This window comes from Trachurus japonicus, chromosome 10 (assembly GCF_045865225.1).
Source record: "Trachurus japonicus isolate A0001 chromosome 10, Traja_1.0".
Taxonomy (NCBI): domain Eukaryota; kingdom Metazoa; phylum Chordata; class Actinopteri; order Carangiformes; family Carangidae; genus Trachurus; species Trachurus japonicus.
In genome coordinates this window covers 12912730-12984460 of record NC_140916.1, presented here as the reverse complement: position 1 = coordinate 12984460, position 71731 = coordinate 12912730, and the positions used below count along the sequence as shown (strand labels likewise).

The 71731-nt window shown below is 41.5% G+C and overlaps 4 protein-coding genes across 4 annotated transcripts; all 4 read right to left on the bottom strand.

Moving 5' to 3' along the window:
* Positions 1–23241: 23241 nt before the first annotated feature.
* On the bottom strand, positions 23242–24774 carry LOC146979497 (ladderlectin-like). Its single transcript, XM_085788927.1, has 8 exons — positions 24677–24774; positions 24484–24531; positions 24301–24336; positions 24163–24198; positions 23957–24048; positions 23714–23839; positions 23483–23579; positions 23242–23312 (listed from the first exon to the last, which is right to left on the bottom strand). The coding sequence occupies exons 1-8, from the start codon at positions 24738–24740 to the stop codon at positions 23242–23244; spliced, it is 570 nt and encodes a 189-aa protein (XP_085645053.1). The 5' UTR covers positions 24741–24774.
* A 5939-nt stretch (positions 24775–30713) lies between these two features.
* On the bottom strand, positions 30714–32639 carry LOC146979496 (ladderlectin-like). The gene is made up of 7 exons (XM_085788926.1): positions 32553–32639; positions 32321–32458; positions 31776–31792; positions 31557–31648; positions 31314–31439; positions 31083–31179; positions 30714–30917 (listed from the first exon to the last, which is right to left on the bottom strand). Exons 2-7 carry the CDS (start codon positions 32410–32412, stop codon positions 30847–30849), a joined length of 495 nt encoding a protein of 164 aa, XP_085645052.1. The 5' UTR covers positions 32413–32458; positions 32553–32639; the 3' UTR covers positions 30714–30846.
* A 7503-nt stretch (positions 32640–40142) lies between these two features.
* LOC146979495 (ladderlectin-like) lies at positions 40143–41994 on the bottom strand. The gene is made up of 7 exons (XM_085788925.1): positions 41931–41994; positions 41375–41422; positions 41192–41227; positions 40856–40947; positions 40611–40736; positions 40384–40480; positions 40143–40213 (listed from the first exon to the last, which is right to left on the bottom strand). The coding sequence occupies exons 1-7, from the start codon at positions 41992–41994 to the stop codon at positions 40143–40145; spliced, it is 534 nt and encodes a 177-aa protein (XP_085645051.1).
* A 5766-nt stretch (positions 41995–47760) lies between these two features.
* On the bottom strand, positions 47761–49488 carry LOC146979494 (ladderlectin-like). Its single transcript, XM_085788923.1, has 8 exons — positions 49391–49488; positions 49126–49173; positions 48945–48980; positions 48808–48843; positions 48608–48699; positions 48363–48488; positions 48132–48228; positions 47761–47961 (listed from the first exon to the last, which is right to left on the bottom strand). The coding sequence occupies exons 1-8, from the start codon at positions 49452–49454 to the stop codon at positions 47891–47893; spliced, it is 570 nt and encodes a 189-aa protein (XP_085645049.1). The 5' UTR covers positions 49455–49488; the 3' UTR covers positions 47761–47890.
* Positions 49489–71731: the final 22243 nt, after the last annotated feature.

Below are 71731 nucleotides of genomic sequence, written 5' to 3'. Positions count from 1 at the left end.
GAAGAGGTGGGACAAAGTTTCCCTGATTGCTGTTTGAGTTATTCACCATCATTACATTTTTGTTTCTCTTTTTGCGAGTAGAAGGATGGTTTCACTTCATCCTCTCATCAAAGTTTAAACAGCGTCTGCCGCTTTCATGTGAGGGGATTTCGGGGACCTTGCGTTGTGGGTGTATATATATCGGCCTCGCTCTGAAAAACATGCATGTATCGATCAAAGGAATCGATAAGCCCAGAGGGTACACGGTGCTGGTGTTTCAGACTACTTGGAACCGGTTTCTCAGCTGGATCCAGTTCTTAATTCCCATCTGTATTTATTCGCAAGTGTGGCGGTTTTAATCCAAAGACGCTCTGTCTCTTCCTGCCTGCTTATTTTGGCTGTGTCTGTCACCATATCCGTCTCTCCTTGACCCTGTCGAGCAACAAATATCCATTGTGCCGAGAAAATGTAATCATCTGCTTGACAATGTAAAAAAATTAAATCCCTCTAACATGTCCAAGACGTGCGCCGTCGCCCCCTCTTCACTCTCTCGTGCTCGCTCTGATCTTTTCCCACACAAGTGACAATGTTTATTTTTTGACAGACTTTCTTATCTTGCTGCTATACTAATCACAAAGTGTATGCACCATATTTCATAACCTGTTTCACAGTGCTTTGTTTTAGAGATATAACAAGGTGAATATACAGCATTTACAACAGATTGTTCTGATACAGTGGCACATTAAACAGATTTATGCAGTAATATTATCTCGACTAAGCCCATGTCTACAAATGTGAGTTTATTAATTTTGGAGCAATTAATTTTAGGGAAAACAAAGAGATGTTTTTATTTGGCCTGATTCCCAACTAACACAACATTTTGATTAAACCCCTCAATAACAGGAGTCATAATTAAAATCAACTACATTGTCCTGTATGCAATTGATAGATAACGGTCAAAGTGTACAGGCACCTCTTTGGCAAATCTCTCCGGCGACTTGGCAGTGACAACAAGTGTTGTCTCTTTGAAGTGTCAGTTCATATATATTATGAGGGCCGCAGGGTATTGTGGCATTGCGATTGTTGCATCAACACAGCAGACACTTTGTTAACAGCCTTTTAACATTCCCCTGCTACAGCTTATGGGTTTCATTTCCCCCCAGGTCTCTGCATAATAAGGAGAGGTTGTTCATTTAATCTGAACTCACTACAGCAAATGATTAGATGGTTAACTCTCAAAAGCTGAACAGGCGATCATCAGAATAGTAGGTAAAGTAGACTGCTTTCAGAGTTTACATTCTTTGCATGTACTCTGTGACGTGATTACTGGCGCCATCCACTCAGTGTATTTATCTAATGAGAGTCCAGACATCGGTATTTTATGATAACTTAATTGTATCAGCTCAAAAAGAAGTCTGGAGGAGGTATAGCTATTTCATTTAGGGAGAAGTCTGTGTACTTTGTGTAGTCCCGCCTGCCACCTTGGACAATGAGTAGATCTACTTTGGCCCCAAAATAAAACATGTTGTGTGGGACTTTTACAATGTGTGTCATATGATATAACATTGGCCATCTGCAGCGTAGCCAAGGTTATCAGTACCAGGCATGGATCCACAGATCTTAGGCACACATGATGGGTATGATGCTTGTATTACAGTAGCTGCAAAAGAAGGGATTTGCATTTGACCTCTATTTGACCATAGGCAGAGTAGTCAGGGGTTTTTTTTCCAAGTTTTTTCTCCCCCTCAACTTTTAAATTTTCTGTTTTTATCTGAATGAAATGGCTATTTGCATAATTTTCCATTCATTCAAAGGAAAGCCTTGAATTACACTCTCATCAGTGGTGCGGCTGCCCTCTTTTCATCTAAAGTAAGCAAAAATGAAAGTAGTAAATGCTGTTTTACTGAGTGCCTAAAAATGGCCACATAGGGAACATACAGTAGAACACAGATAGAAACCAGTTTCTCACCCTCTTGTCTCCTTCTTCTTCCGACTGTTCCTTTAAATCTTGTGATATTCTTGGCTGTTATCTCCTCATCTCTCCATCAATGTCTCCTCCCCTTGTCACTGCCTTGCAGCTTTCAGTCACAACTCCAGTCAACCATCCTAACAGCTGAAGAAAGGTCAACCATTAAAACAATAACAATGACCTTGATTCTGACAGGTTTAACAGATAAAGCAACTGACCATAGCTACACACCTCATGACTCTTACTTGTACTCCAGGTGTTATATCACTCTGGTGATGGATGGGCTGGTTCTCTCTGTTGGATCATCTGGAGGTTACACCCATGTTGTTGCTGCTGTTGTTGTTTTTTCTTTTTTTCATTGTGTCAAAGCTTCTGTGTAGAGCATGAGGTCAGGCTGTCAAGTTTCTCCATCAAGTTTGATGACACGTAACAGTCCGTGTCATGCCTGTCTGTGCTGATGAACATTTGTGTGTGACCATGTGTGCTGCTCTTGCCTTCAGGGACCATAAAGTGCCGCTCACTCTCTTCTGTCCAACCTTGGTTTATCAATGTAGCGTGCAAGAGAGATGGAAACCTTGGGCAGCTGCTCTCACTATCTTTTTGGTTTAGAGGGAATTAGCAATCCCATGCTTTTTTATAAAGTAGAAAAAGAACATGTCCCACAAGGCTGGGTATGGCTGCAAAGGGAGTTCAGGTTTGAGTGGCAGGGAGATTGGGAATTAGATGGTGTTGCATGTATGATTTGAAAAGGATGACCTAGGAGACAGCACTGTTCTGTTTTTTTTAATAATAAAAAGTCCAGTTAAAATTACATTTAGTTGTACTTTTTTGCTGTCAAAAAATACCAACATGTGTTAAGAGGTGTCAAGATAAAAAGGTCTTTGGGGAAATTTTTAAAAATGCTCTTTTTCCTCTTGAGGTTGTGTATCAGTACTATTTGGTTTAGTGCCTCTGACAGGGTGAGCTTAGCAACTTTGCAGGATCATTTGAAGGGCATTAAGGTACTGTTTTGTGTGTACAGCAGCAGTGGTGATTGTCACACTACAATAACTTCAGCTAAGACAAGATGTCAGCAAACATGGTTGGGGGATTGGGGGCTCCTGTTAGACGCTATTGGAAAGTGAAAAGACCATCAAAGGCTAGCTAGTTAGCATTATAGAGACAAAAACTAACATTGACATTGACTTGATGCTGAACTCATAACGTCTCTTCTAGACTGGTCAGTAAACAGCCATCAGTGCTAATGGGCAAAACGTACAAATAGCTAATTTAAATGCTGTTTAATATGCTGATGTTGAGCATCTAATTAGCTGTGCACTTTCCTTTGGTGAATGTTTGTGTGGTCAGTCGTTCATTAAGGTAACTTGAAGGACGTGTTCATTTTTTGAAAGTTAAAAAAGAAAGAAAACTTAAGCTGTGTACTAATGTGCTTGTTGTTTAAGGTCTTTGGCTCTAGTGGTGCACAGTAGGCTGCTCTCATGTATAAATTTCTCTCTTTTAAGTTTCTAATTTTTTTTGTCAAAGATTTTCTTTTTTTTTTTTGAATTTCAGAGCAGTTATGTGTAAATGGGGAGTTATTCCATTTCTCTCTTCGTCTTTTGCACAGGCAAATATAGACAATGTCATTTCCTATCAAATATATAATAATATATATATTTTTTTATCAAGCATCAAAATATATATATATATTTTTTAGTTTTTTTGAGGTTTACTCAAAAAGCCTAAGGGCCTTTACATTTTGAAGGCAATACACACCTTCAATCCCCGCAGTCCCAGTATCTCATCATCTGTGATTACTGTGGCAATGGATTCAGAGCCATTTGGATGGAGAGGCATGGGAAGATAAGAGCTCTGGTTGGTTCAGTGGAGTAGATGACATTTCCTCATTTTCTGACAGAGGTGTCAGTAAAATATATGGATTTCCCTGACTAATTGTTTGTTTCCCGCTCCTGTGCTGTAATTGGCTGGTAATCATAAAATGTTCTTGTTGCTGAACAGCGGTGTTCAATAACATGAACAGACAAAATGAAAGCCTCCTGAATGATTCAGTTTTTTGCTGTGAAGCATTCTGACAGTACGTCTTTACATTTCCCCACGTGGCTGCTAAAATCCTCAGTCTCCATGTCATTGTATTATGGTATATTGTGGGCCTTGGGGCACTGTGCTATTTCCCAAGGAATCATTCCTCCACTGTGACCTATTTGGAAGTACTCCAGAGCATTTTATTTTTTCTCTTTCATGGAAACATTAGTTTATTCTACCCTTTTTTGAGGCGTGTTTATAGATAAAAAGATTTTTTCACTGAAGAAAATATCCCATATTTTCTGTTTAGACAAAAATGTGTTCAGTTAGGCCCTTTGATGCCGTAAGTAAGTAACAGCCACCTTATCTGTCATCTGTCCAACTGTAAACTCTCTTGGTTACACAAAGAAACTTTGCACCAAGGCTCACTCTGTGAAATCTCATTGGCTACAGGAGATGACCGGATAATGATTTAATTGGTCTTGTGAAAGAGCTGCAATTTCTTTCATTGGTAAATGGATGTCAGGGAAGCCATTAGATGGGAGGCAGATTCATTACATCGCTGCACCCTCTGCAGTCCACTGATGGAGATGTCTTTACAGTGTATGGATCTATCTTTCCTATGCTTGATGCAAGAGATAGAGGTGCTACTATAGGGCACTCATTGAGACCCCCACCCATTATGAATCTCCTCCTTGTATAGCAGTGCTTCTGTGGGGCTCCAGTGGACTCTCATATTGTAGTTAATCAATGTCTTGGGTAGGATCTCATTTCTCTGGTCTGTTTTTGTCTTTCCTCAGAAACTCATGGGAGTTGGAAAAACCTGGAGACAGACACTGTATCTGTGGTGAATGAATCAAATAGACATTCAGTCTGTAGTGTTGCCATGTTCCCTTGTAAAGTTACGCCGTGAAACATGATGAACACCAAAGCTGAAGTAACTTTTCCCAAGGTCTTGCACATGCTCTGACATCAGTCAGCATTGTTACCTTCAAGTGTGACAGCAAAAGATAGGGGAATACTCCAAATGGCTCCACTTCTCCAAGGTATCTTACCTTATCCACTGACACCTGATAAAAAATGATTTATGTTGCTCTGACCTTTGATGAGGCAACATCACACCAAAATGATGGAGGCTTTTCAAAGAGAAATTCCTATGCAGTCTATTAAAAGTCTTTGTGGATACCCCAGCTCTAATGAGAATAACATGTTTTTCAACTGCATGTTTTGTGCTCACTGTTGAAGTGTGATTTATGACTAAGAATTCCCAACCCAAATCCCCCAATATGTTAAGACGATCAAGAATATAGTCCTATCTTCCCCAAAACAACACATAAAGCCTTGATGATGTCAACATCATGAGCGCCATGAGAAAATACTTCACTTTTCCAGCTCTGTAGAGGTGAAAAATTCACTGTCTTTGTCATGGAGACTGAAGGAGAATAGTGCTTGCGCACATCATGTCTTGAACCTTGTTCCTTCATCAAGGACTTTGTTTGTATTTACCAAGGCTCCCTGTTGACAAAGAGAAAGGGTCACAAGAGTGAATCGGTGCACAAAACCACAACTGATGTTCCTGTAAAAGTCTAATTGGACAGTCTGTTGTTGCTTTGTGTGTCTGCAGTATCACTAAGAGCTACAAGGTCTTCCTCTGCACAGTCAGACTCTTGCAAGATCCTATCAGCAACTGCTGAACCATAAATGTGCATGTACATTCATCTCAGGATGCTCGCCGCTGACAGATATTTAGGTTCTTGCTGTTTTGCACTGCTTCAACTCGGCTTTGTAGCATCTGTCTGTATATATCTTGTTTGCTGTGTGTCATTTGTGTTTACTCTGTTTTTACGCTCATATTTTATTGCCATACATCACTCACCAAACACTGCAGGGAAGATGCCCTAATGTCAAGCATATGTGCAGGGAAACAAGTGTTGGATAACTGCTTGAAATTCAGAAAATTAGCATTTGACAGTTGCTCATAAAAACTCTTGATGGGTATGTGCAAGGAAAGAGAGACGCGAGAAGAAGATTTCTTTTATATACTAACTGGTAACAGTATATTTTCTCATTTATCAGGCATCAACTGTATGGCAAATACAAATGATTAATGGCATTAGATAATATGTATTAAATATTAATTGACTGTGTTTTTGTAGATGATATATTAGTTTAGCATTAAGTCAGAAAACCTACATTCCTGTGTTAAGGAGCATCTCATCTATCACAGTGTTAAGATGGTGACATTTTTTGTACAGTATCTTGGGAATTGCTACATCGCTAACATTAATGTTCACGGCAAATATTTAACTTGCCAAAAGGGTCTTTTGAGTATCTATGTCAAGATCAGTGTAGTGGATGATAGGAAAGTAGTTATAATAGTGAAGAAAACCTCTTCACAGCGACTATACAGCTGTACAATCAGCTGTAATCAGCATTTTGTAAGATCAAGCTGTTGGATATTCTTCATCGGGAAAGTAAGTCACCTGACCTTGATCTAACCGGGCTGGTTTCCAGTTGCTGGAGATCACATTTAAAGGCAAAAAAGTCCCCGCTGACATCTGCTGATGTCTGTGGGTTTGCAGACTTAAGCCAGTTACTGAATTGGATTTGCTTTCAGGTTATTAGATATGACAGTGTCGGCAAGTTTCAATACACACCAGGAATGACTATATCATTCAGTCGTGCATGGTCAAAGTCTGAGAGTAATCAATGTGGCTTCTCCAGGTTTGCTATTCACATGCTCAATAACAGGTCATTCCACTATATGTTCTATTCACTTCTCTGTGAACTTGATTTGATGAATTCATGTTGGTCTTCACAAGCAGTTTTTATTTATTTATTTATTTTAAAAACAGCTACTGATCACAGTTCTTATTTATTCTGACTGTGCTGTTATTTCAGTGATGACAACCATTCATCAAGTCTCAGTGGTGTTTGACATGTACTGCAGACACAAAGGTAATTCATCACAGTCCCAGTTATATCATTGGAAGATGATATTTCAATTACCAGTTAGCATTTATAGTCCTAGCCTTGATCCATGTGTGGGAAGCTCTAACATCCATGAATTCAGTCAGCTGCCAAATGATGTTGCATTGATGTCGCTCTGAGGAAATCTTTACCTGGATATAAAAATATGAGCAAACACGAGCATCATAGCATGTTTTATTCAACCCTCACTTCATCTTGTTTGAGCTTCTGAGCTGCACTTGAATCCACCAACTGCAGAGAGCTTGTTTTACTGCATCATTGTGCAACAGCTAAATATGAGGGAAAAGACTATAAACCAGTCATAGCATCATTAATGTAACTAATAACATCAATGTACATTAGTATCACACATCCATATCATCTTAAATATTTTCTACATTTTTTTAACAGACAGTATAAAGGCAAAAGACATACAAAGACAGAATCAGTGCTTTCATCCAGGGCATCACAGCTGACTTCCTGCACACATTAAATGACAAGGTAATGTTGTGTCTCTATCCCTCTGCTCAACACATTCTCAGACATCTGATCATATGAATCTTGATTAATTATTTTACATTTCTGATGTCTGCTGACACAGTGACTCCAACCACATTATGTGTAAAAAAAAAAAAAAAACTTTTATATTTACTCTTTCTGCAAAATCTCTTGTTTGATTGAACTGTTGAGTGGTTCTGATGAAAGAGGTCGCCTGTTTTCTGAAGGAGAACCATTTTCAAAGTCACTCACATGAAAGTAATTGAAAACCTCCATATTAATGACGGAGAAACAAACAGATTCCCATGCCCTTAATCTGTGAAATTAGGAAAAGCAGTCTGCTGACATTTACATGCAGCTCATCTGTGACAGGATAACAAAATAGACATAAATGCATTTCTAAAGGATAACTTTGAGAAATTATTGCAAGAAGATGTATCAACAAAGGAGTTTCATTGCCTCTGCAAATCTCCAGCTGATGTAAAACCAGTGAAGCGAAAAATGTAGGATGTAGAATTTCTTTTATTTAACCTCTATTTAACCAGTTAAGTTATTGCTAACAAATTCTTATTTGCAATGATGGATCTAATCTTGTGTCCATGTGTTTATTGTCGAGTTATCTCTTGATTTTTTTCAAATATAAAAAAAAAATTGGAATGATTTTGATCATTCTTCCTGAACGTACACATAATTATATCCAACCGAAAGAGGTCAGGAGTAGTGAGCTAATTACAGCCTTGACATAAAACCTTTCTTGATCCGAAAGTTTTGATCAGACTTCTCTTGTAATGGTAATCCATTCATGAACTGCATTTCAATTCAAGGTTGGTCTTTAGGTTATTTCAAAGTCAAAGTATGAGAACTAAAAGCTTTTTTTCCGCCTCTTCTTGATTTTACAACTTTGAAACTTTGTTGGTTGTGCAGTTATTTTTGCCCACCTAATACATTTTCTTTTTTGTCTCATCACTCTTCTTTTTTCCTTGAGTTTGATTCTAAAGCTATGTGTAGTTACAGAGGCGATTTTAGAGTCTGCTGGGGCCCTAAGCAAAAATCCCCAGGGGGCCCTCCAACCAGTGTTTATCACCGTCATTTTATAAATAATCGAACACTGACAAAAAATGTATGAAATTTAAACTTTTTTTATTCCAAATGTCCAGTTATGGTGACATGTCGTCTTCATGATGGGCAGGTGTTGCTGTCTCACTGGAGGTGGACGTTCAACTGATAGGCTATATGACAAAAAAACAAAAGACAGTTCTACTTTAATTGATAATATACCATGCCCTCTAAAGATTCTTTATGACAATATAGGCCTACACTTACAGTTTTCACTGTCAGCACTGGGAGGGGGCACTTTGTCCCTTTGTTTTGCTGAGGAGAGATAAGAGAGTGATTTTTAAATGTTTTCCTTGGGTATAGCTTTCATAGCACCAATAGCTTGTTAACTTTTACACTTTCATATTATTATTATAATAATAGGCTACTCACTTCAATACTGTAACATAACTTTACTATGTCACCCTGCTACCTAGCAAGTTAATAGTGTTGTTACTTGCTGCCAAGGAGACCACGTTAAGTTAACTTGCTTTTTTTTTTTTTTTTTTTTGTCACTTAACGACCGTAACCGAGTGGAGCACCAGAACCGCACGCACCGAGTCCCTCAGTCAGGTGCAGTCCCACTGACTGACTGACTGACTGTAAACGTGAAGTAGCCTGGTCACCACTGGTCTGAAGCTAACATTAGCTGCTATTCAAGTGTCTCCCAGTTAGACTATTAGCATTTGTTCAACAGTTATTTACTGTTCACGTTACACTCTGCTCCACTTACCACCACTGTCTTGCATTCTTTTTTACTTCAGCCTCTTTTTTCTTCTCGTCTTGCTCCCAGGTGGACTCTTCTTTTCCCCTCGGCTCCATTAGAAACACCCAGTGATAAGGTGCATCATACAGGTTGACGTTAGCTGGGATCAGGTCCGGCGGAATGAAATGGGGCCCCGTTAGGGGGGTTTCCCACTGAGATGTCATTGCAAATCGACGCTATACGACGATACGGGGAGGGGGGTGCGGTCACTGCGGGTAGCGCATTTTGAGATATTTCTGTCGATAAAACTGCCCTCGGGCCCCGACCCTCGGGGGCCCCCTAATGGCTCGGGGCCCCAAGCAGTTGCCTGCCTTGCCTGTTCACAAACAGCGCCTCTGTGTAGTTAAGTAAACATAATTTGGTGGAGAGAGTGGTGCAGATAGATACAATAGTAGAGAAATTCAAGAATTAGCACAATAATGCAGGGAGCTGGTGTTTTGTGATAGAGTAGTCAGACTGGCAGACTTGACACTTTTGGCTTCCCCTGCAGCAGTGTGCTGTCGCTGTAGGTACTGAAGAGTTACTCACTCATTTATGGCAAACTGAGTTTACAGGTGAAGGCGATGCATCAATTACACATAGACTTGCCAACTAAAAAAAACATCAGGTTGCTAGCAACAATATCACACTTCAGAAAGCACTAATGATGCTCTTGCAGAAGTTTTCCAGCGCTGGACGATGCACTGCCACATCAACATCTCTGTGTGCGTATCGTGTATCATTTCAGTGCATATACATAACACATCTGTCATGTACTTGCATGCATGTTTATTTGATCCTCTTAGAGACTCCCTGCTGTGTATTTTCAGGCACAAGAGTGAGAGAGACATAATTGCCAGACTTTAAAAGCACTGGCCTTTTCCGAGTCAAATAACATGGGACTTTGAAGAGAGCATCTTCATGTCTTCAAAGGGAGACCGGGGAGGGGCGAGAGAACGACAGATCGGAGATGAGGGAAACAAAGAGAGAGGGTATAGATAAATATCTCTGACCGCACGCCTTCATCACGGTGACCGCTCATCTCCCCAGACACTCACTTAGATGAAGAAGAGGATCTTTACTGGTCAATGTATCAATTTAGGTCATTATGCGACACATCAAAGTTCAGACATATGTTCAAAATGAGGTGTAAGCAGCCTGGGCCTCCTAATTGACTGTCCTCTATTTAACAGTCCCTAAAGCAGGCTGTGGAGATGTTTGTAATGATGCCCGTGTCTGCTTCTTAACATTGAAATCAATGTGAATCCAGTGATCTGACAGAGGTAATGAGACGCACAGCAAGATGTTTCCCACATAGTACAGTATATTCCCACAACTCATTAAACCCTTTTTGTATTTCAGTCTTGGAAAAGGCGGCAAAGGAGCCTGGAGAAGTCTGGGAATTCCCTCCTTTCAATCCTGATTACTTAAGGAAGGTTTGAAGACGTTAAAAATGTAAGCAGTGAAACACAGTGAGGCTGCTCTCGTTCGTGTTTGAGCTTCGTTTTTCCCTTTTTAATGTAGAATTCTGATTGTGTTTCATATGCGAAGGCTGACCGTTCTTTCTACCTGCTCCGCTGTTATTGTACGTTTCCCTCATAACCCAGAATGAGCGGCTTATTCAGTCCTTTTGTCCCTTTGTTTTTTCTTCTGAAGAACTGCGTTTGTCTGAGTGACAAGATGGCAGTGGAGTATTTTCACTGCATGTCACTGATGGATTGTTTTGACTGACAGCACTCTGTGGCAGATTTTTTTTGACACCCATTATTCTTTTGACTTTATCTTTATTGTGACTGTTAAAAGTTTGTTTTGTCTCTTTCAGGCCGCTCTCTCTTTTTTTGTGTGCCATGAGGGGCTTTCTTTGTCTGCTCAAATCCATTTTGTCTTCATGACTGACTGGCTGTTGAGCAGGAGAACTGAACGTCATTGAATGCATCGGGCAACGCTCATCGCACCGCTCTGATGAGTCCTCAAGTCACAGTCTGACTCACTGTATAATGGATGAGCCAGATGAATCACATGAGGGAACCTTTAAGCTGTCATCTTTAATTAACTTATAACTTCACCTGAGAACCTACTTCACATTACACGGTTTGGGCTTAGGAGCACATATAGTTCAACGTGTGTTATTTTATTAATCTAAAACGTAAGCCATACACCCTGCTGTTGCTCTGCTTCTGAATATTTCCCCCTGATTACGGAAACACAACAGGAACTTTTTCCAATTACTTTTTTCGAGGGGAGGTCTTTTTGGCCATTGCTATAGTAATTACCAGTGTGCCTATCATTGTTCATCCAGTATCTCATACTGAGCTGTGACATATTTAATAGATATAGTAAAACCAATTTTCTATTGCTCTTCTGCGGGATTAGATTAGTATTTGATGTACCATATGCTCAGGGCCTGTTTTTGAGAGATGAGTTGGAGGAGTCTTTTATTGACTATAAATAAATCCATTTTCACTTGTCCATCATCTTTGTTATCGGGGGAAAATGAAAAGAAAATGAAGGAAGAACCCACCTAGGGGGGTTCAAGTCAAGTCAAACAAACCAAATCATATATAAAATCTGGTTAAAAAAAAAAAGTGGATGTGTGTGTTTGTGCGTGGCTGCCTTTTGAATGCCAATGATTGATGGAGACTGGAAAGTGGTACTGTATCAAGTGGTGTGTAACCAGTGACACCCATGTTTGTTTCCATGGTCCCTGTCACAGCTCCCATGGTTTTGGGTGTGTTGCTTAGAGACACACTCCCTGACTCTTTCTCTACACACACACACACACACACACACACACATGCCACGGCAAACTGCAGTCACTGCCAGAGACTAACGCTGAGCCACCATGGCCAGTCAGCAGGAACAGCTCATAATCCAAACTCGTTCCAAGGGGAGCTGGAGGACGGGTGGGGGTGTTGGTGTCGGTGGTGGTGGTGTAGGGACGGGCAGTGAATAAAAGCAGCAGGAAGAGTCTGTCTTTGCTTACTGGCCTGCTCTGGCTTGTTCCTGCTGCTGGGTGTCATGCTTCTGTCAGGATTGATGCTGACCAGCTCCGGGACCTCAGAGCTCCTCCACTTAATTACCAAACACCTCTGTGACTCCATTAACACATAGAAGGCTGCGAACAGGCCGCTGTGTACAGACATCTACTTGACTGCTGCTCCCTCTCTTGCACTCGGCAGTGATAATGAGAATAATTAAAGCTTTTTAGTGGTCAGTTGTAGCCACCAAGGATAGGTACAGTAAAGATATATATATATGTATGCTGATAAATGCATTAAATAAATTGATCTAATGTGAGAGCATGGACTAAAAGAAAAAAATCTAATCAATTATACAATTTCCATCTGCTCACCACAGCTTTCATGCAAAAATATTAACTCCTTCCCAGTCAGAACTGCGCCCTGCTGAGCTTAGCCCATGTCTTGATTGTAGAGTTGGCTAAGCATCATGAGATTCAAGTGGATTTAATTCATGAAATCATGAAGAGTTTCCAGCTTTCACCTGCTCAGTCTAAAATAAATAAATAAAGAGCACTGAGTCTCATTGTTTATCCACTCAGCCTAAAGAAAAATATATTATGTGAATAGATTTAAGCTGCAGGTTCTATTGTTAGTTTTCTCGACACTGTAATCTTCAGATTCCCCCTGCTGTCGGTGTGTGCATGTCACTGAATTTGAAGATCAAACTGTTGCATCTTTTAGCCCCTTATCTGTCTCCAGGATGCCCTTGTTATGGTATTATCTGTAGGTCGACTACACATGCTGCATTCTCATCATATACTGGAATTACTGTCATTTCCATTTTTCCATGTGTAAATGTCATAACGAACGGGAAACTTGGATTATCCCGGAAGCTTTAATATATCCACCCTGACAATTACTAATAAGGTCTACGTGCCTAAAAATAAAACACTTATGGATGTGTCACTGCAACTAGGGACTGTTGTTCAGTGTAATTAAACCCATATTTAATAAATATGACATTATATCAGTGCAAAGCGCTTCTGACACCGCCAGTACAGTCGTCAGTTGTCTGATGACGTGCACGCTCGTAAATTGTTACTCTGGGAATCCATATGGTGTGAACATCATTAGACTTGCTGTTGATTTGTGATTTAGGGCTTAATGCCTGTCACATCTGTTTTCTGCTAACCAAGCCATTATGCTAGCTGCCTGTAGTTGATATGTTGTCACTATACAGTTCATACATAACTGGTGAACTACACTAGGGCACAATATTATGTATAAAGTCTTTTCACTTTTAGCCTTTTTTGACTTCCCCCTGACCCGGTAGAATAGATGAATCGTTGAGTCTTAAAGGGATAGGTCACCCAAAATTCAAATTTCACTCATTATCTACTCACCCTCATGTCAACTAAGAGCTGTGAGAATTTTCAGAGTCCTGCGTTCCTTCTCTGAGTTACGGGGGGTCCGCGCAGCAGTATTTGTCCATAATGGTTGTCAATGGATACCAACTTTCTTCGTCCAAAAAGACACACCAAAAAACATCCAAATACCTTCATCTATCCATAATATCTCGTGATTTGCACTGACCGGCGAACAATTTCTCATGTTGGGGCTTCAATACAAGAGGGACATTACAGACGAGCAGTATGGAGGTATTTGGATGTTTTTTGGTGTGTCTTTTTGGACGAAGAAAGTTGGTATCCATAGACAACCATTATATGGACAAATACTGCTGCGCGGACCCCCCCGTAACTCAGAGAAGGGACGGAGGACTCTGAAAATTCTCACAGCTCTTAGTCGACATGAGGGTGAGTATTTTAGAAATTTTAATTTTGGGTGAACTATCCCTTTAATTCCTTAAGCGTTTTTCAAGGGTTTTTGTTATTAGCACTAGCACAAACAATAATGTATAATAGGTCCCCTGCAGCAGCTAGTGATAAAGTTCCTTCATCAAGGCCCAATTGAAGGTATTTCAAGGAGATGAGGGTGTGTGTTGTTTGGTCTCTATCCTCCCACATTTTCCCCATCACCCTGGAAAATTTGAAGAAGTTGTTTTCAGTTGTAAATCCACCTCTCTAATCTCTTGGCTCCCACTGCCCCCAGACATGTTTCAAGTCAGACCAAACAAATTTCCTTCGTAGCATCTTACCACCCTCGCTGTCGTACAGTCTGCACGCATGCTTGTATATTTCTGGCTTTTGAAACAGCAGATGGAGCACTAAAACAAGCAGGGGTCACAGGCGTCCTGAAAAACCAGACAAATTATGATGTGGAAAATGAAGTGTCAAATATCTTGAAGATGGTCCCAAAACTCAGATGTTTACAGGTTTTTAGAAGTCTGTTTCTTATTTAGTGTGTTTGTATTAGAACAAAAGACCTTTGTGTCTGTGGTGTATTTCACAATTTAAGGCAGTCGTAGGTGGCGTCTCCAGGCTCCAGTTCTTCCTTGCTGCATTCCTGAAGGTGTCAGAGAAAACTTAGTAACATGCTTCTCCTTGCCTCGGTAGTGCAACCCATCAAAGACAAAAGAGAGAATGAATACATCAGAATTACCTGTTCCCCAGTGTTCACATTGCCTGAAGTTGTGTTTTGTCTTATCTGAGCTGGTGTGGAAGTGAAAATAAACCCGGCAAGCTGCTGCAATTTTAGCGTTTCAAAGCAGCCTGCTACCCTCGTCATCTGTTTGTGTATTTAATAATGGTGTGGTGATTCTGCCGGGAATCTAGTGCAAGAAGGTGAGTCATCATTGATTTGTTTAGTTTTTTTAAACTAAGCCTTAGGCTTGTTATATATGTATACTGTTTTTACGTATATTGTATGATATGATATTTCTCCCTTCCTGTGATTACTCTAACAAACCGTGTGGCTTATGGATGATAGTTTCCAGGCTGAAGGCCCACTTTGACTGACAGAAAACTGATAAGGATGAGCTCATTGGCTGCGTACATGGTAGATAATGTGGCAGCTTTGGAGGTTGTTTGGAACAGCAGACCAATCAGTACTTTCCTGCGTTTGATTATTCATCAGTAAACACTCTCCTCCGGCTGTCAATGCTGCTGCCTCTGTAATGGATGCTTTTATTAAGCCTTATTAGATTAATTGTAGGGGATGAAGACACATTCTTTGGCAGTAGACCCTGAAGGGTAGAAGGAGAAAGGATCAATCAGTCGTGTCCATTTCAAACCTCATAATGCACTGCTGATTGTTTGAAGTGTGGAGCTGGAAGAGATTTATGTGGATGTAAGAGAGACCCAGGCTTTTCTCTCCCATCTCTATTATCTCTCTCACACACAAACAGGACACACACACACATACACACACATCCAGGGAAATGTGTATCTGCATCCTCTCTGCCAATTCAGGTCAATGAGAAGAAAAGCCCTACTTCTAATCAAACGCTTCTCCCTCCAAACACAAAACAACACAAGAGCATTTGTGATGCGCTCATTTAAAAATGACCTGGTATACAAAACCGCAAAAGTATACAGAAGTTTCTAAACACTGGCTCTTGGACTGCTCTGTCCTCATACTTTTTAATAACCTTTCCTGTAATGAAATGAAACAATAAGCAGACCTTGCATAATTAATTTAAATCTGATTTTGAAACACAAATCAATTATTCGTTTCACAATGTGTCATTTGCTGCTGTTTGTAAACAGATGACCCTGATTTGTCTTTGACGCACACCCACTGTCCATTGTATTAGGTATACCTATTCTAATGTTGTCCTTGCTTGGCCTATATGTTAAGAGAGGTGTTGATTTAACTAGATGATCAGGTTTGTGGCGATGCATGTGTTGCCATTCATTTTTAAATTTAAACTGGACATCTTTGGGTTTGGACTATTGTTTATTGGGTATATACTGTAGAAGTAATGTCATCCCACACTGTAACCCCGTAGTAACATGTTGACATTATTTAGCTGATTAAATCTTACAGCTTTGTTGACTTATATAATTCTGATGCCGAAACATTGGCCGAAACCTTTTCTATTGTAATCGTTTCAAACTAAGACATTGACTTTGCAGGATATTAATCTATGTCTGAAACTGTTTCCCACTGAAACATGCGAGTGGTCAGTGCTGGCCCTTCCACCTCACAGAAAGAAGAGCAGATTCATAAATGCACCGTGCAACTGTTGGTTCATGTTGTCACCAGATCATGCAATCCCTACTTTACATGCAGCAGCCACACGGTTTCAATGCTACCTGCATTACTTACATCACACGGTGGCTCACAGTCAGTGATCTTAAAGCCATAGAGCGACACAGCCACTTTATCACTTCAGCACGACACAACTTTGCCTTTATAGATACACAAATAACACAGATAACATCGGATGACAATGAGCTGCAATGAGCCAGTTACATGTAACAACTAGTTATTTTTCTACTGACTGCTAATCTGAATTCGTACACAATCATCTACAGTATTGTCAATAAAAGTCATATATTGCCAAGGTTTATTTATTTTTTAAACGTAGTCCAGTTTTCCATCCCCAAGAAAACTAATCTTCACTGACAAAATAAGTCATTTTCTCCATCAGAACTATTTCCTGTGCTCTATCTAACCACTGTATATGTGTGGGTGGCTCCATATCCAGCCAGTTTCTTGTTAAAACTTTTTACCAGCTGTGAGTGGAGTTTTGACCAAGTAATTATCTTCCTTCGGCACCTGTTTAGTTATGTTACACTTTTTAGTACAGTAATTATATCCCAATTTTTTGTTCATACCTTGTTTTTTTTTTTTTTTATAATCTTTAAAGTTGTGGCCACCAGACCACATCATGAGCCGGAAAAGGTTGGGAACCATTGACATGCATGATTTAAAGGACCGGCTTCGTATGTATATGCTTGGTATCGTATTATATGTGCAGGAAAGGTTTTGCATATAGAATCACACAAAAGTCACAACTTAGATATGATTTGTCAGCTGTGACCACTTGGTCATGGTCTGGGAAAGCTCATTACCTGAAAATGAAGATCCTTCAAAGGTGACTGGCAACTGTTGTGAGGGGGAGTCCAAATCTGTGCTGTCAGTGTTGAAGAGAAACAGACTAATACACCCGGACTAATGCACCATCCAAACTTGTGCACTCTTTATTTTTCCTGACACTGTTTTGGTTTTTTTTTTTGCATTTGTGCAAAATGTTCCGTTTACATGAGATTTCATTGCTGTTGTTTTCACATGGACGCACGCCACGCTGGCTCTTGGTAAATTAATGATGGATTGCTCTCAGTTGGGATGATCCAAATTTTCTGCTGATGTAGTCTCACTTGCCTGGTTGTGCTGATGTCGTCTGTTGGTGAGGAGAATGTATAAAGACACATATGCACACACATACACAAAGACGCACACACATACACACACGCACGCACAGTAAGGTCAGAAAGCCATCTACTCCTGGAAGGCAGTTTTGCAATCCATGCATTTTATTGTGCCTGCTGTGTGTTTTCATGATTATGGATGCACTTGTACAGAGATCCTGTGAGGTTTCTCTTTTCCATGTAAATGATCAGATGTCATCTTATATATCATACCAAACCGAATCAGGAAGTGTAAGCCCACCCTCCCCCATCCCCAAATGATGTAAGCATGCAAATACCTACTTCTCTCACAGTAACTATACATTGAATTATGTGACCAATTGCATAATTTTTCCCTTGAAGGCAAACGATCTGTATTTTATTTTTGATTTAATGAGCTTATGCAATAATGTGGTCATTGTTTCTTTTTAGTCATGCCAGATAGCCAGTATTATATTGAATGTACTTTCAAAGAAACAAGCAGAAGAGCTATTGCCTGTTTTTTTTTCATCTCTTTCTCTTTCCCTATCTCAGTTCAGTGCCTTCCTCTCCTTCCCCTTCTTTTAATGTAAGTGGTTTGCCATTGAAAGCTTCCTCATTGTGAAGGAAATAGTCCCTAGCTTCTCTTTTCCTGGGAGGTTTACAGCCAATAGGCCTTAAAATAGTTTCATTTCCCATCAGCCTCAACCCCCCTGAGGGAGCATTTAGAGGCGCCAAAGGCCAATCAAGACAGTCCAAGAGATCAGGAAAGCCTTGGCCTGAAATCAGTTCTTACAGTTCACAAGCTCATGACTCATGGGCGCAGCGAGAATCAGCTTCCCATTGACAAGTTCATTTTAACCAGAACCCTGCAGAAGGACCAATGACTTTTCAATATCAATAAAAAAAGATACACAGCAATATTATTATATTACACCTTAATAAGCCAATCATCATCCTATATTCAGCCACCTTACTAAATCTGCCAAGCAGAAAGATGAGAGAAGGATTTTAAGCTACTGAGTTGTGTACCACATGCAGCTTCATTTAATAACAGTTTCCTTTAATTTGTACATTCATTTTGGCATTGGTAAGGAAATAAGTTCAAACAGGTGGCCATGAGCTTTTAGAGGGGAGATAAAAATAAAATAAAGGAGCACTGCATATGAAGGTCCCTACCTGTTGCTTTAACTGAATGTTGAATAATGAATGCACCCCACCGCTGGCTGCTGGTATCCATAGAGCAAAGGGACTGTCGGTGGATTCAAAGCCATTGGCTGTGGGGTTCAGACCAAATTGACAGAAACTGTATCAGGGGTTATATGTATGTGCAGAGGGTACACTCCGGCTCTAAAATGGAAATGAAATTTCATGATCAGAGGTGGGGAAATGAAATGTAATATACTGCAGGAAATTCTTCCACCACCTCAGGCATCCCACAAATTTGAATTAAACACACCTTGGGTCAGACCTAAATCCACTATCCAGCTCACTTGACGTGCATGTGCACACAATACGTTGTTGACGCTTGAAAAGCCTGTGTGTGTGTATGTGTGTGTGTGTGAGCTCCTCTGTGAGCCTCTGCCACTGACGGTTACCCATAACATCCTTCTGTTTGTGTGTTCACAGTGGCATAATTTCAGCTTTACTGTGATATGTTACTGTACACTGCAATTCAAAAGCAATTCAGTATACTGTTATTCAGCTTAGCTATGATTATATCTTCCTCTTTTGTTGGTATGTTTATGTTTGCTTCCTTCTAAACATATTTTCCTCCTGCAAAAGTTGTTACCTGGTTTTGTTGCCGGTATATTAGCTAACAGTAATTGGCCACACTGCAATGAAGCTAATACTGATGAAAACCTTGTAAATATGCTACAGTGTCTACAGACTAGCTGCTCATCTCGACTCACACACACACGCCACCTCCCATTCCTAGAACTAGTAGAAAGAACAGGAAACCTCCTCCAACTCTCAGCCAATCACATGTTAGTTACTCCTAATAAATCAGAATAGGTTTACTGTAAGTTTATCACTAACACTTTTTAGGCTGGACCATGAGGCCGACTGACTGTAAAGTAGAGCCCTGCGCGGGACTGTTTTCTTCATCCCGCTCCTGCCCACACCCGCAACGTGTGTGTTACACTCCCGCCTGCTCCCGCAATGTGTATGTCCACTCCCGCCCGCACCTGCAAAACTCTGAGAATTTATGCCTGCACAATAATAGAGATGCATTGATTTTGTGTCTTCTCCTGTCCCGCAGGAGAAAACACGTCATTTTATAGGCTATTAATAAAGAGATTCATGGGGTTGTTTGTTTCTTTAACGTTTCAAAGAAGTGTCCGAGACAAGGAATAACTAGTAGATGTTTAATTTACCTCAGTAAATGAAATACAACGGTCACGTTATCAGCTCACAACAGCACAAAACTTCCGCTCTTCACGCACGCTGATGGACATCACCTGCAGTCCAGTGTTTAACAGAGAGACCGGAGGGTGACAGGCTGACAGCCTATCGGGGATGTTATATTACATTTTGTTACATTTCCTAGCAGCGTGTTTTTTGATGCACTGGTAAGGAATAGCGCTCCTATTTTGTTTTTAATTAAATAAATTGATCCCCGATCCCGCAGTGTTTTTTTTAAGCCGCCCGCTCCCGCCCGCAGCATTTGCGTTGGGTCCCGTTGGGTCCCGCCGGGTCCCAATGCAGCCCTCTACTGTAAAGGTCTTTGCACACAGAGTTTGTTTTTTTCTGTTCAAAATTGCTGCACGTTTTAATGAACTGATGCATAAACCGCATCAGACTCATTGTGTAAGGTGTCTGTGCTTAACGATTTTTGTCGGGTGAAAGATTAGAAAGACACATACAAATAAAACAGACTTGGTGTGCAAAAACCTAAGAGTTTCTCTCTTGGCACAGATTCTTGTAGGCATGTGTTACCTAAGCAGAGTCTGTTTGCACTGTGAGAGACAAAATAAAAATGATATTCAATCTTCTCGAACTGAGCGATCATTCTCAGAGCAACATTTTCCAAAAATACAGCACGGTCTCTGTCTTAATTTACGTGTTTGGCTCTTTTTTTTTCAGACAATGTCACATTTCTAAAATCAGGATTTTAGAAGTGCAGATCAGCAGCTTGGACAATCTTACCGTAATTGGCAGTATTTGTCTCTATTTCAAATGTTTTCTTTTGTCTGACAACAGAAACAGAAAGACATGTAAATGAGATCTGCTTTATTGGGAATTAAACTGTCTTAAAACACTGTAATAACTGGTAATAACTGTATACGTGAGCAAAGAATAGGAATGAATGGAAGAGATGAAGGACTGTAACCAGCTGTCACAGGATGCAAGTATGACACGATGATGTTGGTTGATAACATCGGCCCCACAGCAGTTTTTGAGTTTGTCCTCTACTTTATGTCTACCTTGACTAATACTGTACCAACACATGAATTGATTTCAAAATCCTGCTGCTGGTTTACAAAGCTCTACATGGCCTCACACCTCAGTACGTCACAGATATGCTCATCACTTACACCCCAGCAGCAACACTTAGAGGCATGGTAACTTACTCACCCCTCACACCAGAACAAAGGAAGGGGAGGCAGCTTTTTGTGTGTACGCCCTACGCAGATAGAAAACCCTACCTGATACAGTTGGGGATGCCACATCGGTGATCATCTTTAAAAACAGGTTAAAAACTTTTCTCTATACCACAGCGTTTGTTTAAGTTGCGTAGGTGTAGGTGTGGGTGTAGAAATGTGATTGACATGGTTTTTATTTGTACATATACTATTTGCAATTGTATTGTAATTATCTGTTGTAGTTAGAGCACATTGAGATGCCTTGTGCATGAAATGTGCTTTAATTTGATTTTATTGACCCAACAAGTCCAGTCATATACTAGGTTTTGTACTATTTTTTGTTTTATCCTGGATGAAGTATCCCTGTAACAGCAGTAAGACACTAACGGGTCAAGCTTTCTATAACAATATTGAAGGTCAGGGCAAACAGTCAGGACAAGAAGTTAAAAGGTGACCTGTACCCACAAGGTCCTCATTCTCTTGAAAGCATTAACGTGTTGCTCCTGCAGAGTGTAGTTGACATGATATAATTTCAGGCCTCTTAATCACTTATTCAGTGTCTGAGTCATGACTCAATCATGATTCAGAAATAATTACGTAGAGCAGCCTGGTATCTCGTGTTTGACTTGGCCTGTTGGACAAATCAAACTCAACCAGTGGCTTCGAGACTTCTTCCACATTTCTCTCACTGCGACATTTTGATTCATTTGCAGCAGCAGCAGCGATCAGACTTTGCCTTAACCTTGACCCTGCTTTGACAATCTCCTCCTGAATCACCAGCTTAAAAGTAAGGGCTTTCAACTGTGACTCTGTTAATGAGACACACAGCTTCACAGAGCCAAGGTGGTTCTTTGGGTGAATTGGATTTTCACATTACCGAGGTGGCCTATTGTCTCTGACAGATGATGTGAGCAGATATGAGCATGATGAAATGAAAAGCAAATATCTAGCAGATAAAATAACATCAAATGGATTCAGATAAAGTCTTCTTTGAAATGACTCTGCTGGTATAATTTATAGCTGCTTTCAGAATTGTAAAGTGTAGATGCTTTACTGTTCCCGCAGATGAAAAATAAAAAAAAGTCAATGTTACTTAAATTTATGATGTGTCTTTTGAGCTTTCATCCAAAAATGGGCCTTTATACACTTTTTTGAGTTATGTACCTATTATTATTATTATTATTATTATTATTATTATTATTATTATTATTATTATATTGTGTGTATACTTATTTTATATTTCAAGCAATTGACAAATCTTTCTGTGGCAGCTTATCCCCTGTGCACATGCCACAGTGCTTTTGTTGTCTGAAGCTTTAAACTGACTTACATCTTGTTTTAACACATATACATTTTTTACACCTTGGTTGTTTTTTAAAGGGACAACAAGGAGTTTCCAAGAATGTTTTCATACATCAAGAATGAAAGTCAGAGGTTCGAAGACAATCAGATACCGTCATAGTTCCGACCATAAACAGTGATTCGGCTGCGTTATTCTCATGACCCACCGGGCAGCGTCCGTGAAACCCAAAGAAAACCCTGGTCGGCTCACCCAGCATTTCCACCATTGATAATAATAACAAAATAACGATAGAGACAAAACAATATTTTTATCGAAAATGGATCCATTAACAAGTGTGGGTAATGTAGATTCATCCACATTAATATGAGACTTTTTTATAACCACATACAAACTCCTCGTTGTCCCTTTAACTTGATGAAGGCAAATGTTATGCATGGTTTGATGAAGAACACATGTGAACACTGTTCAAAAGAATACACACACTGTCGAACGTTACTTTTTCTAATTTTATTTCATGAACTTGAACTTTTCATACACACATTCCAAAGTAAAAAAAACAGCACACTTCTTTACAAATCTGATTTTGTAGTAACAAGAAAAAAAGAAGCATTTTCATTAACATGTACAGAATTAGGTATCAAACAAGTTTGTCACAGCTGAGGTATACAGCACTATAGCACAGCAAACTCCTGTCAAAGGACAGTCAGATTATCTTTCTTAAAATCAAAGCAAGGCTGTGTAAGGTAACACTTAAGTGCCGTCTATAACAATCTAAAGATTACGATTCAGATCAGTACACACAGCTGTGGCCCGCCATGATGTTTAGCAGCTATCGGAGGACTTCACGCAGATAGATGGCCATCCGTTAGCGCAGTTATTGTTGGACCAGCCCGCTGCAAGAGAAAATGTTTGAGCATCAATACTGTGTATAGATACACAAGCCTGATAATACCATAGTGATAACCATTCTTGGGTTTCTGAAACCATTAAAACCTAATCATTACAGCCCATATGGAGCTGTATGAACACAAGTAAAGGACTAATGTGTCATATGGAAACTCACCCCTGGAGTTAACGTGGAGGCACTGGAAGCGGCTCACACTGTTCTGGGTGCTCCAGAAGCTGTATGTAAAAGGGGTCTGGTCCACCCACCTCCAGGTCTAGACACAAGATGTGTGAAGTTTAACAACCAGCAGACATTAATCAAACTGTATATGAGCTCTTCATGCCCATGTAGACTAACAAAGACGGTGAATCATTTGTTTTAGGGACAGATGTGCGGCAGTTAAATAACCTGGAAGTAGAATCCTCCCAACCAGGCTACGGTGCCTCCAGCTCTGCTGGTCATGTGCTGCAGGAAAGTGTACTCAAACACGTCACGGACAGAGGCCAAGCTGGCTCCCAGACTCTTGCAGTATGTCTGAAAATTAGACACACACAGATGAAAATGTTACACTATGATAAAAACGTAGAATGCCAGTTTATTCAGATGACCAGCAGAGAAATGAATCGTAAAAATAGTAATAATTTAAATTACCGCAGCATTGCTCCAGGATCTGCCAGCGCTGCTGTACAGATAGCAGCCATTCTTGTATCTCTCCCAACCACTGGGACAAGCGAAGAAACGACCTGCAGAGGAGGGAAAGGGGAGAGAGGAGTTGGAAAATGCAATGAGTCGATTTCATTATAATGTAGGCCTATGGACAGAGTCAATGTTCAATATTTCATAAAAAGACATTAAACCTTCAACTGATTGATCGACCATCAAAGGCTCTTCCACTAAAAAAAAAAGAGAGAGAAAAAAAAGAAAAGTCACATGATGATCATAATCTTCCACTAATAGGACATAAGATGTAGTGAATCGTTCTTTCAGCTTTTTACCTTCAGGAACGAACTCTGCAACTTCATTTTCTACCACTGAGAGAGAGAGAGAGAGAGAGAAAACAAACGACAGGAACTCTGTTACTGCCTGATGTGCTGCAGTCTGTCCAGAAAGTCCATGTTTTGTTGTCAGTCAAGCAGCATACAAGTGTTAGAGTTATTTTCTGTGTGAGAGCAGCTTACCTTGTTTGTCTTCCACCACCTCCTGTGGTGCAGCTTCAACTGCTTCTTCTGGGAGGAGAATAAAAGAAAGAGGCTGCTTCATGTCATCTGCATCTGACTACTGTTTCTTCCTGCAGGAATCAATACATCTTTTCTGATTCTGATCAAACAATTGTTATTTAAGACTGTAAATGATGTAAAAAGTTAATCAGACCTTTCTGAGCTGCCACAGCCAGCGCATAGGTGAGCAAAACCGAGAGGAGCAGGAAGGTCTTCATGATGAAGATGTCGAGGAGAATGAGCAGTGATGAAGTGGCGATGTGTCTGCTGGGAGTCAGAGACAGTCAAAACAGTATTAGACATAGTAATAGTATATAGACAGTCAGATTTACCAGTGTGGAATGAGACGGAGAGAGAGAGCAGGAGTCTTACCTGTCAGGTAGCTGTGAGGCGACGCTGTTCAGGGTTCAGCTGATGCTGCAGTGATGATGAGGACGCTGCTCTGCTCCTTATATACACCTGAACCACAGGTAAAGCTGCACGTGAATTAATGAACTTTGATCTAAACGTGACTGTGTTTGTGTTTTATCTCTCAAATCTGACCTTTTTCTTCTTTTGAATTAACAAAGTCAACAAGGAAATAGTCGTCATAGAGATAATGGTGACATGATTTTTCCGGTCATGAGCAATAAAATGATAACACGCCAATGTTAAAGATGTTTTCATCCAGATAGGCAGACAGTCTATAGGCTGACACTTCTCACTGAAATGTGTGGTTAACACAAATGTTGAAGATTTTTAATTAATAAATTGTAGTAAGGTTGTTTATTTTATCATTCCCAGGTGGTAGAGATTGTTCCCTCTCTACTGACCCTGCAACAATTATAGTTGACTCTCATCTCACTCCCTCTGTTGCAGGAGCATTTTCAAAGTATACATCTAGGTTACTATATAGGTCATTTATAACCATATGAACCTTATCTGCTCTCTTTGTTTAAACAAACTCTGCTGGGAAGATATCACCGCCATAACTGACCACAAATCAGCTGTAAAAAGAATACACATAGTTTTCCTATATCTCCTTTCTCCAAAACTAAGAACATTTATTCAGAGAGTTGCAGACTTGTAAACCTGTGTGTGCTGTTTCTGCACTGCAGTGGTCAAATATTAAAGCAGAAGTAAGTGATATATTTGTGTTAATATAAGTCTTAAATAGTTATATCTTCCGACAGCAATCACTTACATAGAGTGTTTGGTCTGAAACACGGGTCTCTCAGTCCCTCTGCTCTGCTCTGAGTCGAGGAGAAAACATTTATCGTATCCTACAGTTTTTATCCAATGAGGAGAGAGAACGGCATGCTGGGCTGTGTGTGCAGCCAAGGAACGCCGTGAATGTGGCGACGTAGGGACGAGGACTGTTATGGTGCGTTCAAGGAAACTCGTATTTTTCCGACCGTGAAGTCGTACCAGTTCGATCTGGTACGAGTTCACCGGTCGGAAGTTACGAGTGGCCGTTATAGTGACTTTCACCGGTAAAACAGGTCGGAAAACCACGAGTGGGTTGCCTGGAACGCTACAAAGTCGTAAGTTGTGACTTGAAGCTGTAATTTACGATTTCAAAAGCCTGCCTGGAACGCAGCATTAGCGAAAACGACCGGACCACTTACTTCTGCTTTAACTTAAAGGAATTTATATGTTTAAAAAATAGATAAATTAAAAATGGGACCAATATCAGGAGTTAACTTATGGAACAATCTTGAGGTAGAATTGAAATCATATGAGACACTACCGAGATTTAAAGGTCTAAAAATTAAGATAATACAGTATAAGCAAATACAGTATACTTTAAGCAAATGGTTTGATTCCTGGTACTGTACTGTAAGTGTTGTTGACTGGTGTTGTGTGTATTCGGTTGGTATTGCTGCCTTAGCAAAAAATCACTGGATGAGGAAATGTGTGAAATTTGCCAGTTATATGATAGGTGAGAGCCTTTTCAGTTAAATTTACAAGAGTTGATTTGTTATGTTGCTTGTTGTATGTTGAATGACCAAAATAATAATAATAATTTACATGACTTTATGTCAAGTCTGAGCTTCTTATGTGAAAGAGGTTTTTTGAAGTGGACACTCCTCAAGGTCTGAAGGCTTTAAATGTGAATGTTTCCAGTCTTCAAAGTGTTGGCCTTCATTCAGTGGGCACTGTGCCACTGAGACTACACCCAAACACGAGATAAGACACCAGGGCAGACACGGTGATGACACTTTAAGATATCAACTGCTGTTGTTAAAATGTAGTTAATAATAAAACAAGGTTAACAAATCAGTTTTCTATGTATGTGACCTTGACCCAGCCTCAGGCTCATGTGTGTACGAACAAGCACAGTAGAGTTTTTTTCGTATTGAACTGAAACCTACATACTTTTTTTTTTCTTTTTTTTAAATGTGTTTATTCATTTTCTTCATAAACAAACAGGATCAGACAAAACAACAAAACCACACAACAACTACAACAACAAGCTGGGATTGCAACACAAAAACCCAAACAGATCAGTTCCGGGTAAATGTGACGGGTACATGCAATGAGCCAAACAAAGTGAAAAATGAAAAAACAAAAATAAATAATACAGTGTTTTCTATACAAATGCTCTCGTCCCGTATAGCAAAAACATTTACATTAATATAGTCAAGAAATGGTTTCCATATTCTTTCAAAGGCATTAGTTTTGAGTGCAGAAGACAAGTGAGAAAGTCCAGAGGAATGTATTCCATTATATAGTTTTTTCTGATACATATCAGTAACATGAGCATTTGGAAGACATAGAAGAAGGGAAACCGGGTCGAGTTCAAGCTTTTTTTTTCAGAACCTTCTGTAATTCAAACAAGATATCATTACAATATTTTTGTATTTTTACACAAGACCAGAAACAGTGAGTAAGATCACCAATTTCTGTCTTACATTTAAGACAAACTGGAGAGACATATTTTCTGTATTTGGAGAGACTGTTGGGGGCAACATGTGCTCTATGCAGAATCTTAACTTGCATCGCTCTTGTCCGGTTACAAACAGTTATTTTCCTTGCATTATCCCAGATGTCGTCCCACATCTCTTCTGTTATCCCAACACCCAGTTCCCTTTCCCAGACTACTCCCAGTGTCCGAGCGCCGAGATTTGAGCAATCCCCCAGATATAAAAGGTTCAAATGGAAGCCTTGCCCTGAGAAAGAAGAACTTGTTTCTCTGTCTGTGTGACATTCATATCGGCAAGCAAAGATGTATCTTTTATAATAAAATCTTTGACCTGAAAGTAACGAAAAACGTAAATTCTTGATATGTCATATTTTTCCATAACCTGATTAAAGGTCATGAGGATAGGACCAATAAAGAGATCACCCAGGGAAACGATTCCCAAGACAGATTGAGGAAGCATCATCTTTATTCCAGTCTGCTATGTATCTTAAATAGGCACTCAATTGATATTTCTTAATATCTGGGAGATCCAGTCCGCCCATAGCACTTGATGACTGCAACACTGACATCCTGATCCGTGGTCTTTGTTTACTTCAAATAAATGAGCTAAATCAACCATTGAGTTTTTTCACTATTTTATGAATGAATAAGACTGGAATCATTTGTATTGGATAGAACAGATGCAGAAGGACATTCATTTTCAGAAGTGAGATTCGGCCCAGCCTTGATATGGGAAGATTGTTCCATCTTTCCAAATCTTGTTTTATTTTCTCAAATAGTTGTTTAAAGTTAGTTTGAAACAACTGATTGAACTGGTGTAATATACCTAAGTATATGAAACCTGTAGAGGACCATTTGAATGGAAAAGGATTAGGAATATCTGATGGTTGTCGTAAATTACCCAGATGCATTGCCTCTGATTTGGAAAAATGTACTTTATATCCAGAAAAGGCAGCAAATCGATTGAATCGATATTCTGAATAAGACGAGGGACAAGGGGTTTAACATTAACAATAACACATCATCTGCATATAATGAAATTTTATGTGATCTTTCTCCCACATCCAGTCCAACCATTAAAGGGTCTCGCCTAAAAGCTTCTGCTAGAGGCTCAATCACTACTGCAAATAAAAGTCTGCTGCCCCTCTGGACTACAAAATTTGTGGACCTAAGTCCGTTGGTTAGAACTGCAGCCATTGGTTCTGTATACAGGACCTCCACCCATCTAACAAAGTCATCACCCAAGCTGAACCGATCAAGTGTAAATCTAACCCTAACCCTAACCCTGTAAGAATTACGGCCCTTAATAAAGCCAGTTTGATCCTCCTTCACTGTAATTGGTAGAAGGCCTTCTAAGCGTCTTGCCAAGACTTTGGAAAGGATTTTTAAATCCACATTCAGCAGCGAGATCGGCCTATATGAGACACAATCCTCAGGGCATTTCAATTTTTTGAGAATCTTTATTCATTATTCATTCATACCACATTCACACCAGTGGTGGTAAGCTACGTGTGTAGCCACAGCTGCCCTGGGGCAGACTGACGGAAGCATGTGCGCCAAACGGCCCCTCCGACCACCGATCATTCATACACATTCACTCGAGGCAAGGTGGGTAAGGTGTCTCGTGTCTTGCCCACTACGACAGAGACTGGGACAATACTCGTCAAAACTCATATACATGACGTAAAAGTATTGAATTGGGCAAAGTTTTGTATGAAATATCAGTGTGATGGTCCGGAGCTCAGAAAAAGTCAACCACTCTCTACGCCGCCATCTTGAATCCTCTTGTGATGTAGTGTTTAAAGAAACAACAAAAAGCTAAATAACTGTCTTAATACTCTTCTACTATTTTGTACCATTTCTTTGTTTTGTCTCAGGTGTGGAAAATTTGAACTCACAGGACACATTTGTTGGTATCTTGTCAGACATTTACGACTGAAATAACTTTTAACTTTTAAAATTAAATTTGCACTTCTTCTGGGAGCATTTTTTCTTCCTTCTCACAAAAAAAATTTCACTTTTGTTGATGCTTGTATTTTTCCCTTTTCTAACAACTTATGACAGACTCTATGAGAATCTAACTACAGTATATTCACCAGAGACAACACATTGATGACAAATTATCAGTCACAGCATAGCCTCTCCCCTACATGTGTCTGTTGATCCCTGGGGACCATGCTTAGTGATACTCATAGATAAAATAACATAATGGATTCAGATAAAATCTTCTTGTATAACATATACGTAGCTGCTTTCAGAATTGTAAAGTGTAGATACTTTTCTGTTCCCGTACAGACACATAGACACAGTATATGTGTCTTTTGAGCTTTCATCCAAAAAAAGTTGTGTACCTGTTATTATTATATTGTTTGCCTGAACGTATATATATACATATACGTAATATATATATTTCAAGCAATTCGTAAACCTTTCCATGACTTGGGGGCGGCAGTGGCTCAGGCAGTAGCTCAGGCAGTAGAGCGGGTCGTCCAATGATCGGAGGGTCGGCGGTTTCGAATCCCGCTCTCTCCAAGTCTCTGTCGTAGTGTCCTTACCCTCGTGCCTCGTGTAAATGTGTATGAATGATCATGGTAGTGGTCGGAGCGGCCGTTTGGCGCACATTGTGCAGCCACGCTTTCGTCAGCATGCGTAGTTTACCAGTAGTGTGAATGTGGTATGAATGAAAGCGTCTTTGGGTCATTGAATGAATAATAATAATAATGACTTATCCTTCAGGCTTTGGTTGCCTGAAGCTTTAAACTGACTTAACACTTATACATTTTTTACACGTTGGTTGTTTTTTAACCTGACGAAGGCAAATGTTACGCAGCTCAGCTCACAGCCGCTGCGTATAAAGCCTAAACTGTGGATATTTGAAGAGTGACTCTCAGACCAAGCTGGTCGAAGCAGGCCACAGTGACATATTTAGGAGTGTAGTAAATCTTCCTGATCTTAATTAGGACAGATGAATTACAAAATTATGTTCTTTAGATGGAAGACTTTTCTGTATTACAAGTCTCTATAATGGTTTGATGAAGAACACATGTGAACACCGTTCAAAAGAATACAAACTGTCGAACGTTACTTTTTCTCATTTTATTTCATGAACTTGAACTTTTTATATACACTTTACGAAGTAAAAAAGCAGATCACCAGCACACTTCTTTACAAATCTGATTTTGTAGTAACAAGAAACAAAGAAGCATTTTCATTAAAATGTACAGAATTAGGCATCAAACAAGTTTGTCACAGCTGAGGTATACAGCACTATAGCACAGCAAACTCCTGTCATAGGACAGTCAGATTATCTTTCTTAAAATCAAAGCAAGGCTGTGTAAGGTAACACTCTAAGTGCCGTCTATAACAATCTAAAGATTACGATTCAGATCAGTACACACAGCTGTGGCCCGCCATGATGTTTAGCAGCTATCGGAGGACTTCACGCAGATAGATGGCCATCCGTTAGCGCAGTTATTGTTGGACCAGCCCGCTGCAAGAGAAAATGTTTGAGCATCAATATTGTGTATAGATACACAAGCCTGATAATACCATAGTGATAACTAATTCTTGGGTTTCCATTTAAACCTAATCATTACAGCCCATATGGAGCTGTATGAACACAAGTAAAGGACTAATGTGTCATATGGAAACTCACCCCTGGAGTTAACGTGGAGGCACTGGAAGCGGCTCACACTGTTCTGGGTGCTCCAGAAGCTGTATGTAAAGGGGGTCTGGTCCACCCACCTCCAGGTCTAGACACAAGATGTGTGAAGTTTAACAACCAGCAGACATTTATCAGACTTTTTATTAGCTCTTCATGCCCATGTGGACTAACAAAGATGGTGAATCATTTGTTTTAGGGACAGATGTGCGGCAGTTAAATAACCTGGAAGTAGAATCCTCCCAACCAGGCTACGGTGCCTCCAGCTCTGCTGGTCATGTGCTGCAGGAAAGTGTACTCAAACACGTCACGGACGGAGGCCAAGCTGGCTCCCAGACTCTTGCAGTATGTCTGAAAATGATGCACACACAGATGCAAATGTTACGTTATGATAACAATGTAGAATGCCAGTTTATTCAGATGAAGAGCAGAGAAATAAATCGTAAAAATAGTAATAATTTAAATTACCGCAGCATTGCTCCAGGATCTGCCAGCGCTGCTGTACAGATAGCAGCCATTCTTGTATCTCTCCCAACCACTGGGACAAGCGAAGAAACGACCTGCAGAGGGGGGAAAGGGGAGAGAGGAGTGGGAAAAGGCACTGAGTCGATTTCATTATAATGTATGGACAGAGTCAATGTTCAATATTTCATAGAAAGACATTAAACCTTCAACTGATTGATCGACCATCAAAGGCTCTTCCACTAAAAAAAAAAGAGAGAGAAAAAAAAGAAAAGTCACATGATGATCATAATCTTCCGCTAATAGGACATAAGATGTAGTGAATCGTTCTTTCAGCTTTTTACCTTCAGGAACGAACTCTGCAACTTCATTTTCTACCACTGAGAGAGAGAGAGAGAGAGAGAGAGAGAGAGAAAACAAACGACAGGAACTCTGTTACTGCCTGATGTGCTGCAGTCTGTCCAGAAAGTCCATGTTTTGTTGTCAGTCAAGCAGCATACAAGTGTTAGAGTTATTTTCTGTGTGAGAGCAGCTTACCTTGCTTGTCTTCCACCACCTCCTGTGGTGCAGCTTCAACTGCTTCTTCTGAGAGGGGAAACAAAGAAAGAGGCTGCTTCATGTCATTTGCATCTGACTACTGTTGCAGTATAATTAAATTACTATTTGTTGTAGTTTTTATTGTGTTTTTTACATCTTCTTTCACTTGCAACAAATCTCCCCACTTTTCTGATTCTGATCAAACAGTGAGCTGCACAATTGTTATTTAAGACTGTAAATGATGTAAAAAGTTAATCAGACCTTTCTGAGCTGCCACAGCCAGTGCATAGGTGAGCAAAACCGAGAGGAGCAGGAAGGTCTTCATGATGAAGATGTTGAGGAGGATGAGCAGTGATGAAGTGGCGATGTGTCTGCTGGGAGTCAGAGACAGTCAAAACAGTATTAGAGAAGACAGTCAGATTTACCAGTGTGGAATGAGACGGAGAGAGAGAGCAGGAGTCTTACCTGTCAGGTAGCTGTGAGGCGACGCTGTTCAGGGTTCAGCTGATGCTGCAGTGATGATGAGGACGCTGCTCTGCTCCTTATATACACCTGAACCACAGGTAAAGCTGCACGTGAATTAATGAACTTTGATCTAAACGTGACTGTGTTTGTGTTTTATCTCTCAAATCTGACCTTTTTTTTAAATTAACAAGTTCAACAAGGAAACAGTGATAATAGAGAAAATGTTGCCATGATTTTTCCGGTCATGAGCAATAAAATGATAACACGCCAATGTTAATGATGTTTTCATCCAGATAGGCAGACAGTCTATAGGCTGACATTTCTCACTGAAATGTGTGGTTGACACAAATGTTGAAGATTTTTAATTAATAAATTGTAGTTAGGTTGGTTGTTTTATCATTCCCAGGTGGTAGAGATTGTTCCCTCTCTACTGACCCTGCAGCAATTATAGTTGACTCTCATCTCACTCCCTCTGCTGCAGTAGCATTTTCAAAGTATACATTTATTTATTCATTTATAACCATAGATGAACCTTATCTGCTCTCTTTGTTTAAACAAACTCTGCATGGAAGATATCACCACCATAACTGACCTCAAATCAGCTGTAAAAAGAATACATATAGTTTTCTTATATATAATATCTCCTTTCTCCGAAACTAAGAACATTTAGGCTATGCAGAGAGTTGTAGACCTGTAAACCTGTGTGCTGTTTCTGCACTGCAGTGGTCAAATATGAACTTAAAGGAAATTATGTTTATAAATAGATACATTAAAAATGGGACCAATATAGGGAGTAAATTTATGTAAAAATGAGGTAGAATTGAAATCATTTGAGACATTTACAAGATTTAAAGGTCTCCTAAAAAATAAGTTAATGGATGAATACACTATAAGCAAATGGTTTGATTCCTGGTGCTGTAAGTGTTGTTGACTGCTGTTGTGTGTATTTGGTTGGTAGCTATTGTTGCCTTTGCAAAAAGACACTGGAAGAGGAAATGGGTGAAATTTGCCAGTTGTACGACACCTTTTCGGTTAAATTTACAAGAGACAATTTGTTATGCTGCTTTGTACTTTTTGTTGTATGTTGAATGACCTGAATAATAATAATAATTTACTAGACTTTATGAGCTTCTTAATCTGAAAGAGTTTTTTTTTGAAGTGGACACTCCTCAAGGTCTGAAGGCTTTAAATGTGAAAAGCTCATTAAATACGAACCACAATGAACTTTCCAGTCCTCAAAGTGTTGGCCTTCATTCAGTGGGCCCTGTGCCACTCTGAGACTGCACCCAAACAGAGACTGAGATAAGACACCTACAGTGACAAATCTTTAAAACATCAACTGCTGTTGTTGAAATGTAGTTAATAATAAAACAAGGCTAATAAGGAAGGTGACCATGACCCAGCCTTAGGCTCACGTGTGTACAAACAAGCACCAGTGTTTTCGTATGAACTGAAACCTACACACTGCTTTGTTTGTCCTATAAATGGTGTCATTTTGAAACTGTAAGCAGTGATGTAGTGTTCAAAGAAACAATAAAAAGCTAAATAATTGTCTTTATACTCTTCAACTATTTTGTACCATTTCTTTGTTTTATCTCAGGTGTGGAAAATTTGAACTCACGGGACACATTTGTTGGTATCTTGTCAGACATTTACAACTGAAATAACTTTTAACTTCATCTGGGAGCATTTTTTCTTCCTTCTCGCAAAGAAATTTTCAATTTTGTTGATGCTTGTATTTTTTCCTTTTCTAACAACTTATGATGGACTCCATGAGAATCTACTATATTCACCAGAGACAACACAGTGATGACAACTTGTCAGTCACAGCAAAGCCTCTCCCCTACATGTGGGCGAAACGTTGATCCCTGAGGACCATGCTTAGTGATACTTATAGATAAAATGACATCAAATGGATTCAGATAAAGTCTTCTTTGAAATGACTCTGCTGGTATAATTGTTGAATGGTACTCTAAATTATTGATTGTTTATTTGTTTATCTGATGGTGGGAATATATAATTTGTGATTTAATTCTCGCTTTAATTTGTGATGGTCAAGTCACCTGTCAGGTGGGCGTTGTCACAGCCTGGCTCAAAAAGCAGTGACAAAAAGGAACAACGGAACACAAGAGTGCCAATAAATCAAATAATTTATTAACACAAGAGTTTAAAGTTTAACATAGACAAAAAGATGAGGTGTGTTCATCTGTATAATCAGTGGTGTAAATGTGGGTGAGTGGCTGCGGTGTGTGGATGTCATGATGGATGTAATTATAATTCATTTGTTATTTTATTTTGATAAGATGCATTTAATTTTACTTATATATTTTATGGTGAGGTTCTCGATAAGCCCTCCTAGGGTTTCTAACCTCTCCAGCACTGTTTCATTGTAGTTTATCATATATTATCTATTGTATATTTTCTTTCTTCCATGTGATATACAGTACTCCTTGTTTGTAATATTTTAAAGTGCAAACAATAAACAAACAAACAAATGTAAAACCAAAAGACAAGAAACCAAAATGTGCGTCAGCAGGCAGGGCGAAGAGAGAGAACACTGAGCTGGGCCGAGGTTTTAAAGCCTCCTGCAGGACTGGTGCACCCGATCAGCCTCATCACATCAAGAGTTGATGTTACCTGTTAACATGGATTGTGTACATCAAAAATCTGAGCGATTACAAAGCACATAACATGATGGGACCCACACATACACATAACCCAAAATATTATCAGATACTAAACACGAGGCAATCAGTAACAAGAGATACAAAAAATATATACGCTAATATAGAGAAGAATCAATAGAAAAATATGTAGAAAGATATAGAAAAAATATATATTTTATAAAAAACTATTTCAACATTATTAGAAGAACAGTTACAGCAATCGAAATGTTACCAAAGAATAACTATCAAAACATCTTTAGAGAAATGGTTTAATGTCAAACTCTTCGTTTAAACCATTAGGCAACAGAGTATTTAAAGCATAGATGTGATAAGCCTCTCGTTGAAGAAGCAAACGCTCGTGGTTGCCACCTCTGGGTGGTCTGTCCACTCGTTCGATGCCCACATAACGAAGAGAACGTATGATTACATTGTAACCTTGGTTCTCTGAGTGAAGAGACTATCTCTCCACTCAGTTACATATTCCATATGTACGGGATATGACCCCCGCTGCTTGTCAGGGCACGTGGATATTTCTTTAAGACACACCGGCTTGCCCGGCCACGCCCTATTGCGTAGCTATAAAGTGCCTGCGCCGGCGTGTAATCACCGATAGTTTGATCGAAACGTGTCTCCGAGCGGCCTAAGGACTGGAGAGATAGTCTCTTCACTCAGAGAACCAAGGTTACAATGTAACCATACGTTCTCTATCGTCTTGAGACTATCTCTCCACTCAGTTACATATTCCATATGTACGGGATAGATCTTTAAGACACCCCGTGAGGAGACGGTGCAGCCACAATCCCACACCACAACGTGCAACACACGAACTATGTACAAATATACAATATATACAATTCACAGGAGAAGGCCCCGCAAGGCGCTAGGGCCAACCCTGAGAGGGAAAGGGCTGCCATGGAAGCCCGCAAGACGCAGGACTAACCCAAGGAGACCGACAATGGCCCCGCAAGACGCAAGACGCCCAGTTTGATGTTTGCCAGGACCCACCGACCCCGGAGGGCCCTGTGAAGCCTCCAAGAGACCGCCACTGTGGTCTCGTGGGACCCCTGCGGGCACAAATTCAAGCCCAGCAGAGGCAGCCGGAGGAGGCTGGTTGGCCAGGGCCTGGTGGCTGTCAGGACCTCGGGGGGCGCTCAGAGGACCCCTCAGCCCTGGCAGGTGGTCCTCGCCTCCTGCCCCGCTGGGGGTACCCACGACGACGGGAAGCCTCCAACGCAGGTCTGAGATCCCCTTGACTCCATGTTGAGGCCTCTGGAGTTGGTGCCTCTGGTGCCGGCGGAGACCACGAGACCATGTCTGTGGCACGCCTGGCAAGGCCCACTGAAACCTCCTTTGCACAGCGGCGGCTCTCCTGTGCTTGCTGCAACAAAGCAGTAGCATGGGGCCCAAACATAGCGGGAGGTTCCACCGGCACCTTAAGCAGGCAGTCTCTATCCTCTTGCTGCAGCAGGGATTGAGACAGCCACAAGTGGCGCCTAGCCACCCAGGAGGAAGCCAAAGCACAGCCTGCTGCCTCAGCCTGCTCCTTCATCACGGAGGAGAGGCATGAGGAGGCCATCTTTAGCTCCGCCCCCACACCGGTGTCATCTTGAACCTGCCGAGACAGGTCACGGAGGTAAAGAGACAGAATAGCCCCAGTGTTGGCCAACCGGGTCTGCACCGCCATAGCTTTATGTAGCTTAGCGAGCAGACTATCCATTAGCCTGCAGTTCTTGCTGGAGCAGGTGGCGTTGCCAAGGATGGAGCTGGAGGGGGAAACCAGTGGGGTGAGGGTTCGGTCCACTGGGGGAAGGGTCCCACAAGCAACCTGGTCCCTGTCATGCATGTCAGAAAACCGGCGACATGCTGCGGACCACTTGTGGGTAGAAGCTGGGGAATGGAACTGCTGACACAGCAGTTCCTTAAAATCAAGCAGGAGGGGCACCTGGGTTGATGCAGGGCGCACCTCCGCATCCTCCTCAAACCTAGAAGCCAGACCCCTGAAGACTCCCCCCTCCCCTCCGAAGCTGCAGCCGTTCTGCCAGTTTTCCGCCTCGGCCCCTCAGAAACCTGAGGGCCTGAGCGTTTTGGGGCAAAGAAACGACACCGAGACTCCCTAGTATGTGGGGGCAGAATAAAACAGTCCATGCACGATTGCGGTTTCTCCTTTGAGGCCAAGGCATGCTCATGCCCCAAACAAAGCACGCAACTATCATGCCCATCCTCTAGGGGCATGGCCACCCCACAGCGGACACAGCAATAGCCCTCCTGGCTTGCCATACTGCCCAGGACCGGAAACAGGAAGTACCGCCCTTCCCTCTGCGTGTCGGCCCTGTGGGAACCGTACGCTTATGATGGGGTGAGAGTGCTCGAACTGTTGGAGAAGGGAGACAGACGTTCGCCGCCGAGCGCGTCAGCCCGCGAGCCGCGGGCAATACGCCGGTGAAGAACGCTGCCGAGGCCGGGAGCTGGAGAGCTCCGGCTCAGCCACACAGACGATGTTCGCCGTGAATCCACCAGGCGCGTCAGCTCACGAGCCGCGAGCAATACGCCGATGGGAGACACTGCCGACCCAGTCCGTACTCAACCACCGAGCGCATCAGCTCACGAACCGCGAGCAATACGCTGGGGAGGGAGCACAATACCGGACGCAGTCCGCGTGTATCCACGAGCGCATCAGCCCGCGAGCCACGGGCAATACGCCGGGGAGGAACACTGCCGAGGCCGGCCCGGGAGCCAAAGAGCTCCGGCTCAGCCACACAGACGATGTTCGCCGTGAATCCACCAGGCGCGTCAGCTCACGAGCCGCAAGCAATACGCCGGGAGGAACACAGCCACCGCCGCTGGGAGCCAGAGGACCTCCGGCTCCACCAGACAGGCTATGTTTTTTTTTTGTTTTGTTTTGTTTTTTTGAAAAGGACAGACAGAAAGAGCTTCGGATACAGCAATCCAGGGAGGCTGCCAGTGACAGACGCCCCGACTTACACAGGTAAGCGGATTCAGCTACTATATCCTCCTCTTTCAACAATAACTTTCCGGATTGTGAGACACAGCACCCTGACGTACAACGTGGAGATCAAACAATCGGTGATTACACGCCGGCGCAGGCACTTTATAGCTACGCAATAGGGCGTGGCCGGGCAAGCCGGTGTGTCTTAAAGAAATGAAGGGGGGGCTGCTGGGGTATACTTTACGGCCCAGACTATGGTGCAGTCACTGCAAGAGTCCCACGCACCGGCAGACGGGAACAGCGGTGGAGCCAGGACAACGCACGTAAGGTCTCCAGGGAGACCGATGACCAGGACGAGTATGCCTTCCGGGTGAGCAAGGGGGCAGTAGATGTCGACGTGGGTGTTATGTGGATGAGTCCAAAAAGAAAAAGGTAGGTAAGGTTGTAACAGGGTTTATTCCCACATGGTAGCACAAGCAGAATATCACCTTCTCTGTAGCTCCAGGATCAACAACTAACAGCCAGTAGTTACTTCCGCCTTTCTTCTTCTTCACTCACTAACTCACAGTGCCTCCTAGTGGCGGAACATGGATGCAGGAATACTAAGTGAACACAACAGTGGGGGCCCTGATGGTTGACTGCGGGGCAACCTCGCACATTGACACAGACCTGGCAAAGTTCAAGAGGTTTGATGACGGGTTCAAAGGGAAGAACGCTCTGATCCATAAAGACGGTACCAAATTCCACATTCATGTACATGATAGACTATATTATTTGCATACAGTAAATAATGATGATGATGACAGTGATTGTGATTATCAATGCAAGGGATGTCATGATATGCAGACGTGGCATGAGATGCTCATACCCTGATGTGAGGGCCAAAACACCTCTAGGGCTAGTACACACAGACTTGGCAGGACCAATCCACCCAGAGTCTAGAGATGGGTACAGATATGCACTTTCATTTACTGATGATTTTTTCTGTACAGTGTTTGTGTATTTCTTAAAGAATAAAAGTGACACAGTACTAGCTACAGAGAAGTTTCTAACCGATACAGCCCCATACGGCAAGGTGAAATGCTTCAGATCTGATAATGGTACTGAATTCACAGGAAAAGGTTACCAGACTCTGCTCATTAAAAATGTGATCAGACATCAAACATCAGCACCTTACTTTCCTCACCAAAATGGGACTGCTGAGCGCAATTGGCGCACACCTTTTGATATGTCAATGTGCATGCTAATCGAAAGTGGTGTGCCAAAACAACTGTGGACTTATGCAGTCCAGACTGCTGCTGTGGCTAGGAATAGGTGTTTTAATAAACGCACAGGGCAGACATCAATCCAGATGTTGAAAGGGAGAAGGCCCAACTTGTCTAGAATGCAAAGGTTAGGATCAGAATGTTTTGTTTATAAACAAGACAAGAGAAAACTTGATCCAAGGTGTGAAAAGTCACAGACCTTTTATCAGATATGACAAAAACAGTCCTGCATACATTGATTGCCGTGTGTCAACACTGTACGGGAACAGTAAAGCATCTATACTACACAGACACTGTATGATATGTGACTTTTCTGTTTATAAGGGTTCGGTGAAGAACACATGTGAACACTGTTAGAAAGCAAAAGAATAAACACTGCCGAATGTTACTTTTTATCATTTTATTTTCTGAACTTTTCATACATTTTCTGAAGTAAAAAAAACAGATCACTAACACACCTCTTTACAAATCTGATTTTGTAGTAACAAGAAACAAAGAAGCATTTTCATTAAAATGTACAAAATTAGGTATCAAACAAGTTTGTCACAGCTGAGGTATACAGCACTATAGCACAGCAAACTCCTGTCATAGGACAGTCAGATTATCTTTCCTAAAATCAAAGCAAGGCTGTGTAAGGTAACACTGTGCCGTCCATAACAATCTAAAGATTTCGATTCAGATCAGTACACACAGCTGTGGCCCGCCATGATGTTTAGCAGGTATCGGAGGACTTCACGCAGATAGATGGCCATCTGTTAGCGCAGTTATTGTTGGACCAGCCCGCTGCAAGAGAAAATGTTTGAGCATCAATATTGTGTATAGATACACAAGCCTGATAATACCATAGTGATAACTGTTCTTGGGTTTTTTGAAACCATTAAAACCTAATCATTGAACATCAACATCATCATATGAACACAAGTAAAGGACTAATGTGACATATGGAAACTCACCCCTGGAGTTAACGTGGAGGCACTGGAAGCGGCTCACAGTGTGCTGGGTGCTACAGAAGCTGTATGTAAAGGGGGTCTGGTCCATCCACCTCCAGGTCTAGATACAAGATATGTGAAGTTTAACAACCAGCAGACATTAATCAGACTTTTTATTAGCTCTTCATGCCCATGCGGACTAACAAAGATGGTGAATCATTTGTTTTAGGGACAGATGTGCGGCAGTTAACCTGGAAGTAGAATCCTCCCAACCAGGCTACGGTGCCTCCAGCTCTTCTGGTCATGTGCTGCAGGAAAGTGTACTCAAACACGTCATGGACAGAGGCCAAGCTGGCTCCCAGACTCTTGCAGTATGTCTGAAAATGACGCACACACACAGATGCAAATGTTACGTTATGATAAAAATGTAGAATGCCAGTTTATTCAGATGACCAGCAGAGAAATGAATCGTAAAAATAGTAATAATTTAAATTACCGCAGCATTGCTCCAGGATCTGCCAGCGCTGCTGTACAGATAGCAGTCATTCTTGTATCTCTCCCAACCACTGGGACAAGCGAAGAAACGACCTGCAGAGGAGGGAAAGGGGAGAGAGGAGTGGGAAAAGGCACTGAGTCGATTTCATTACAATGTATGGACAGAGTCAATGTTCAATATTTCATAGAAAGACATTAAACCTTCAACTGATTGATCGACCATCAAAGGCTCTTCCACTAAAAAAAAAAGAGACAGAATAAAGAAAAGTCACATGATGATCATAATCTTCCACTAATACAACACAGGATGTAGTGAATCGTTCTTTCAGCTTTTTACCTTCAGGAACGAACTCTGCAACTTCATTTTCTACCACTGAGAGAGAGACAGAGAGAGGGAAAACAAACGACAGGAGCTCTGTTACTGCCTGATGTGCTGCAGTCTGTCCAGAAAGTCCATGTTTTGTTGTCAGTCAAGCAGCATACAAGTGTTAGAGTTATTTTCTGTGTAAGAGCAGCTTACCCTGTTTGTCTTCCACCATCTCCTGTGGTGCAGCTTCAACTGCTTCTTCTGGGAGGAGAATCAAAGAAAGAGGCTGCTTCATGTCATTTGCATCTGACTACTGTTTTAGTATAATTAAATGACTATTTCTTGTAGTTTTTATTGTGTTTTTTACGTCTTCTTTCACTTGCAACAAATCTCCCCGCTTTTCTGATTCTGATCAAACAGTGAGCTGCACAATTGTAATTTAAAGCAGAAGTAAGCGATCCGGTCGTTTTGGCTAACTTCCTGTCAGCAGATGTCACCACATGCACACGCATCCCTTGGCTGCAAACACAGAGAGGACCGCCCCTTTATGCCGTTCTCTCTCCTCATTTGATAAAGGTTGTAGGATACAAGGAAAGTTTTCTCCTTGGCTTACAGCAGAGCAGAGTGACTGACAGACCCGTGTTTCAGACCAAACACTCTATATAAGTGATTGCCGTTGGAAGATATAACTATTTAAGACTCATATTAACACAAAAATTCCGCTTACTTCTGCTTTAAGATTGTAAATTATGTAAAAAGTTAATCAGACCTTTCTGAGCTGCCACAGCCAGCGCATAGGTGAGCAAAACCGAGAGGAGCAGGAAGGTCTTCATGATGAAGATGTCGAGGAGGATGAGCAGTGATGAAGTGGCGATGTGTCTGCTGGGAGTCAGAGACAGTCAAAACAGTATTAGAGAAGACAGTCAGATTTACCAGTGTGGAATGAGACGGAGAGAGAGAGCAGGAGTCTTACCTGTCAGGTAGCTGTGAGGCAACGCTGTTCAGGGTTCAGCTGATGCTGCAGTGATGATGAGGACGCTGCTCTGCTCCTTATATACACCTGAACCACAGGTAAAGCTGCACGTGAATTAATGAACTTTAATCTAAACGTGACTGTGTTTGTGTTTTATATCTCAAATCTGACCTTTTTTATTAAATTAACAAGTTCAACAAGGAAATAGTGATAATAGAGTGATAAAGTGATAACACACCAATTAATTAATTAATGATGTTTTCATCCAGATAGGGGGACAGTCTATAGGCTTACACTTCTGAAACACACTGAAATGTGTGGTTGACACAAATGTTGAAGACTTTAAATTAATAAATTGTAGTTAGGTTGGTTGTTTTATCATTACCAGGTGGTAGAGATTGTTCCCTCTAACTGACCCTGCTAAAATTATAGTTGACTCTCATCTCACTCCCTCTGCTGCAGGAGCATTTTCAAAGGATACATCTCATTTATAACCATAGATGAACCTTATCTGCTCTCTTTGTTTAAACAAACTCTGCATGGAAGATATCACCACCATAACTGACCTCAAATCAGCTGTAAAAATAATAGACATAGTTTTCCTATATATAATATCTACTTTCTCCAAAACTAAGAACATTTAGGCTATGCAGAGAGTTGTAGACCTGTAAACCTGTGTGTGCTGTTTCTGCACTGCAGTGGTCAAACATGAACTTAAAGGAAATTATATGTTTAGAAATAGATAAATTAAAAATGGGACCAATATAGGGTCTGAATTTATGTAAAAATAAGGTAGAATTGAAATCATTTGAGACACTTACAAGATTTAAAGGTCTCCTAAAAAATAAGTTAATGGATGAATACAGTATAAGCAAATGGTTTGATTCCTGGTGCTGTAGCCTAAGTGTTGTTGACTGGTGTTGTGTGTATTTGGTTGGTAGCTATTGTTGCCTTTGCAAAAAGACACTGGAAGAGGAAATGGGTGAAATGTGCCAGTTGTACGACACCTTTTCAGTTAAATTTACAAGAGATGAATTGTTATGCTTTGTACTTTTTGTTGTATGTTGAATGACCTGAATAATAATAATAATTTACTAGACTTTATGAGCTTCTTAATCTGAGAGCGTTTTTTTTTAAGTGGACACTCCTCAAGGTCTGAAAGCTTTAAATGTGAAAAGCTCATTAAATATGACCCACAATGAACTTTTCAGTCTTCAAAGTGTTGGCCTCCATTCAGTGGGCCCTGTGCCACTCTAAGACTACACCCAAACACTTAGTTTTTTCCGAGATAAGACACCAGTGCAGACACGATGACGACACTTTCAAATATGAACTGCTGTTGTTGAAATGTAGTTAATAATAAAACAAGGCTCGTTGACGATTAGCATGCTGTTAGCACCATGAGCGGACGGGCTGAGGGTAAGGGTAGCCGTCTCAGTAATCGCGGTTCCTGTTTGATGGAGACAAAAATAATTTCGAGTTATGGGAGGCAAAATTCTTGGGCCACCGTTGTTTGCAAGGGTTAAAGGACACCATTTTAACCGAGCCCACCACTGAAGAAGCAGAAGAGCTGCTAGACGATGTTAGGGTTGGGGGATACTGTAACAGGACCCAAATGCAGGAGCTAACACAGGCTGATACTTGCAAACTGACGTTTTAATAACTCGACAGGCAGGAGAACAAAACACCATGACAAAACACAATAATCGGACAAGGAACTGAAAGACACACAAGACTAAATACAACATTACTAATCAAAGCAACAGGTGAGGAGACAGGAGGGCAAATAAAGCTGATAGGTGGAGACACACAAGGAGCAGGGCAGGGCTGACGAGGTGAAACACAGGACAGAGGAGAGTGTGGAGGGAAAACACAGGAAGTAACACTAGGACAAAATGCACAAGAACTGAACTACAAAATAAAACAGGAACTGAAGAAAACAAGAGTCCGAAACAACAGAAAACCGAGCCACTGAGTGGCAGCAGGCTCAGGGCAAAACCAGGGGATACAACGGGCAGAGCAGGGGACCTCAGGCGGACGGCCTGAGAGATGAACAGAGGGGCTTAGGAGTTCTGGGGCATGGCCTGGAGGCCGGGCAGAAGCACACAGAGTCTGGGGAACGGCCTGGAGGCCAGGCAGGAGGGCCACCCAGGAGGGTGGCAGACTGCCCACCTCACCTCTCAGGTGAGTCTTGGGACAGAGATCGGCCGGGGTGCCAGCTGGACACTGGCGGCAGGAGCCGAGCATTCCAACAGCTCAACACTGGAAACAGGAGCTGGGCGAACCACCGACTGGACGGTGGCGACCGGTGTCGAGCAGACCACCGGCTGGATGCTGGAGGTGGGGGCCGGATTAGCTTCCGGCTGCACACAGGAAACAGAAGCCGGACAGACCTCCCACTGGACACACGAGAGAGGGGCCGGGCAGGCCTCTGGCTGGACACTGAAGACAGGAGTGGATGAGCCCCTCGGCAGGAGGCTGGGAATCTGGAACTCCTCGCCACCAGGTTGGAGATGGGTAGCCACGAGCTCTGGCACATCAGAGCTAGGGGCTGCCAACGATCAGCATCCTCGCCTCCTGCGTCTCCTCTTCGTTTATCTGACCTCCACTTCAGAGTTGGGTGCTGCATCGCCTGACCCTGGAACAGGAGTGACGTCAACCGGGATCCCCAACGCCGGAACAGGAGGTGGCGCCGGAGAATGCTGCAGCCCGGGAGGTGGCGCCGGGGAACACTTCAGCTCTGAGGGCTGCACCAAGGGATGCCACAGCACTGGAGTCGGCCAGGCCAGCGATGGGACGCGGGTAGCAGGTGTCGGCCAGACCGCCGACGAATCACCGGGAGCAAGCATTGGCCGGACTGCTGACGAGGCATGTGGCAAGGCTGTGGGCTGTTGAGAGGCCGGGGACCTGAGCTACTGAGAGACCAGGGCCGGGAGGCAGGGCAGCAGGAGCTTCAGGGACTGGGCTGAGGAGACCAGCTTCTGGGACTTGGATGGTTTATTGGTTGTTGCTTGTGGGGTTTGGTCTGGGTTTCTCGGCTGCTGCTGGGGCTTCTAGGACTGGGGTGAGGATGGCACGGGGGTTGTCTTCGGAGAAGTCTTTCTGAGGCTCCGTGGATCCCCCAGAGCTAGGCGAGTGATCAGGTAGGGGTTTGGAGCCATGGCTGGCTCAGGGTTGGCAGGCTGTAGGCCAACATACCCAAGCCTCAGTGAGTGTGGGGCAGTTGGGTTGTGGCTAGGCAGGCTGGTCTTTAAAACCTGACACCGAAAATACTCAAAAAGAGTGATTTGCTCGGAACCAGAATATGGGGCCAGGATGTTGGGCTTAGGAGGATACTTGCAAACTGACGTTTTAATAACTCGACAGGCAGGAGAACAAAACACCATGACAAAACACAATAATCGGACAAGGAACTGAAAGACACACAAGACTAAATACAACAGAACTAATCAAAGCAACAAGCAACAGGTGAGGAGACAGGAGGGCAAAGACGAAGCACCGGGAGCAGGCATTGGCCGGACCGCTGACGAGGCACGTGGCAAGGCTGTGGGCTGTTGAGAGGCCGGGGAACAAAACACCATGACAAAACACAATAATCGGACAAGGAACTGAAAGACACACAAGACTAAATACAACTAATCAAAGCAACAAGCAACAGGTGAGGAGACAGGAGGGCAAAGAAAGCTGATAGGTGGAGACACACAAGCAGCAGGGCAGGGCTGACGAGGTGAAACACAGGACAGAGGAGAGTGTGGAGGGAAAACACAGGAAGTAACACTAGGACAAAATGCACAAGAACTGAACTACAAAATAAAACAGGAACTGAAGAAAACAAGAGTCCAAAACAACAGAAAACCGAGCCACTGAATGGCAGCAGGCTCAGGGCCATGACAGACGATGCGGGAAAGAATGCAGAAGCCTATGAGGAACTCATTCAGTTTCTGGATGATAAAAGTTTGGCGTTGGTGATGCGGGAGGCTGCCAATGACCGGCGGGGTGCCCTACAGATTTTAAGAGACTACTATCAAGGTAAAGGAAAGCCACACATCATAACCCTCTATACAGAACTGACTTCACTTCAGAAGTCAGACAGTGAAAGTGTGACTGAGTAGGTGATCCGGGCAGAGACCGCGATCACAGTGCTAAGAAATGCCGATTACACATCAAGTGACGGGTTATTGGTAGCGATGGTGCTGAAAGGTTTGCCGGAGTCCTTCAAACTATTCACGATCCATGTCACACAACGTGATGAGACGATATATCTTTTGCTGAGTTTAAAACAAAGCTACGCAGCTATGAGGACAAGATGCACGCTGCAGGAGCAGATGACAACATAATGCAGGTGCGGCAGCAGAGAGAGACCCGCCAGTGCAGGTGAGCGGGGAGCTGAGAGGGCCACAGCAGAGGTGGTGTGCTTCAAATGTGGCCTGAAGGGGCACCTGGCCAGAGCCTGCCAGCGCAGACTGTGGTGCAGTCACTGCAAGAGTCCCACGCACCGGGACACCACCTGCAGACGGAAACAGCGGTGGAGCCAGGACAACGCACGTAAGGTCTCCAGGGAGACCGATGACCAGGATGAGTATGCCTTCCGGGTGAACAAGGGGGCGGTAGATGTCAACGTGGGGGCCCTGATGGTTGACTGCGGGGCAACCTCGCACCTTGACACAGACCTGGCAAAGTTTAAGAGGTTTGATGACGGGTTCCAGGCCAAGTCACACTGCATGGAGCTGGCGGACGGTACGCGGTGCAGGGGCGTGGCCGAGTGCCAAGGTGATACAGAAGTGTGTCTGATCGACAGCAAAGAATGATGCCTGAACACAATGCTGAGGCAGGCGCTGTATATTCCATCCTACCCACAGGACATTTCATCTGATAATGGTACTAAATTCACAGGAAAAGGTTACCAGACTCTGCTCATTAAAAATGTGATCAGACATCAAACATCAGCACCTTACTTTCCTCACCAAAATGGGACTGCTGAGCACAATTGGTGCACACCTTTTGACATGTCAACGTTCATGCTAATCGAAAGTGGTGTGCCAAAACAACTGTGGACTTACGCAGTCCAGACTGCTGCTGTGGCTAGGAATAGGTGTTTTAATAAACACACAGGGCAGACATCAATCCAGATGTTGACAGGAAGAAGGCCCAACTTGTCTAGAATGCAAAGGTTTGGATCAGAATGTTTTGCTTATAAACAAGACAAGAGAAAACTTGATCCAAGGTGTGAAAAGTCACAGTATCAGATATGACAAAAACAGTCCTGCATACATTGATTGCCGTGTGTCAACACTGTGTAGTGTAGATGCTTTACTGTTCCCGTACAGACACTGTATGATATGTGACTTTTCTGTCTATAAGGGTTCGGTGAAGAACACATGTGAACACTGTTAGAAAGCAAAAGAATACACACACTGCCGAATGTTACTTTTTTATCATTTTATTTTCTGAACTTTTTATACATTTTCTGAAGTAAAAAAAACAGATCACTATCACACCTCTTTACAAATCTGATTTTGTAGTAACAAGAAACAAAGAAGCATTTTCATTAAAATGTACAGAATTAGGTATCAAACAAGTTTGTCACAGCTGAGGTATACAGCACTATAGCACAGCAAACTCCTGTCATAGGAAAGTCAGATTATCTTTCTTAAAATCAAAGCAAGGCTGTGTAAGGTAACACTCTAAGTGCCGTCTATAACAATCTAAAGATTACGATTCAGATCAGTACACACAGCTGTGGCCCGCCATGATGTTTAGCAGGTATCGGAGGACTTCACGCAGATAGATGGCCATCCGTTAGCGCAGTTATTGTTGGACCAGCCCGCTGCAAGAGAAAATGTTTGAGCATTAATATTGTGTATAGATACACAAGCCTGATAATACCATAGTGATAACTGTTCTTGGGTTTCTGAAACCATTTAAACCTAATCATTACAGCCCATATGGAGCTGTATGAACACAAGTAAAGGACTAATGTGACATATGGAAACTCACCCCTGGAGTTAACATGGAGGCACTGGAAGCGGCTCACAGTGTGCTGGGTGCTCCAGAAGCTGTATGTAAAGGGGGTCTGGTCCACCCACCTCCAGGTCTAGACACAAGATATGTGAAGTTTAACAACCAGCAGACATTTATCATACTTTTTATTAGCTCTTCATGCCCATGTGGACTAACAAAGACTGTGAATAATTTGTTTTAGGGACAGATGTGTGGCAGTTAAATAACCTGGAAGTAGAATCCTCCCAACCAGGCTACGGTGCCTCCAGCTCTTCTGGTCATGTGCTGCAGGAAAGTGTACTCAAACACGTTACGGACGGAGGCCAAGCTGGCTCCCAGACTCTTGCAGTATGTCTGAAAATGACGCACACACACAGATGCAAATGTTATGTTATGATAAAAATGTAGAATGCCAGTTTATTCAGATGACCAGCAGAGAGATGAATCGTAAAAATAGTAATAATTTAAATTACCGCAGCATTGCTCCAGGATCTGCCAGCGCTGCTGTACAGATAGCAGCCATTCTTGTATCTCTCCCAACCACTGGGACAAGCGAAGAAACGACCTGCAGAGGAGGGAAAGGGGAGAGAGGAGTGGGAAAAGGCACTGAGTCGATTTCATTATAATGTATGGACAGAGTCAATGTTCAATATTTCATAGAAAGACATTAAACCTTCAACTGATTGATCGACCATCAAAGGCTCTTCCACTAAAAGAAAAGAAAGAGAGAAAAAAGAGAAGTCACATTATGATCATAATCTTCCACTAATACAACACAGGATGTAGTGAATCGTTCTTTCAGCTTTTTACCTTCAGGAACGAACTCTGCAACTTCATTTTCTACCACTGAGAGAGACAGAGAGAGGGAAAACAAATGACAGGAGCTCTGTTACTGCCTGATGTGCTGCAGTCTGTCCAGAAAGTCCATGTTTTGTTGTCAGTCAAGCAGTATAAAAGTGTTAGAGTTATTTTCTGTGTTAGAGCAGCTTACCTTGCTTGTCTTCCACCACCTCCTGTGGTGCAGCTTCAACTGCTTCTTCTGAGAGGGGAAACAAAGAAAGAGGCTGCTTCATGTCATTTGCATCTGACTACTGTTTTAGTATAATTAAATTACTATTTCTTGTAGTTTTTATTCTGTTTTTTACGTCTTCTTTCACTTGTAACAAAACAATCTCCCTGCTTTTCTGATTCTGATCAAACAGTGAGCTGCACAATTGTTATTTAAGACTGTAAATGATGTAAAAAGTTAATCAGACCTTTCTGAGCTGCCACAGCCAGCGCATAGGTGAGCAAAACCGAGAGGAGCAGGAAGGTCTTCATGATGAAGATGTCGAGGAGGATGAGCAGTGATGAAGTGGCGATGTGTCTGTTGGGAGTCAGAGACAGTCAAAACAGTATTAGAGAAGACAGTCAGATTTACCAGTGTGGAATGAGACGGAGAGAGAGAGCAGGAGTCTTACCTGTCAGGTAGCTGTGAGGCGATGCTGTTCAGGGTTCAGCTGATGCTGCAGTGATGATGAGGACGCTGCTCTGCTCCTTATATACACCTGAACCACAGGTAAAGCTGCACGTGAATGAATGCACTTTGATCTAAATGTGACTGTGTTTGTGTTTTATCTCTCAAATCTGACCTTTTTTTTTAATTAACAAGTTCAACAAGGAAATAGTGATAATAGAGTGATAAAGTGATAACACACCAATGTTAATGATGTTTTCATCCAGATAGGGGGACAGTTTAATTCTCACTGAAATGTGTGGTTGACACAAATGTTGAAGACTTTAAATTAATAAATAGTAAGGTTGTTTGTTTTATCATTCCCTGGTGGTAGAAATTGTTCCCTCTCTACTGACCCTTCTAAAATTATAGTTGACATCTCACTCCCTCTGCTGCAGGAGCATTTTCAAAGTATACATCTAGGTTACTATATAGGTCATTTATAACCATAGATGAACCTTATCTGCTCTCTTTGTTTAAACAAACTCTGCTGGGAAGATATCACCGCCATAACTGACCTCAAATCAGCTGTAAAAAGAATACACAGGGGAGTTCTCCTATAGTCTCAAAAACTAAGAACATTTATGTGGAGAGTTGTAGACCTGTAAACCTGTGCATGTTGTTTCTGCACTGCAGTGGTCAAACTTAAAGGAATTTATATGTTCAAAAAAAAAAAAAATAGGACCAATATCTAGAGTGAATTTATGGAACAATCTTGAGGTAGAATTGAAATCATGTGTCTCACACTTCCGAGATTTAAAGATCTCCTAAAAAACATAAGATGGTGAATGAATATATAAGCAAATGGTTTGATTCCCGGTACTGTAAGTGTTGTTCAGTTGTTGCTTGGGATAATTGTTGCTGGTGTTAGTATTGTTGTCTTTGCAAAAAGACACTAGAAGAGGAAATGGGTGAAATTTGCCAGTTGTAAGATAGGTGATAGCCTTTTCAGTTAAATTTACAAGAGATGATTTGTTATGTTGTTTTGTACTCTTTTTGTTGTATGTTGAATGACCAAAATAATGATAATTTACACAACTTTACACAACGACTATGTAAAGTCTGAGCTTCTTAATCAGAAAGAGGATTTTTGAAGTGGACACTCCTCAAGGTCTGAAGGCTTTAAATGTGAAAAGCTCATTAAATACGAACCACAATGAACTTTCCAGTCTTCAAAGTGTTGGCCTTCATTGAGTGGGCACTGTGCCACTCTGAGACTGCACCCAAACACTTTGTTTTTTTGAGATAAGACACCAGGGCAGACACATTGTTGACACTTTAAAACATCAACTGCTGTTGTTGAAATGTAGTTAATAATAAAACAAGGCTAATAAGGAAGGTGACCATGACCCAGCCTCAGGCTCACGTGTGTACTGTACAAACAAGCACAATAGAGTGTTTTCGTATGAACTGAGACCTACACACTGCTTTGTCCCATAAATGGTGCCATTTTGAAACTGTAAGCAGTGATGTAGTGTTCAAAGAAACAACAAAAAGCTAAATAATTGTCTTGATACTCTTCTACTATTTTGTACCATTTCTTTGTTTTGTCTCAGGTGTGGAAAATTTGAACTCACAGGACACATTTGTTGGTATCTTGTCAGACATTTACGACTGAAATAACTTTTTTAATCAAATTTGCACTTCTTCTGGGAGCATTTATTCTTCCTTCTCGCAAAGAACTTTTCACTTTTGTTGATGCTTGTATTTTTCCCTTTTCTAACAACTTATGACAGACTCTATGAGAATCTACTATATTCACCACAGACAACACAGTCACAGTCACAGCAAAGCCTCCCCCTACATGTGGGCGAACTGTTGATCCCTGAGGACCATGCTTAGTGATATACTCATACACTTCTAACTCTCTGGGCGACCACAGTCTCAGCAGCACTCACTGGTCCAGTCTCTGGTGTCTGTGAAAGGACAGAGATCAACAACAAAAGACAGAGATAGTGATAGATTCTAGTGGAGGACATGTTATCAGTCCCATGCAGGTGTTTGGAAGGAGGTGAAAACAGTTCTGCCAACAATATGCTCTTTATACCCGCTACACTATACATCTTCTACTGTGCGCAGAGGTGCAGCCCTGTCGATGCAACAATCAAAGGCTAAATTTACTTTTACTTTATTATAGTGTACTATACCTCAGCCTTTGGTCTTACTTGGCGGTTCAGGTAGAGACAGTTATAGCTGCGACTACTGCTGTGGGAATATCAGTTGCTGCATTCGGACCGTGTACATTCATTCCGCCTCCAATAGCCCTGAGGGGGCTTACTGTAAGTGTTTATTACAGCGCAGAGGAAAAGTCTTTTTTTTATATAAAGCTTGTGTGTGAATCTCATCTCTGACCTGGAATGTGTATCTACCTATCCAGGCTGTATGGAAGGACAATAAGAAGGACACAAAAGCAAAGACATGAACAGAAAGGTGGGCAGAGAGCTGTTTAAATAGACTGCTTTCTTCTTTCCAAGAAACAGAGGAACAAGGGCATTGTTTCATGCTGTGTGCTCCACATCAAAAAAACTCCATTGACCTCCATTTGATTGGGGTTGAAGCAGGAATCTCAGAGAAAGATAGACTCTCTGCATGGAGAGATACCACTGCATAGATCAGTGAAAAAAGAAAACACATATTTACACATATTATGTGAATCAACCTTTTGACTTCGTAGCATTACAAAAATGTATCTGTAAAGATTGTGGCTGTGATGTTTTATGCCATGTCCATCAGTGAATCACAAACTGTGCCAGAAGTGAGAGTGAGAGTGGTTGTATGTATGAAATGTTGCTCTGTGGAACAATTATGACAATTAATGACTGACAACATTATGTAGTACTTTATTTAACTTATGTTTTGGCTGTTCCTTTTGCATTAGTATAGTGTATGTTTATTGTTTTAGACATTGTAGGATATATTTTATCATATGTCCTCTTTGTATTGTATTTATTTTCTTTGCAACCTATTTGCTGTGAGATGATGGTGCTAACTATTCTGTACCACTGTACCACCTAATCTGAGCGTCTTGCTCTGTAAAACAAATATAATTAGTGTAAGATGGTTGTAAACTAGTCAATTTTTCAATCACCCAGGCCTTGTGTAGGTGTTACTGGCACTTTTGTTGCACATTTGTTGCAGTTCTCAGCATGTTTAGTATGTAGCAACTCTTGGTGCCTTAAAAAAAACTGGGCCAGCTGTGAGCACCTTATTGCTGACAAACGGTACAAGCCTGCTGATGATTCATCATTTTTCAACTAATGGGCAAAACCAATGCTTCTCCTGTCTTTTAATTGGAAGTAGTGTCGCCCACAAACACGGCACACTACGCTGTGACTAACTCTGAGCTGGCACACGGTCTGATTTGTGAAAAAGACTAAAGAAAGTGGTGAGTGGGACGATCGCAGAGGAGAGATAACGGCGTCACTGGGTGTGAGATAGTAGTCAGGATGATGGGCAGTGGCCCAACTGGGCCTCGACAGTCCACATCAAGATTTCACCACCAGAAGGACAGTGGGCAGTCCTGCACGAGTTTTCATACGGACTCTTATCTCTCCGTGAGTTGTTAAAGTAGTGGACGTATAGTAAACTTTAATGTTTCACCATCCCTCTCCGCCCACTGTATTATCTCAGCTCTGAGTGTACTGCCACCCAGCCAGCAGGACTAATGGGGCTGTCAGTGGTTAACAGACCTGTGAAGCTCTAGTCAGGGACATTAACATAGCAACACCACAACAGTCGGTGTTATCGGACCTCGCCATGGCAACCTGCAGACAACTTTTAATGAGTGGGGCTGAGCGGGGGTATACTGTTGCCGTTCGAGAGGAATTTTTCAGGGAATATTAATTAAGAGAATGAAAGGCAATGCAAAGCAGCCCCGTTGGTGTATGACAAGCCTGTTGGTAGGATGGTTTCCCCTTTGTCAAAGCCTGTTTACAAAGTTCAAAGCTATACAGCGCTAATCATTACAGTTAATTATAAACAGTCAAGCTGTGGGCTAGGCTGTATGAAATGTTTATGGCTAAAATGTCACAATCACACACTAATATTAAACAGGCAAATTACAGTCACGTGGAAAATATCTTAGTGTTTTGTTTATAAACCTGCTTTTAAAGAGGCAGGACTTCCTGCTGAGCTCTATGAAGAGCTTAGACCGGTGTCTACACACATACACACGCACAAGTAAACAGGCATTGGAAAGACTTTTATCTAGTATCAAATCCCAGTGCTGGACGGTGCAGGTTTGTGTTACCACAGTTAAACCTGGTGTCAGGGTAGAGGAGGACGGGCTCGTGGCTCAGCCAGCAGCTGCTGCTGCGCAATAATTTACAGGTCTGCCGGCAAGAGCTCAACCAGCAAGAGGTGTAAGAGTATTTAGAAATGTGAAATGAACTCCCCGATCAGGAGAATGAGCCGCTGGTGGATGTATGATTTGTTCCTGTTGACTTTACTGCAGGGTTTTTTTTCTGTGGGGATCTGAATATATTTTCTTTTCTATGCAAGACTTGGGTCTTGGCAGAGAACCATGAGCCTGAGGTTTTGTGTGGTAGCTTACATGTGTGTTTGGAGCTGTAGGTTGGAGAATTTTCAGTGCTTTTACGCCTCAGAAGTAATGTCTGGGCTTGTACTTTGCTCTGAGGTAAAGTAATATGTGTACTGTATTGCTTTAAGCCTTTACGTCTAGTGTTCAAAGTTGAACTTTAGTCAGGGCTGTAGCTATTTATCGAAGCTCTAAGAATTAGATTACATAGAAAATATTTACATTTCTAAGATATAATTTTGTGGTGATCATGCATAATCATGTCTGTTTTCATTCTTTGCAAAAAAAAAGAAAAGAAAAGAAAAAACTTTTTATTATTATTGTAATGTGCAAACAAAGCTTTTATAATAGGCCAAAAATACCACATTTCTTGAAAGTATATAGACAGCTTCAGCAAATAATGTTTTGTACAAGAAACAAACACCTAAGTTCCCCTGTTGTTTAAAACTGCAGTCACATGCAACCATTAATAAACTTAAGAAATGTTGTAAGGTGTAGTCATTTTGATGAGGAAGTTTAATTCTCAATTTAGTAGAAATATTTTTACTGTGACCATTAACTTGCACAAGCTAGATAAATGAGGGCTCTGTTTATGACAGTGTTGATTAGCCAGATGTCGTTGTGAACATAGACTCAGTGTGGAAGGTATTTTTATACTGTGTGTGTTTGTGGGGGTAGGTGCGGGTTAGATCTGCACACGTGTGATGGCATTTTAAACCAGTGCAACTTTAGGAGTGGAGGCCAGGAGTGCAAAGCGGCCAAGCTGTTAAACCTGTGAGCAGACATTGAGTAAAACCACTGCATGAGGGGGAAATATATCATGAATGACAGCGTTGTAAAAGTCAAAGTGGAGTCGGGCTGACTTCAGGGTCACAGTGGCCTTGTCGCGCCTTTCTCCTTTGACAAAAGGCAGAATGGAAATAAGAGCAGAGATCATAGAGCACTCATGTCAGTAAAGTACAGCGATTTTGTCATAAAAGGAAGCCAAAGATCTAACACCCTTTAAATGTAATGCTGGTTTTGACCTTGGACCCTCCTTTTTCCCATCTAAATCAATGTATATCTTTTTGTAGTAAGCTGAGTAACATTCCCAGAGGGGGATCTAAAATCTCTCTTTTTCATTCCTCTTGGGTGTTGCTCTTCAGAGAGAAACTGCAACATGACCATGGACTTTGACTCCATGAGGACGCCCATGTCAGACCCCAACGCCTGGGCAACAGCCATGACCAACCTGGGGACGGCTCCGATGGGCATGACTGGACAGTGACTGCATGGACAGTAGCTCTTGCCAGGTACCATAGAAACCCTGATAGATGCTGCCAAACAAGTCACAAGGTGCCACAAAAAATGCATTATATGATAGAGTGGATTTATTGATGTGGGACTTTCTATTCCACAGCCCATAAAAAAAAAAACTAAAAAAAAAACTGAATTATTAGATTTACGTCGGCACACCAATGTATTAGAAACATTTGTCAGAACTTCAGTGCAGGACTGGTTTTGACGTTTCTTTGTCGTTAGAAGATGTACTAGGGTTCTGCTGCCTACATGTTTAGAGGCGGGAGAAACAGCCGCCTAAAGGTCACAAAACCTTTTTTGGTCATTGGCTTGTATTCACAGACTGGTTGATAAACTATGTGTAGGAGGACAGATGAGTAACAGTGTATCCTCCCCCTCTGCTGCCCTCTAAGTGCCCTTGAGCAAGTCGGTGAGCATCATACAGGGCAGCTCCTGATGCGTCAGTGTTTGAATGTCTGGAGCCTCTTCTCCTCTGCAACTACTCCCCCAGGCAGTTATAATTAAAGATGTGCTGTTAGTTCCTTTTTTTTTCTTTTCTTTTTTTTTTGCTTAAGTAAAGGTTTGAAAATGCCAAAAGCATCCAGAGGATGATTACATATTTTCATACCTGTGTGGGGCCCGTGGGGGTGGGAAGTCGTCCTTGTTTGACTTTACAAAGTCCAGCTGGAGCTTGGGCTGTTTACAGCCTATGTGGGAGTGCCATCGAGGAGTTTCCCAGCTCATAACCAGTTAGTAATCCTCACACTGATTGGCTGAGTCATGAACATTCAAGCTGTAGTGTAGGTGAAAACTGTAAGCACTTGTGGTGACATGCTTATTCGAGTTATTTCAGAGATTTAAAGAGTCAGATGATTAGAGGACCAGGACCTCTTCTGTGTCTGAATGTTGAAAAAGTTTTATCCAGCAGCCCATTAGCTCAGCTTACTATTATACCACTCAAAGCCAGGCTAAAGACCAATGTCTTTATGCTAGGCTAGGCTAACCAGCTGCTGGCTGTAGCTCCATATACTGTATAATGATGGAGCCAGAATAATTGCTCACCCCTATGCTCAGACTTTCAGTGTCTTTAGAAGTAGCCCTTCACATGACACTAAGCTGAACAGGAAAATATCCTCAACCAATCGTCACATTTAATGGACTAATTTCACTTTCTCATTCAAATCTTATAATAAATGAAGAAATGATTGTCTTTCGCATTTTGCACAACTATTTCTGTGAATAGAGAGATCACAGAGTTCAGTCTGTCCTCATAGTACCAGAGTTATAATACATTACTAGTACCATGCGCTTTGGACAGCTGAGAATATGACAGCTTACAGTACGTGTTTGCTGGCATATCAAAGGTGCAAAGTTTACAGCAAAGGGATTTAGGAGACGATAATGTTTCTACACGATGATCCCTTCTGTGTAACCTAGCATGCTTAAAGTCAAGGCATGTAAACACTTCAACATCCACATAATACCTCTAATGCCTGGTTTTCTCAAACTGTAGTTCACAACCCCAGCTGAGACGTGAGCCGACTTCTTTTGTTGGAGAGTGTGACTCAGCGGGTTCGGCTATGCTCTGAAAACACAAACACCACAGTTGGGGCACAATAACACAGATACAGTCAAGAATCAAAGAAATTATTCATACAAAAAAAGACAAGGTAGCAGCTTGTTTTCTTCTCTAGAGACACTGATGCTCTCTCAACGAGGAGGCAACCATAAACAGCTTTTATTATCAAAATGAGAGACTATCTCCCCCTGTTTATTAACACTCTGTCTGCTGTTGGGCTTGCTATTAGAAAATAAAAGCTTTCTTTATTCGGATAATTCAATTCAAACTCATTACATCTCCAAAACTGTATTGTACTGTCCTCACATTACAGAAGTGCATCTCAACTGAACTGGGTGTGAATTGGTACACTCGAAGAAAAAAAAAAAGAAAACACAGATGAGATATTTTTATATTTTTAGAGCATTTAATTTAGAGGAGCTGGTGTTCTCTGCCTGTCAGGAATAGTATTTTGACTGCTGATAAGAAATTAGTCCCTCAATCTGCTCTCATAAATATCCTTTTAACTAATCTGCATTCATTTGCAGTGTCACAGGGAGTGTTACATTTACTTGCAGCCATATTATTTGTATTTTTTGGAAAGGAAATCATTAAATCAGAATAGGGAGCGACTGCAAATTTCCTGAAAGCCCAACTCTCACAATCTCAAGGTCTCATTACTGTGATATATTAACTTCAAACAGCAGTGCATATACGAGGAGTCAATAATCTTCATAGGACAAGAATACCAGTAGTTTATGGCATGAAATGAAACTTATTTGGTTCATTAACCCTGCAGTTTTAAGAAGATTTCACAACATCAACACTGAAGATATGTAATTTTTATATAATTAATATGTTTTAATTTATTTATATATTCCTCGTTACCTTGCTAATCTTGTATTCTTGGCTGTTTGTAGTATATTCTTAAAGTGACTGTACTTAACTTCACATAATATCATTGCAAAATGTCTGTGTCTGTTCTGTGATCACAGGTCTTTGTTGGCCCTCAGGATTGAGCTAAATAAAACAAATCAATACTGTAAGCAGCATACGAAAACCATTGTGCAAACATATACATTAGTATATGCAGTCCCATCCAAATAAACAAATAAAGTAAAGTAAAGTACAAGAATTTCCATAAATCTTTCCAATTGATACTATAGTGAGTATTGAATTATGATATATGACACCTTGCTGTCAAAGATTTCAAGTGACACATGCCCTTGTCCCATCTCTCTTTTTCTAATATTAGGTAATGGTTGTAAAGTGGAAACTAGCTTGCCTCCTGTTACCTGCCTCTTAAATGTAACCAATCAGAGAGCGGTGTCATTGGCACGTCCTTAAGAGAGCACGCACCGTCTCATTCGAATCATTTGGACCCGGCCAGCACAGATCATAAACATTCATCAACATTACTTTAAGAACAAGGATGAATGTTTCAAAACCAAGAGCCATAAGATTAATGAGGCATTGACGCATGTCCTCATCACTTTATTACTGTCCAATGTCATCTCAACCTCAGAGAACATTTATTGTCAATATTCTGTATATAGAGAGCATCACTGTCAGCTTCCAGCCTTTATTGTATTGGTGGTATGTGGCGGATGCTTTTCATTAATGTGCAAACATACGTAGGAGTCCATCTTTAATATACGTATATGCCTATGAAAGTTGCTGCCCTTCACTCCCACAGTTCACTTATTGGATTTCTCCAGCTCGCACAATCACAACAGCCTCCGCCAGCCTCTCCTTTCAAGAGTATCATAAACATTACCGACAGAGTGGGGAGCTGTCCAGCATGATGGAGGGAAACACTCTTGTCCACACGTAAAGAGGGAGAGGTGTGTGGGTGGACTTGATCTGTGGGGCAACAATAGATTAAGCTTGAGTCGTGGTAATATATCTTCATTAAAGTCGTTTTGCTGAAGCGGTCTCTGAAGGGTGTCGTAGGGGGGAGGGAGGAGAGGAGAGGAGAGGAGAGCCGGGTGAAGTGGACAGCTGTGTCTCCTCGTGAGGATCATCTGGAAAAGCAGCTGGTGCTTCCCTACCTTTGCCTCCTCTTTCCCCCTCTCCCACGTCCCCCCTCCCCTTCCCTCCCCTTCCCTCCCCTCCCCTCCGTCGCCAGGCCAAATTATCCAACATCTTCATTAATGTCTCATTACAGCTGAGTCAGCCACTGTAACCCACTGCCACATTAGAGCTCACACTGATCATTCAGGGTTTTTCTTTTTTTTCTTTCGAGAGCAGAACACTCTCACAGTTTTAGCCGGCAGTCTATCGCACTGAGAAGCTCAAGCAGTACGTGCAAGGGTGAAATTTCCACTGGGGATCACTTTTCAAAATCCTACAGACAAGAGTCTAAGAAGGATAAGACAAGACTTATCTGCTCATAACAAAATTAAAAACTCCCTTTTTTGGCAAATATAGCCTATGCCTTTATTATTTTGAAGGTGATTGTGGGGACAGACCAGAGATAAGGGGGGAGAGAGCAGTGGAACGACCAGCTGGGAATTGAACTGGGGACACAATGCTAAGGGCATTTAGACCCATGTGGGATACACCCCAGCCGCTCCGCTATCAGGTCGTCCCACTCACCTTTAGTTATCACTGTGTCCTCATAGCAGTACTGACAGTCATACTACCCAAGTAACAGTGTAATAACAAAGGAGCAGCAGTCAGTACCTTTAAAGCCTGAATACCCGAAGACACTGTCCAGGACTGAATAAGGTTTCAGTTTCTGTATAATTACAATCGGAAATTATAATAATATAATGAGAAATAGTCAAAAAAAGGCTAGTTCAAGTTCAAGTTCACTTTTATTTAAATAGCACATTTACAGTAAAAGACCTGTCAGTCAAAGTGCAATACAGTGCAGAAAAAAACATATTCATATCTATACTGTACATACACACACACACACACACTAGGACTAGAAGACTATGATTCAGCTTCATTCAATACAATAGATGCCATAAGACCTATCCTAGTTTTTAATTCAAGCCGAGATACAAATAATATTATAATATTTAGTGGCTATATTATCTTTATCAAAGTATAGGCTGTTTTGTGCAGGAAGTCAGTGGGTATTAGTGTTCTAACAATAAAAAGTTTAAGTCCTGTTTTTGTTAACATTATTGTAGACGGAACAATTCATTTCATCTTAATGTGCAGGATATATTGCACTTCACTTATGCAAACTGCAAGTATTTCACTCTGCTTCCTTACAGTTTTAAGTAAATCATGTATTACTGCTTATACTGTACTAAGGACTAGTATTCCACCTTGCCCAGAGTTGGCCTGAACAGTACCTGAATCTTTCAGTCAGCCACTGTTGGGAGCACAAGTTATTTATGCATGATGTACTGTATTTCTCAGTTTGTAAGAAAGCCTCATAAGGTTCTCATAAGATGCTGAGCTCAGTATTATCCATCTGCAGACTGACAGACAGACTGTCACTGAGAGGGGCTGAAACGATGCTGTTTGAGGAGCTCCTAACAGCTCATTTTCTTTAACTGCGCTCCTTCCGCCTCCTGTCTGCATCTCACTTCAACCATTTATACAGAGGAAATCTCAGGTCAATCAAAGTTGACTGCTAAGTGCAGTCTGAGTTATGATTGTGTGTCCACACTCTGTGTTCTGCCTGCACTTAAAGGCCTCCTAGCAGTAAACCTGACCTTTGCTGAACTCCATCTATAATCCATAGGTTCAGTAGACTTTGGCAGGAGCTGCGCGGTCATATTTCCAGTCTGTTAGCTCTGAACCTTGTGAACCTTTTTAGCCACTCCGAACATAGTCAACACTTCTCCTCCCCCCCAAGAGCCTCTCTCTCAAACACACACACAAGGCAGAGAGCATAACTTTACACAAGCCATAAAAACATATGCTTGCGGCACACTCTCAGTCACATGTTGTTGTTTTATGTTCTTGGTCCATCTGGATCAGCTTTTGCCTCGGCATCCCGACTAAAAGAAAGCTGCTCTGTTTTCACTCAAAACCAACGGAGAAAATCTTGCCAGTTTTCTCTTTCTTTCCACCTGAACCCTATGTTTATGTGGTTTCTAATCCTGTCATGAGTTGCTCCAATTAAATGCATTATTATTAGAGGAATACTGTGTTGTCTGACATCTTGTTTTCTGTCAGATTTGGATTAAGATGACGAGACAGAAATCCTTTCATATCTGGGTGTTCAGCCAAGAGATGGTCCAGGACAAGTTGAGCCCACAGAAGCTTAGCACACAGACTGTAAGCAAAAAGAGGAAAGATGCAGCTCAAAAAAACATCTCCAGTATTATCTCATCTACATTTTGCATGTTCAAATAGAATTTTCATTACATCCATGATTGATATCTTCACAAGTCCAAACCCTGAAACACGCCCATAGACCCTGAATCTAACCTGCGTCACGTAACTTCCCAAAAATTGAAAGTAACGCGATCTGAAAGACACCTGAGAACAGTCGGACTGGATCCAAGAAAACCCGGGGATAATTGGACCCAAACAAAAGTGAGAGTGAAGACTGAAATAGAAAGAGAACATCCACTCTGTCAGAAGTGTTACACTCCACCTAATAATGAGCAGCTGTGGTCAAAATGATTATCGATACACATTCTCAGCTTTCACGCTCTGTCAAAAAAATGCTTTGTTCTTATCTTGTGATCACATCACAGCACAAAACCGTAGCTAATAGAGATTCCACATTAATCCACTTGGGTTTTAGACAAAAGATCCACAAGAATAAACTCAATATTGTCGTCATAACTCCTAGTCCTAGTCTGGTTATGAGGAACTGAGCAGCACTGTGAGGCTCCCTCGTGATGGTGCATCCAGCTTTGTTAGGAATTACGTATTAAAGTGTTGGATTCAGCTGTGGTCACCTGAAGTTATGAAAACTTAAGAAAGGAGAGGGAGAGGGAGAGGGAGAGGTCAATCAATCAAAATCTCGACATACCCACTCACAGACCTCTAATCAGTCACATTGATTTACACTCATGTGGGTGCAGTGTGATTACACCCAGTCTTTAAATCCAGTAACACTGACAGGACTTTTGAGAAGCTGCATGCAACCAGTGGGCGAGTCAGTACCGGTGATGCAGTACACCACCTGACTGCTGCCTTCTTTTCTCTTCCTACACATGTAAAATACCCAATGCACATATGATAACTTGGGAGTTGCTAAAAGACCTACTCATAGTCAGACTAAACTAAAAGTGCCAGATCCATCTCTGTAACAAAACAACAGTGATGAAATTGATATTGATTTTATCTAACCACTGACACAAAACAAAAAAGTGTATTTGTCCCATTTGCCAAAATGTCACAGGTTTCATTTAACATTTTATTTATTATTTAAAAGGTATAAACACCCTGTAAAGCACTTAATCAATCTGTTAGATAAGTATACTACACAATTTAAAGCTGGAGTAATAGTAAAAGAAATAGGAAGTTAATAGCAGTAGTAAACAAGGCAATGTGTAAAAAAAAAAGTTAATTGCCTACAACAGCTGAGAAATGGCTAAAGAATATTTCAGAGACTTTTCAAATGACACTAAAATAGTTGAAAATTCAGTTTGTTTACTGTCTAAACAGTATAAATACATTGAAAGTATTTGATCTGAGAACAGGTCACGGGACTGGGCACTGAAAATACAGTATAACGTGACCAGAGAAGAGACTGACTGTCTGTCTGTCTGTCTGTCTGTCTGTCTGTCTGTCTGTCTGCCTGCCTAAAAGCTAATTCACCAACAAGCTCCAAAAGTACTCCACTAATCAGAGGTCAGTGAGAACGACATTGGTGTTTCCTGAATTAAACTGAAAAGTGAGAACTGTTGAAATGTGTCTAACTGTTTGTCTAAATGAAAAACTAATTATTGTTGTTATTAAAGCATGAGTGGAGTGGACAGATGATATGGAACAGAGAACAGAGAGTTGTCTCTGTTCAAGTGTCCCTTTGTTGGCACTTAAAAGTGCCTTTAGTTAATTTGATTCTGCGTTATCTGTCATTTTGTAGGAGTCATTTGTCATTCTGTAACACAGCCGTCTCATTTTGAAGAATTAAGCTGTTTTCTTTCCAATGTGACAACAAGAGTTAGGCACAAGATCAGTCTGAATCTGTTTGTTTTGTCTGTTAATCACACCGATCATTTGAATTTGATTAAACTTAAAGGTCAGGGTTGGTTTGGCAATTAGAAGCTCAAAGAAATGCAACACATTCACCACTGGTTGTTCTTATAGGAAAACAACTGAGGTGCCTGTCTGTGAGATATTGTATCTATCAAAGCTCAGTCTGGGCTGCCAAAATTATCAGTCTAATGTGACCCTACTCTTCACTACACAAGGACACTTGTATCTCCTCCTGATTATGGTTTTAAAGCAAAACTGAAATATATTTTGCTGTTTTTATTTATGTGGAAACTCAAGTTTTATCTTAGTTTTCCCCTCTTTTTATTTTGCCAACATTACACTGTGCAGTGTAATGGCACAGTGCTGCTGTAAATTCTCCCTTTATGACAGTTATCAAGTTGAATTTAGTTGAAATTGTGTTTGAGACCTGTTGACACTTGAATCACTATGGCGTTAGACTAAAATGTGCCCACCCCTTTTAATATCAGTAAATAGAGTAGGGTGATAACACACACAAAATGACCATGAAGTTGAATCAACACCTCTCTGAACCTGGGTGAAACCACGACTAAATTGCACTCTGAATTTCTTGCCTTTCTTTCTTTAGTCCTTTCTTTCTGCCTTGTTTTAAATTTATGTCTGCTCCTCTTTTACTTTTAATGCAGTTATGTGAGACAGATGGACTCCCCATGGCCAGAGCAGAGGTAGACTTACCACCTACACTTTTGTCAGCACAACTTAATGTTATCGAATTTAGGCAAGCAAACTTCTATCTAGCTTGAGTTGTGTGGATCATAAAGATGAGAGGTCTATTGATCTTTTATATGATGGATATCTTCATGGTCATAGTTGTTGAATGCAGGTTGTGTATGTTGGTGCGGTGTTATTATTGGGATATTGAATGGAGGATGTTATATCACTGAATCATACACCCACTCTCTGACGGCAGCCGAATACTGTGGAAGAGCAGAAATGGTTCTCCTCCACCTCCCTCCCCTCTCTGTCAAATATGATTACGTCTCTCTCTCTCTCTCTCTCTCTCTCTCTGTCTGTCTGTCTGTCTGTCTGTCTCTCTCTCTCTGTCTGTCTCTCTCTATGACCTCACAACCTTACGAGCTACCACTTATTATCACTGATACACAGACACCCTCATCTCCAAATCTGGCAGGATTTATTCACTCTGGCAGCTGTGACTAAGACGCTTTATCTCAGTGATATTATTTAGCTTTTTTTCCCAGAGTTTTCACAAGACTCATAACTCATATTCTCCTTTAAAGAAAGATAAAAGCTTTTTATTATTATTATTTAACTTTTTTGGTCCAGATTATATCACTGTACCTCCCTGTCCTTTGTTCAACCTTGCCAACAATTTATTGTCTTCACAGACAGAAACGTGACATAAAGACCACACACGCAACTTCTGAATGGAAGGTATTTTTAAAAGTTATATTTATTGGTCATTTCATATTTGACATTGATATTAGGCAATCCTTAAATTTCCTTGTTTCAGATTATCCCTCCACAACTCCTCCTCAGTTCCTGTCACTTCATTTTAAATTGCCATGTGAGCAAAAAGGGACCTGTGGTTGTTTTTCTCTTTGATCCTCCAACAGTTGTCGAGACACATCATTAAAAACCAAAAATGTCAACCTGCTGTAGCACTACAGATAGATTGGAGTGAATAGTCTTGTAAACATACGTACACTGACTGTAGATGTACCCAAATATACACCAGATAGTTTCCTTTTAAACAACACGACTCACAAAAAGTTAGGGATATTCGACTTTTCTGTGAAATTTATGGAAAATGTAAAAAGTTCATGCTACAGTGATATTATATCATGAAAGTAGGGCATTTAAGTAGACGTATAGATGGTAATTTCTTTATCTCAAACACTTTATTGAAACAAAAGCTAACAACAATGGCGGGTATACCACAACAAAAACTGTCAATTTCTTACTAACTTGTCATGTCAATTAGTTTTTCCTCATCTTTTTCTAGATGATAATCCCCTCATGACATGTCAGGAAACTAGGTATCTTGGGCGTTTTCTTACTGACGATTGGCATGATGATAAAGATATTTGTAGACAGTGTTGTAAGCAATATGCTCAAGCTAATACGCTATGAGATAATTACGGAACGTTACGAGACACAGTTGTTTTAGAGGTAAATGCAGAGACTGCTTGCCGAAAAACTTCCCCCGACGGGAGCGCGCATCAGCAGTTTTGCATGAATTTACCTTGAAAACAACTCTGTCTCATAATATTCCGTTATTATCTCATAGCGTGGTGAATGTGCAGGTCACAACTTGTCCACGAGAGCGTTTTGGAGTTGTTGGATTGTGTATTTGATGAGGGAAACCAAGAAATCCCATTAGCCTCTGTAGCGTAGCTCTGAGCAGCTCGCGGCTCTGCTCCGTCGTTCTAAAAATAGCTTGCACCAACAATTAAAGGTAACAAACCTACTCCTAAAACTATAGCGATTACGGCAATGGACCAATTTTCCAAAATGTTGAACTATCCCTTTAAGGCTTTAACCAGCCCTAGCTGCTACAGATATTCATCCAGATTTAGAAAACACTGGCAAGATAGAGAGAGTTGATTTTTTTGTCTCTCTCTCTCTGTCTCCCTGTCTCTTTTCCCTTTTTAATCTGTTTTATCTTTTTTTTCTCCCTTGTTGTTAATATGGACCAGTTATTGTGTCTGAAATAAAGATTTGATTGATTGATGTAGCCAAAGGACATCCACTTCTCTGCCTCACTGTGACTTGCAGTCTCTCTGTGTCTCAGTTGCAACCTGCTGATGACACTCTGTGACACTCTGAGCTCAGTGGCAACTTCCCCTGAGAACATCCTGTGTGAAGCCTCGACATGGCCTGGTACTGTTGATCGATTGTTAGACGTTGTCTTGGTCTCATGACGTCAAAATGTGAACGGCATGATGAGGACTGTTTAAATACTAAATGTCATTGAACCAGAACATGGATGGATCAGTTGTTGTGATTTTGTTCTAGATTAATCACCTTGTTAGACAACAGCATGCTATGTTATAAGTCAAAAGTTTAGAGAAGGTCAAATTAAGTTCAAGGTCATGGTGCATTTTAGGTGGATTCTGTAATCCAGTATATCTATTTAGTATATGAATAAACCAAAAGGCTCCTGGGAAGAGAGTCTCCCACATTCATTTGCCAGTTCACTTGGCGCATACAAGTTAGACATGAGCATGCACAGACACACACACACATGTTTTCTGATGGACTGCCAACATCAGTGGGATATTGAAATAACTGAGGGTTCCAGTATGTGTTTCAGTGTATACTTTAGTCAGTGTAAAAAAAGAATAGCAGAAAAATGAATGATGTGCTCGGCAGCTCTGTAGCAGAACAAATATCTGTCACAACACAAAACAAAAATATGATATGAGGACAGTGCGGGGGGACAGTGACAGTGGCAGTGAAAGGCAAAGTTCCCAGAGGCTTGGGTCTGTCTGTTCATTAGAAAATATTACCCATATTACCCAGCATGCCTCACAGCAGCTGTCCCCTCGACTGCCACCCATCGCTGACTCTGCTGAGAAGGAAGATTCACTGTGAAAATCACAGTCAGAAGAGGTGGAAAGGCGAGGCTGTGTCATGGTAGAGAATGGAAGTGATATCCAGGAGCCGGGTGAAGTTAAATTTATTTCTCAAATCTAATCTGGCTCTGATTCACATCCAGGCTGAAAGACATTTAATAAACCTCCAGGAAAGATCTTAACATTGAATACCAAGATGAGGGTGTGCAGTATGCGTTAAAGCAGTGCCATGCAAAGTAATGAAGGTGCACACAGATACACTGATTATTTGAAAAAAAAAAAAAAAAAGAGTCGAACAGTGAGCAAGAGAAACACAGATCAGAGATAAACAGGCGTATAGACTGGCGGCCTTGTGTGGGCGGACGGATAACTAGAAGGTTTCTCTTGATGTTTTTTTGTTTAAGGGCACTTTCATGATCTCTGGGTCTCGCAGGAGTTTCTCACCGCATAACCCCTTTTGCACTGAATACACTCAAACACAGGGTCGAAGCACCGTTAGTGATAAAACATGAAACGTGACTTCTGCACTGAGGCACCATTGTTGCCATAGCTATGAGAAGAGCCAGAGCAGCTGATTATCTCTTGGAAGAAGAGACAGTAAATAACATCTCATCATGCACTCCCACTTCACATGCACATGCCCTTACAGCACTTCCAAGCACACACTGCAAGTTTGTTTGTATGGAGATGGTCCATTGTTACATATGAAGCTGATGGGAATGATAGTAGGTTTGCAGGATTTTGTCGTTACCCAAAGTGAACCAACGTTAAAGGTAGTGGAGGAGATCTTTTTCTGGAGCATTTTTTACTGTATTGCTTGAAATCATCTTAAATGGTAAATGGTCTGTATTTATATAGCGCTTTACTATACCTGAAACGATACCCAAAGCGCTTTACAGTACATCACATTCACCCATTCACACACTGATGGCGGAAGCTGCCATGTAAGGCGCGAACCACGACCCATCAGGAGCAAGGTGGGTAAGGTGTCTTGCCCAAGGACACTACGGCAGCAACCGGGACAGAGCGGGATTCGAACCGCCAACCCTCTGATCATTGGACGACCCGCTCTACCATCTGAGCCACTGCCGCCAACACCCCAATTGTACCCAATTGATTTCTTTTTTTCACAAAAAAAAAAAAAAATAGGCAGTCACCTGTGGAACGGATATTCATGTAAAAACACCATCCAATCATTTTGAATGCCAAGAACAAATTCATTGGATCCTGATGTGTCTATCAAACTGCCATCTGCCCCTCCCTCCTCTGCATGTACCCCTGTTTGTGCATTATCACACTTGTGCTCAAAGTCTTCAACTATTTAAAGGGATAGTTCAACATTTTGGCAAAATGGCCCATTGCCATAATCCCTATAGTTTTAGCAGTAGGTTCGTTACCTTTAATTGTCGGTGCAAGCTATTTTTAGAACGGCGGAGCAGAGCCGCGAGCTGTTCAGAGCTACGCTACGGAGGCTAATGGGATTTCTTAGTTTCCCTCATGAAACTCATCAAATACACAATCCAACAACTCCAAAACGCTCTGGTGGACAAGTTGTGACCTGCACATTCACCACGCTATGAGATAATAACGGAGCGTTACGAGAGAGTTGTTTTAGAGGCAAATGCAGAGACTGCTTGCCGCTTGCACGCATCAGAGGTCTGTCTTGTAACGTTATTTAACGTTATTTCTACAACAATCTTCAAGACTCATCTCCTCTGAGAGCTCCTCTCCTAATTCTCCTGATTTCGCCCAACGCTCTAACATGCCGAACCAGCACTTGCTGTACACTCGTAGAGCACTTTTTGTCTCATCTCCTTGCACTTATTGAACAGATGTAGAATTAGGTACTTCCACCAAGGTCTCCTACTCCACAAAAGCTATTGAGGACGGTTGTAAGTCACTTTGGATTAAAGTGTCTACCAAATTAGTGTGTATATGAAAATCATGGATTGGAGTGTTTAAAGTAGTGGACTGACCAACTGACCAACACTGGCTTCACAAGGAGAAAAAATCAGAAGAGAATCTCATTTATTTTGCTAAGCAGTTAAAAGACATTGGTCACAGCGTTGGCACAGGAAGAGACTGTGAAGCTGTTGGCATCCAGGGGAAAAGCATCCAGGGGAAAAGCAATTTTTGTAGGGTTTAAGTATGTGTTTCAGCAGTAGCATTACACCAGTAGCATTGACAGTTTATCTCATATCACTTCCTGTTGTTTTCCAGTTGGTTGGTTTGTAACCTTGGCTGTGACATTGTGTGATTTTTGGTAATTTTTGATACGTTGAAATTTCGATTCATCATATGTTTCCGTGAGAAAGTGCAGTGTCTTCACTCCTGACTGAGACCAGTGTATTTGTTAGAAATGTGAAGTGTTTATTCTACGAAAGGTTTTGATTGTATGATGAAACAGTGATGTCGCTGGCAGTTGCTGCAACAGAGAGGAAAAGAAAGTCCTCACTCTTTGATTCTGATGGACATGATGTGATATGACACTTGATGGTCCATGCTGCTGTTTTTTGTTTGTTTGTTTGTTTGTTTTGTTCTTTTTCTCCACTGCTGCTCTGCTGGAAATGGAGACAGGTGACAAATAGCAGAAAAACCTAACAACAAACACTGTCTAAGATGTTGGGCCACCACAAGCCTCCAGAACAGATTCAATGTTTGGCTTTTATCCTACAAGTGTTTTTTTTAACTCTACTGGAGGGATGTTTCCTCCACAACATACATATTTCCTCATGTTGGTGCAACCCAGCGTATGAGTCCAGAACCTCCCAAGGTTGAAATCTGGCCAATATCACTTTGCAGTGAACCTTCCCTTTAAGGGGACGAGCAGACTTAAAGCAGATATCATCGGCACGGCCGTTTCGGCTAATGCTGTGTTCAAGGCAGGCTTTTGAAACCGTAAGTTACAGCTTCAAGTCACAACTACGACTTGGTAGCGTTCCAGGTAACCCGTAGCTCGTGTTTTTACCGTCCTGTTGTCTGTGAAAGTTCCCTATAACGGCCACTCGTAACTTCCGACCCGTGAACTCGTACCAGATCGAACTGGTATGACTTCACAGGAAGGAAAAACACAAAGTACGAGTTTCCTTGAACGCACCATGAGTTAGCAGCCCCCGCCCTTGTCAGGCATCAATTGGTCCTCGTGCTACGTCACCACATTCACGCGCATCCCTTGGCTGCACACACAGCCCTTCATGCCGTTCTCTCCCCTCATTGGATAACACTTGTATCCCACAAGGAAATTTTTCTCCTCGGGTTACAGCAGAGCAGAGTGACGGAGAGACTCGTGTTTAGGCTGAAATACTTCATGTAAGTGATTGCTGACGGAAAATAGGACTATTTAGGACTTATATTAACAAAAACATTCCACTGATATCTGCTTTAATCCCCCCACAACAGAGTGACTTCATGGATCCTCCCACTATAGGGATCAAGTGTTCAGGCCTGTACCTGTTCTCTCACCGGATGTCACACATACACTTTCCCACATGAGGAACATGGTGAAGGATGATTCATTTGACCACGTCACCTTTTTCCACATCTCTGTATAGTGGTGTAAATGGTTTTACACCACATGGATTTGAACCAAGGGAGCCTGCAAATTACAGATTTTTTTGTCAATTGTCAGATTTTTGGGGCCGGAAGGCAAGGCAAACACCCAAATATATGTTTAGGAGCTTTCAAAAAGTGATATTTCCATAACATGTCCCCTTTAATATGGGGCTTATACACTGCAGCCCTTCTATTTTCTCTATGTAAATGTTAATGTCTTGCCGACACAGTCTGATCACAACCTGGAAGAGTTGCTTGTCTGTTTTTCCTTATACGTATCAAACTAATGCACAAGAATCATATTTGTCAAATGTGCATGTCCAACCCTTTATAGTGACATCTTTTACAGTAGATCTACATGAAGATGTGACGGTAGGCACATACAGCAGCCAGTGGAGTCTATCTGTCTGTGCCCCTCTAAGTCTAAATGCTTTCAATCTTTTCCTCTTTCTATCATACAAAATCAGAATCATCTGAGGCTGCTCAGCATGTTCATTCCTGCCACCGAGCATGATGAGATTTTAATTGCTAAATTGAACGATGCGGTGCACCTGTGTGAAAGGGTCTGTATTTATGTTCCTTCTCTCATTTATTCAGGTTTTAGCTTTAATTTGCCAAGAAGTGACTGTGTTTGATTTTATCTGCAGAAACAAGAAAAACACCAATCCTCAAAATGTGCCCAGAAATCCAATCTGCTTAACTACCACACATTATGTTACAGTTTTAAATTGAGCTTGGGTGAGACACACTGATAACACTTGTATTTTTCAGTCCTGTTTATAATTATCACATTGACACAAGAGTGAACTTTTTGAATTATTATTGGATTAAAGGGTTAAACTAAATATGTACTTTTTGTCTTCTATTTTTAAGATGTGCTAAGACAAATTTTACACAGACACATGGGCTTTAGCTGAGATGAGTCGGCTCTGCTCCTAATCAGATTAGTTGTTACTCTAAATACAAACTTAATTTGGCTTCAGTCATCATTCCAGTTGTGAACAAAACAGAACAAATATGCAGCGTTTCTTGCCAATTTTTGCACATGTAAAGGAATATAAGCCTGGAGTCTGATAGGATTACCATGGCAAAGCAAGTGGAGCAAAACAGATAAAGAAAAAAAGTAACAATGCAAAATTGTGCAGGTGTAGAGGAAGGCACATACATACACAGTAACTGAGCCCTGAGCAGTCAGATCATGTCCGCTGATGGTGGTGCGCTGACCCGAGTTCAGAGAGCGAGGAGCAGGCGGAGCACGTGTGTAACCCTGGAGACAACTTTCTGTCTGATCCTGATGTTTTGCTCGGTCACATTTAATCCTTTGCAGAGAAAGTACAAAAACTAGCAGAAACTAGGATCACTGACACGGACAGCACTGACTTTTTGAGAGATGGGTAAATACATTATTGATAATTAGTTTTTAATAAATTAATTTCATACGGTATGCAGGCAGAGGTTAGCCGAGAGAGCACGTCTGCA

Bases quoted from the DNA above. Each gene is read 5' to 3' on its own strand.
- LOC146979497 (XM_085788927.1), bottom strand. From the start codon at position 24,740: ATGAAGACCTTCCTGCTCCTCTCGGTTTTGCTCACCTATGCGCTGGCT. The intron at 24,199-24,300 runs GTAAAAAGCTGA...TTTTTTTTTTAG, and splicing joins TGCAGAGTTCGTTCCTGAAG to TGGAAGAGCCTTTGATGGTC. The intron at 23,580-23,713 runs GTTATTTAACTG...TCTTGTGTCTAG, and splicing joins TGGGAGGATTCTACTTCCAG to ACCTGGAGGTGGGTGGACCA.
- LOC146979496 (XM_085788926.1), bottom strand. From the start codon at position 32,412: ATGAAGACCTTCCTGCTCCTCTCGGTTTTGCTCACCTATGCACTGGCT. The intron at 31,440-31,556 runs GTAATTTAAATT...CATCATTTTCAG, and splicing joins GATCCTGGAGCAATGCTGCG to ACATACTGCAAGAGTCTGGG. The intron at 30,918-31,082 runs GTGAGTTTCCAT...TTTCTCTTGCAG, and splicing joins CCTCCACGTTAACTCCAGGG to CGGGCTGGTCCAACAATAAC.
- LOC146979495 (XM_085788925.1), bottom strand. From the start codon at position 41,994: ATGAAGACCTTCCTGCTCCTCTCGGTTTTGCTCACCTATGCGCTGGCT. The intron at 41,228-41,374 runs GTAAGCTGCTCT...TCTCTCTCTCAG, and splicing joins GATGGTGGAAGACAAACAGG to TGGTAGAAAATGAAGTTGCA. The intron at 40,214-40,383 runs GTGAGTTTCCAT...TTTCTCTTGCAG, and splicing joins CCTCCACGTTAACTCCAGGG to CGGGCTGGTCCAACAATAAC.
- LOC146979494 (XM_085788923.1), bottom strand. From the start codon at position 49,454: ATGAAGACCTTCCTGCTCCTCTCGGTTTTGCTCACCTATGCGCTGGCT. The intron at 48,844-48,944 runs GTAAAAAGCTGA...CTTTTCTTTTAG, and splicing joins TGCAGAGTTCGTTCCTGAAG to TGGAAGAGCCTTTGATGGTC. The intron at 47,962-48,131 runs GTGAGTTTCCAT...TTTCTCTTGCAG, and splicing joins CCTCCATGTTAACTCCAGGG to CGGGCTGGTCCAACAATAAC.